This window comes from Bos indicus, chromosome 6 (genome assembly GCF_029378745.1).
Source record: "Bos indicus isolate NIAB-ARS_2022 breed Sahiwal x Tharparkar chromosome 6, NIAB-ARS_B.indTharparkar_mat_pri_1.0, whole genome shotgun sequence".
Classification (NCBI taxonomy): Eukaryota; Metazoa; Chordata; class Mammalia; order Artiodactyla; family Bovidae; genus Bos; species Bos indicus.
Window position 1 is genome coordinate 6,387,399 of NC_091765.1, and position 72,089 is coordinate 6,459,487.

Sequence of the window (72,089 nt, forward strand, 5' to 3'; positions counted from 1 at the left end):
TTTGGCCACAGCAATCAGAGCAGAAAAAGAAATAAAAGGAATCCAAATTGGAAAAGAAGAAGTAAAACTCTCACTATTTGCAGATGACATGATCCTCTACATAGAAAACCCTAAAGACTCCACCAGAAAATTACTAGAAATAATCAATGACTATAGTAAAGCTGCAGGATATAAAATCAACACACAGAAATCCCTTGCATTTCTATACACTAATAATGAGAAAACTGAAAGAGAAATTAAGGAAACAATTCCATTCACCATTGCAACGGAAAGAATAAAATACTTAGGAATATATCTACCTAAAGACACTAAAGACCTATACATAGAAAACTATAAAACACTGGTGAAAGACATCAAAGAGGACACTAATAGATGGAGAAATATACCATGTTCATGGATTGGAAGAATCAATATAGTGAAAATGAGTATACTACCCAAAGCAATTTATAGATTCAGTGCAATCCCTATCAAGCTACCAACAGTATTCTTCACAGAGCTAGAACACATAATTTCACAATTTGTATGGAAATACAAAAAACCTTGAATAGCAAAAACGATCTTGAGAAAGAAGAATGGAACTGGAGGAATCAACCTGCCTGACTTCAGGATCTACTACAAAGCCACAGTCATCAAGACAGTATGGTACTAGCACAAAGACAGAAATACAGATCAATGGAACAAAATAGAAAGCCCAGAGATAAATCCACGCACATATGGACTTATCTTTGACAAAGAAGGCAAGAGTATACAATGGATTAAAGACAACCTCTTTAACAAGTGGTGCTGGGAAAACTGGTCAACCACTTGTAAAAGAATGAAACCAGACCACTTTCTAACACCATACACAAAAATAAACTCAAAATGGATTAAAGATCTAAACGTAAGACCAGAAACTATAAAACTCCTAGAGGAGAACATAGGCAAAACACTCTCCGACATACATCACAGCAGGATCCTCTATGACCCACCTCCCAGAATATTGGAAATAAAAGCAAAAATAAACAAATGGGACCTAATTAAACTTAAAAGCTTCTGCACATCAAAGGAAACTATTAGCAAGGTGAAAAGGCAGCCTTCAAAATGGGAGAAAATAATAGCAAATGAAGCAACTGACAAACCATTAATCTCAAAAATATACAAGCAACTCCTACAGCTCAACTCCAGAAAAATAAATGACCCAATCAAAAAATGGGCCAAAGAACTAAATAGACATTTCTCCAAAGAAGACATACAGATGGCTAACAAACACATGAAAAGATGCTCAACATCACTCATTATCAGAGAAATGCAAATCAAAACCACTATGAGGTACCATTTCACGCCAGTCAGGATGGCTGCAATCTAAAACTCTACAAGCAATAATTGCTGGAGAGGGTGTGGAGAAAAGGGAACCCTCTTACACTGTGGGTGGGAATGCACACTAGTACAGCCACTATGGAGAACAGTGTGGAGATTCCTTAAAAAACTGGAAACAGAACTGCCTTATGATTCAGCAATCCCACTGCTGGGCATACACACTGAGGAAACCAGAAGGGAAAGAGACACGTGTACCCCAATGTTCATCGCAGCACTGTTTATAATAGCCAGGACATGGAAGCAACCTAGATGTCCATCAGCAGATGAATGGATAAGAAAGCAGTAATACATATACACAATGGAGTATTACTCAGCCATTAAAAAGAATACATTTGAATCCGTTCTAATGAGGTGGATGAAACTGGAGCCTATTCTACAGAGTGAAGTAAGCCAGAAAGAAAAACACCAATACAGTATACTAATGCATATATATGGAATTTAGAAAGATGCTAACAATAACCCTGTATACGAGACAGCAAAAGAGACACTGATGTATAGAACAGTCTTATGGACTCTGTTGCAGAGGGAGAGGGTGGGAAGATTTGGGAGAATGGCATTGAAACATGTATAATATCATGTATGAAACGAGTTGCCAGTCCAGGTTCGATGCACGATACTGGATGCTTGGGGCTAGTGCACTGGGACGACCCAGAGGGATGGTATGGGGAGGGAGGAGGGAGGAGGGTTCAGGATTGGGAACACATGTATACCTGTGGCGGATTCATTTTGATATTTGGCAAAACTAATACAATTTGTAAAGTTTAAAAATAAAATAAAATTTAAAAAATTCAGCTTTGTTTCTGTTTTGCTTTCCATAACTCAAGATTGTTTAGCTAAAAAGCTATTAGTTTACCTATTTAATCTTTATTTTCTTGCTGCTGCTACTGCTTTTCAGTCACGTCCGACTCTGTGTGACCCCATAGACAGCATCCCACCAGCCTCCCTCATCCCTGGGATTTTCCAGGCTAGAAGACTAGAGTGGGTTGCCACTTCCTTCTCCAATGCATGAAGGTGAAAAGTCAAAGTGAAGTCGCTCAGTCATGTCCGACTCTTCACGACCCCAAGGACTGCAGCCTACCAGGCTCCTCTACCCATGGGATTTTCCAGGCAAGAGGACTTGAGTGGGGTGCCATTGCCTTCTCTGTTATTTTCTTGCTAGTTTACTTTTAAGACATTTTATACTTAGAATTTTGTATCAATTTATTTTTACCCCCCAACTTTTTTTTTCCAGTCTCCATTCTTCACCTCTGATTTTATCAACCTCTACAGCCTTATGTGGCTGGTAAGAAGGTTGGTATCAATCAGACTCTCATTTCCTTGTAAATCATCTGTTTTCCTTACAGAAAGTTTTAGGGCTTTCATTCCTCATGTACTAAACTCTCTCTACCATGTAGCCGTGTGTGTGTGTGTGTGTGTGTGTGTGTGTTGAATACATCCTGCTCAGGATTTGGGGTTTTTCTTTATTTCAGTAACCATATCTTTCTGTCTGGAAATTCTCTTTTCCTTCCCCTAAGTATCATGTCTATTCTATTTTCTCCACCTGGCACTCATTTGATAGATAATATCATCTATGTCTCAACTTTACTCTTACATTTGTGCTTCTTTAACCCTTTTAGCTGTGTGCCATTTTATGTCATTTCTCACATTTCCAGCTCATTAACTTCTTCTTCACTTGATTTTGTGCTCTCCTGGAAGTAAAGAGATTCTAATGTTAATAATTATACCATACTCCTAAAGTCATATTTTCTAATTTTTCCATTACTATTTAATCTTTTTTATTGATATGTAATTGACATATAACATTATTGTTACCATCTACTCTTATTCTAGCAAATCCCTAATCATATTCTTCAGCTGTGATAGCTTTGGTTATCACTCTTAGGACATACGTGATATTATTTTAGTTCCCTGAGGTAGTATTTCTATTAAATCTCCTTCCTTTTGAGTTTGCAACCTCCCTTTCATGTAACCAGTGGTCTTTGGGACCTGACTGGCTCTTTTTCACCAGGGCATCTGCAGGAACTGAGGACAAGAGGTTTTCTTTTCTACTTGAGTTTTCACTTACACTTCTCTGACCTGGAAGAAGGTATGTGATGTTCATAGTGGGAACTGGCTAGCGGGAATGGGTGGTGGGAGGCAGAGATGCAAAGCTTGCCTGCATGACCGCTCCACAGCACATCCCTGGGTAACGGTCCTGGCAGATATCCTTCAGAACACATCTGCTCCTGGCACCATGAAGAGCACTCCTCCCAAATGAAATTATTCCATTAGTCCATACAGACCAACAGTTGGACCCTACACCAAAGCATATGACTTAAAAGTAACAAACCTGGATATATGAGTGGTGGACATCAGAATGTAAATCTGCTCATGTGTCTGTGTGTGTATGCATGTATGCATACAATGTATGCATTGATACATTTGGTTATATATTTTAAAAATCCAAATTTTTAACAATGAGTCCTCCTGGAAAGAGGGAGTAGGTTTTGTTTTAATTTTACTACTTGAATGTTTTATATACGTATAGCATATATAAATTTTAAAAAATTATTAAAATGGAAAGAAATATAATTTTGCAACAAATACTATTTATCTGAATACTCAAATTTTACAAACCAGTAAGAGCCTGCACCTGAACTGCTTCATTCTAGCCCCTGCTGCAATAAATTTCATATAATTACTTTTTGGTGTTATGCCACAAAATTTTATTAAAAGAAGCTACACAAAATTTTCTCTGTGAAATTTATTTCACTGACCTTACAAATGCTGTTAAGAAAACGAGTCATTACATTTTAATCAGGTTTTTTTAGTACCAGGAATATCATACAGGTCTCCTGAGCAGTGGCTTTGTTATATCTTAATAAGTTTGTGAATCTTGCAACTAATTACATTTGCTTCTTTCCATTGGCTGCTAGGAAAGCTCTAAGCCAAACAGCCCACCCTCTTTAAGCAAGTAGAATTCTGCAGCAAGCATTTGTTACATTCTTTCCCCCCGTGCTCCATCTTGTTTTTCCAAAATATTTTCTCTTTACCTCAATTTCCCCACTTACTTGGTTTTATTTTGTGTATTTTTGTAAGTTGCCTGAAATCCTTTTCAAAACAAAGTAGGGTATAAATAACTAAAATCATAAATATGCAAAGCAAACCATGCCAGAACTCTGTGACATTTCCATTTCTGACCTAGATATTACTAGTTTTACTCTGGCTTAATACCTATAATACTTTTGTTTCCCTTCCACAGCCTGGGGGAACCCAATTATTCTTAATATACTGTTGAATCTCTAAGTATCCAAAGGTGTTTTGAAGGGAAGATTGGTCAACAAAGAAGAAAAATTTCACCATTTTCGATGGATCCTCAGATAAGAGCTTTCTTCGGGAGAATAATACAAAGGGAAAGCTGTGTTTATCACATGTTTAAAAAACAGTGTAGAGGTTTAAGTTGTCATTTGCAACTTAATGCCATATTCCATTAGTTAGATCCCAAACTAGATCATCATCCATTTAGTTACCAAATTTATTCTCTTTATGTTGTTGTTATTATGCAAATGTTATTTGCACTTACGTGCAAAAGGAGTTAAAAGCACATTAGTAAAAACGAACTTGAGGGGAGTTCCCTGGTGGCCTAACGGTTAGGATCAGCCCTTTCACTGCCATGGCCTGGGTTCAGTCCCTGGTCAGGGCACTAAGAGCCTGCTGCTGCACAGCACAGCCAATCCAATTTTTAAAAAAGAACTTGACTTTTATCATCACTACTCTAAAAGACAGAAAAATCTACAATATTCCTTCCATTCTCTTTCCTATTTCCAAATTTCTGGCAAAACATGTCATGATAAAGCTGTTTTTATTACACTATGCTAGCTAAGCCTATAAAACAATAAAGAATAAAAGGCAGAACAGAAAACTCTGATGAAGCTAGAAATGGTCATAATCCCAAACCATAAATTGTGAAGGCTATTTGCCAAATCCAGAGAGGATGTCACAGCTAAATTACACCTCTCCAGAGGTCCTGCAGGAAAAGGAGTTCTTAAAAAGTAAGTGACAGAGCCCAGGAAGCCTCATCAACAATTGTTTACTTGCTTTAATAAGTTCTATAGGCACCCAGTTCTACGCACATAGAACCATAGAACAGAAGGGACCAAAGGAGAAACCATTAATACTTGCCACATTTATTTCCTGAGATATAGCCTCCTAACTCAGAAGTTAGAGTGGGGATGAGGCAAAAAGTATAATCATACTTACAGTAGATAACAGAGTCAGCCAATAAGAGAACCAAAGACAAATTCACAATTTGGAAAACCACATTGTGAATTTTAATATATATATATATATAGCATTTCTCTGTTTTGTTTGTCCATGTGAAGGAGAATGTGCCCCAAGAGAAGACACAGTGACTATGTGAGAAATGTTTCGAGACAACGTTCACAAATTGATACTGGCAGCTGCCCTAGACCATGCTCCTTGATTGTCTCCACAAATTTTTTTAGTAAACAGCTTATACATTTAAAACAGAGTAATAGCCAAATAGAAACCATAACAATATCTAATTATAGACACAAACAACAACACAAAAGAGAAAAAGTAGGAGAAAGAAAAGGGTGTGGCAATTAAAAATCCATTGAAGGGGGGTGGAGCTAAGATGGCGGAGGAGTAGGACGGGGAGAACGCTTTGTCCCCCACAAATTCATCAAAAGAGCATTTAAAAGCCGAGTAAATTCCACAAAACAACTTCTGAATGCCGGCAGAGGACATCAGGCACCCAGAAAAGCAACCCAAGTCTTCGAAAGGAGGTAGGAAAAAATATAAAAGACAAAAAAAGAGACAAAAGAGGGAGGGACGGAGTTCCGTCCCGGGAAGGGAGTCTTAAAAAGAGAGAAGTTTCCAAACACCAGGAAACCTTCTCACTGCCGAATCTGTGCCGAGCCTTGGAAGCACAGAGGGCAACATAACAGGGAGGAAAAATAAATAATTAAAATCTACACATTGCGAGCCCTACGGTAACTCCCCCAGCGGAGAAGCAGCGCAGACGCCTGCACACGCCATTAGCAAGCGGGGGCTGGGCAGGGAGGTGCGGCGCGGGCTGCATCGCAAGGATCTGGCCTGAATACCCCGAGCACTATCTGAGCGAAATAATTTGGGCTAGCAAACCAGACTGTGGGATATCTACCACGCGAAAAGCCAGCCCTAACCTATGACACCACCAGGCCCGAGCACGGAACAAAGAACTGAACAGAGATAGCCGGCGGCAGACCATCCCCCTCCGGTGATAGGCAGCCAGAGCCGGAAGGGGACAATCGCAGCCCCAGAGAGATATTACCTATGAAACTGTAAGCAGGCTTCTTTGCTAACTAAAACTTCTTGGGGGTCTGGAGGGTCAACATCTGCCTGAGAAGGTGTGCCAGCGCGCAACTAGATAACCGAGAGGCGGGGAGGCAATAAATCGCAGCAATTGCGCGTGCAAAACACCTCATCACCTGAGCTGCTCGGATCTGGGAAGGGCACAAAACGCAGGCCCGACCGAGAGTCTGTGCCTCTGAGGACTACCCGAGTGCCTGAACCTGAGCGGCTTGGACCTGGGAAGTACAGGCAGCCCAGGGCCAGCCGCGGATGGTTCACGGCGGAGCAACCTAGAGCCTGAGCAGCGTGGGCAGAGAGGCTACACGCGCCATGAACGGGGGGCAGACCCAGTGTGGCTGAGGCACTGCGAGCACACGCCAGTGTTATTTGTTTGCAGCATCCCTCCCTACCTCCCCTCAGTGCGACTGAACAAGTGAGACTTTTTAAAAAAAAAAAAAAATTAAGTCCTCTATTATTCTTTTAATTTCCACTTTTATAACCGATTACTTTGCAAAAAAAAAAAAAAAGAAGAAGAAGACCCTATTTTTTTTAAAGCAAACTTCATATATATATAATTTTTTAAAATAATTTTTTGACCTTTTTTTTTTTCTTTTTCCTTCTTTTCTTTAACATTGTATTTTTGAAATTCCAAACTCTACTCTAGATTTTTAATTTTAGCTTTTTAGTATTTGTTATCAATTTTGTACCTATAGTTTGTTTTTGTTTTTGTTTTTATATAATTTCTGGGACCCTTTTTTATTTTTTCTTTTTCATTTTCTCTGTTTCTTTCTCCTCTTCTTTTAAATAACATTGTATATCTGAAATTCCAAACTCTATTCTAGATTTTTAATTTATGGTTTTTGGTATTTGTTATCAATATTGTACCTGTATTCTTTTTTTTTTTTAATAATTTATGCGACCTTGTTTGTTCTTGTTTGTTTTTTTGTTTTTTTTTTTTTCTCTCTCTTTCTTTTTCTTCTTCTTTTTTTTTTAACGTTGTATTTTTGAAATTCCAAACTCTACTCTAGATTTTTAACTTTTGCTTTTTGGTATTAGTTATCAATTTTGTACCTATATTTTCTTTATAATTTTTGCGACCTTGTTTGTTTTTGTTTGTTCATTTTTTCTCTCTTTCTTTTCCCTGTTCTTTTCTTTAACATCGTATTTTTGAAATTCCAAATTCTACTCTAGATTTTAAATTTCTGTTTTTATGTATTTGTTACCAATTTTGTACCTTAAGAACCGAAGCTTCAGTACCCATTTTTCACTAGGGAGCGAGATTACTGGCTTAACTGCTCTCTCTCCCTTTAGACTCTCCTTTTTCTCCACTAGGTCGCCTGGGTCTCCTTCTTAACCCCTCTCTACTCTACCCAACTCTGTGAATTTCTGTGTGTTCCAGACAGTGGAGAACACTTAGGGAACTGATTACTGGCTGGATCTGTCTCCCTCCTTTTCATTCCCCCCATTTATCCTCCTGGCCACCTCTGCCACCTTCTTCCTTCTTCTCTTCTCTGTATAAATCTGTGAACAACTATGAGCGGTCAAGTTGTGGAGTGCACATAAGGAAGAGATTACTGAATAGCCCACTCTCTCCTCTATTGATTCCACCTCATCTCATTTGGGTCATCTCTAACTCTCTCCTCACTCTTCTCTTCTCCATATAATGCTGTAAACCTCTCTGGGCAAAACAAGTTTCAGGGCAAGACATACCAAGCAAATTCTCCAGCAGCAAGGAACACAGCCCTGAGTTCCAAGATACAGGCAGCCCAAAGTCACCCCAAAACCATAGACATCCCATAACTCATTACTGGATATTTTATTGCACTCCAGAGAGAAGAAATACAGCTCCACTCACCAGAACACCGACACAAGCTTCCCTAACCAAGAAATCTTGACAAGCCACCTGTACAAACCCACACAGAGTGAGGAAACGCCACAATAAATAGAACTCCACAAACTGCCAGAATACAGAAAGGACACCCCAAACTCAGCAATTTAAACAAGATGAAGAGACAGAGGAATACCCAGCAGATAAAGGAACAGAATAAATGCCCACCAAACCAAACAAAAGAGGAAGAGATAGGGAATCTACCTGATAAAGAATTCCGAATAAGGATAGTGAAATTGATCCAAAATCTTGAAATCAAAATGGAATCACAGATAAATAGCTTGGAGACAAAGATTGAGAAGATGCAAGAAAGGTTTAACAAGGACCTAGAAGAAATAAAAGAGAGTCAATATAAAATGAATAATGCAATAAATGAAATTAAAAACACTCTGGAGGCAACAAATAGTAGAATAACAGAGGCAGAAGATAGGATTAGTGAATTAGAAGATAGAATGGCAGAAATAAATGAATCAGAGAGGATAAAATAAAAACAAAAGAAATGAGGACAATCTCAGAGACATCCAGGACAATATTAAACGCTACAACATTCGAATCATAGGGGTCCCAGAAGAAGAAGACAAAAAGAAAGACCATGAGAAAATACTTGAGGAGATAATAGTTGAAAACTTCCCTAAAATGGGGAAGGAAATAATCACCCAAGTCCAAGAAACCCAGAGAGTCCCAAACAGGATAAATCCAAGGCGAAACACCCCAAGACACATATTAATCAAATTAACAAAGATCAAACACAAAGAACAAATATTAAAAGCAGCAAGGGAAAAACAACAAATAACACACAAGGGAATTCCCATAAGGATAACAGCTGATCTTTCAATAGAAACTCTTCAAGCCAGGAGGGAATGGCAAGACATACTTAAAGTGATGAAAGAAAATAACCTACAGCCCAGATTATTGTACCCAGCAAGGATCTCATTCAAGTATGAAGGAGAAATCAAAAGCTTCTCAGACAAGCAAAAGCTGAGAGAATTCAGCACCACCAAACCAGCTCTCCAACAAATACTAAAGGATTTTCTCTAGACAGAAAACACAAAAACAGTGTATAAACTCAAACCCAAAACAATAAAGTAAATGGCAACGGGATCATACTTATCAGTAATTACCTTAAGTGTAAATGGGTTGAATGCCCCAACCAAAAGACAAAGACTGGCTGAATGGATACAAAAACAAGACCCCTACATATGTTGTCTACAAGAGACCCACCTCAAAACAGGGGACACAAACAGACTGAAAGTGAAGGGCTGGAAAAAGATTTTTCATGCAAATAGGGACCAAAAGAAAGCAGGAGTAGCAATACTTATATCAGATAAAATAGACTTTAAAACAAAGGCTGTGAAAAGAGACAAAGATGGTCACTACATAATGATCAAAGGATCAATCCAAGAAGAAGATATAACAATTATCAATATATATGCACCCAACACGGGAGCACCGCAATATGTAAGACCAATGCTAACAAGTATGAAAGGAGAAATTAACAATAACACAATAATAGTGGGAGACTTTAATACCCCACTCATATCTATGGATAGATCAACTAAACAGAAAATTAACAAGGAAACACAAATGTTAAACGATACAATAGACCAGTTAGACCTAATTGATATCTGTAGGACATTTCATCCCAACACAGTGAATTTCACCTTTTTCTGAAGCGCACATGGAACCTTCTCCAGGATAGATCACATCCTGGGCCATAAATCTAGCCTTGGTAAATTCAAAAAAATAGAAATCATTCCAAGCATCTTTTCTGACCACAATGCAGTAAGATTAGATCTCAATTACAGGAGAAAAACTATTAAAAATTCCAACATATGGAGGATGAACAACACGCTGCTGAATAACCAACAAATCACAGAAGAAATCAAAAAAGAAATCAAAATTTACATAGAAACTAATGAAAATGAAAACACAACAACTCAAAACCTGTGGGACACTTTAAAAGCATTTCTAAGGGGAAAGTTCATAGCAATACAGGCATACCTCAAGAAACAAGAAAAAACTCAAATAAATAACCTAACCCTACACCTAAAGCAACTAGAAAAGGAAGAAGTGAAGAACCCCAGGGTTAGTACAAGGAAAGAAATCTTAAATATTAGGCAGAAATAAATGCAAAAGAAACAAAAGAGACCATAGCAAAAATCAACAAAGCCAAAAGCTGGTTCTTTGAAAGGATAAATAAAATTGACAAACCATTAGCCAGACTCATCAAGAAACGAAGGGAGAAAAATCAAATCAATAAAATTAGAAATGAAACTGGAGAGATCACAACAGATAACACAGAAATACAAAGGATCATAAGAGACTACTATCAACAATTATATGCCAATAAAATGGACAACGTGGAAGAAATGGACAAATTCTTAGAAAAGTACAACTTTCCAAAACTGGACCAGGAAGAAATAGAAAATCTTAACGGACCCATCACAAGCACGGAAATTGAAACTAATCAAAAATCTTCCAGCAAACAAAAGCCCAGGTCCAGACGGCTTCACAGCTGAATTCTACCAAAAATTTAGAGAAGAGCTAACCCCTATCCTGCTCAAACTCTTCCAGAAAATTGCAGAGGAAGGTAAACTTCCAAACTCATTCTATGAGGCTACCATCACCCTAATATCAAAACCTGACAAAGATCCCACAGAAAAAGAAAACTACAGGCCAATATCACTGATGAACATAGATGTAAAAATCCTTAACAAAATTCTAGCAATCAGAATTCAACAACACATTAAAAAGATCATACACCATGACCAAGTGGGCTTTATCCCAGGGATGCAAGGATTCTTCAATATCCACAAATCAATGTTATACACCACATTAACAAATTGAAAAACAAAAACCATATAATTATCTCAATAGATGCAGAGAAAGCCTTTGACAAAATTCAACATCCATTTATGATAAGAACTCTCCAGAAAGCAGGAATAGAAGGAACATACCTCAACATAATAAAAGCTATATATGACAAACCCACAGCAAACATTATCCTCAATGGTGAAAAATTGAAAGCGTTCCCTCTAAAGTCAGGAACAAGACAAGGGTGCCCACTTTCACCATTACTATTTAACATAGTTTTGGAAGTTTTGGCCACAGCAATCAGAGCAGAAAAAGAAATAAAAGGAATCCAAATTGGTAAAGAAGAAGTACAACTCTCACTGTTTGCAGATGACATGATCATTTATATAGAAAACCCTAAAGACTCCACCAGAAAATTACTAGAACTAATTAATGATTATAGTAAAGTTGCAGGATATAAAATCAACACACAGAAATCCTTTGCATTCCTATACACTAATAATGAGAAAACTGAAACAAATTAAGGAAACAATTCCATTCACCATTGCAACGGAAAGAATAAAATACTTAGGAATATATCTACCTAAAGAAACCAAAGACCTATATATAGAAAACTATAAAACACTGGTGAAAGAAATCAAAGAGGACACTAATAGATGGAGAAATATACCATGTTCATGGATTGGAAGAATCAATATAGTGAAAATGAGTATACTACCCAAAGCAATTTATAGATTCAGTGCAATCCCTATCAAGCTACCAACAGTATTCTTCACAGAGCTAGAACACATAATTTCACAATTTGTATGGAAATACAAAAAACCTCGAATAGCCAAAGCGATCTTGAGAAAGAAGAATGGAACTGGAAGAATCAACCTGCCTGACTTCAGGCTCTATTACAAAGCCACATTTATCAGGACAGTATGGTACTGGCACAAAGACAAAAATATTGATCAATGGAACAAAATAGAAAGCCCAGAGATAAATCCACGCACATATTGACACCTTATCTTTGACAAAGGAGGCAAGAATATACAATGGATTAAAGACAACCTCTTTAACAAGTGGTGCTGGGAAAACTGGTCAACCACTTGTAAAAGAATGAAACTAGACCACTTTCTAACACCATACACAAAAATAAACTCAAAATGGATTAAACATCTCAACGTAAGACCAGAAACTATAAAACTCCTAGAGGAGAACATAGGCAAAACACTCTCCGACATACATCACAGCAGGATCCTCTATGACCCACCTCCCAGAATATTGGAAATAAAAGCAAAAATAAACAAATGGGACCTAATTAAACTTAAAAGCTTCTGCACAACAAAGGAAACTATTAGCAAGGTGAAAAGGCAGCCTTCAGAATGGGAGAAAATAATAGCAAATGAAGCAACTAACAAACAACTAATTTCAAAAATATACAAGCAACTCCTACAGCTCAACTCCAGAAAAATAAATGACCCAATCAAAAAATGGGCCAAAGAACTAAATAGACATTTCTCCAAAGAAGACATACAGATGGCTAACAAACACATGAAAAGATGCTCAACATCACTCATTATCAGAGAAATGCAAATCAAAACCACTATGAGGTACCATTTCACACCAGTCAGAATGGCTGCTATCCAAAAGTCTACAAGCAATAATTGCTGGAGAGGGTGTGGAGAAAAGGGAACCCTCTTACACTGTTGGTGGGAATGCAAACTAGTACAGCCACTATGGAGAACAGTGTGGAGATTCCTTAAAAAACTGGAAATAGAACTGCCTTATGATCCAGCAATCCCACTGCTGGGCATACACACTGAGGAAACCAGAAGGGAAAGAGACACGTGTACCCCAATGTTCATCGCAGCACTGTTTGTAATAGCCAGGACATGGAAGCAACCTAGATGCCCATCAGCAGATGAATGGATAAGAAAGCAGTGGTACATATACACAATGGAGTATTACTCAGCCATTAAAAAGAATGCATTTGAATCAGTTCTAATGAGGTGGATAAAACTGGAGCCTATTCTACAGAGTGAAGTAAGCCAGAAAGAAAAACACCAATACACTATACTAACACATATATATGCAATTTAGAAACAATTTAGAAAAAATATGTAAACAATAACCCTGTGTACGAGACAGCGAAAGAGATACCGATGTATAGATCAGTCTTATGGACTCTGTGGGAGAGGGAGAGGGTGGGGAGATTTGGGAAAATAGCATTGCAACATGTATAATATCATGTATGAAACGAGTCGCCAGTCCAGGTTCGATGCACGGTACTGGATGCTTGGGGCTGGTGCACTGGGACGACCCAGAGGGAGGGGAGGGGAGGGAGGAGGGTGGAGGGTTCAGGGTGGGGAACGCGGGTATACCTGTGGTGGATTCATTTCGATATTTGGCAAAACTAATACAATATTGTAAAGTTTAAAAATAAAATTTAAAAAATAAATAAAGAAAAGAAAAAAATAAAAATCCATTGAAGAATATATTAATAGCAGATTGATCCACTCAACCTCTATTTGGACCTTTCTCTAGTGTGCAAAAGAGTCTAGAAAAATAAAAACTATACTTCCCAGATCAACTTGCAGAGGAAGTTCCAGTGAGATTTAGGTTCCACCAGTTGAGGCAGTTGTGTGTGTGTCTGTGCGTGTGAAATGAATTCAGAACTGAGGAAGTGAGAAGAGAATCACAGAATGCAGCACACCTTCTGCTGGTGTGGGTCATACCAGCTGCAGCACGCCTCTGGAGCTAGCAACCATAGCAAGTTTCCCAGCATCCTCATTTCCACAAGAATACGCCAACACAGGAGACAAGGCTTCAATCCCTGTGTCAGGAAGATCTTCTGGAGAAGGAAATGACAACCCACTCCAGTATTCTTGCCTGAGAAATCCCATGGACTGAGGAGCCGGGCAGGCTAAGTCCATGGAGTCACAAAAGAGATGGACACAACTTAGTGACTAAACAACAACAGCCAACTATACTGGCAACCATTTGCATTCTGTGGCTTTGGGAATTGTTTCTGAAGTTAATCCTGAAACTTGCTTCTTCAACCCTTCCAATATTTCCGTAACCCGTGTGTGTGTGCGCATGCTAAGTCACTTGAGTCCTGTCATATATACACGTTATATATACATCCCTTTATTAATCAGGCTACATTCTGCCCTCTATAACTATGTATCGCCACAATAGAGTATCAAAGAAATGAAAATCCAGGGCTATCTGATCTAAATAGATCTAAACAGAGAAAATGTCCTGCTGCTGCTGCTGCTAAGTCGCTTCAGTTCTGTCTGACTCTGTGCGACCCCATACACAGCAGCCCACAAGGCTCCCCCTTCCCTGGGATTCTCCAGGCAAGAACACTGGAGTGGGTTGCCATTTCCTTCTCCAATGCATGAAGGTGAAAAGTGAAAGTGAAGTCACTCAGTCGTGTCCGACTCTTACGATCCCATGGACTATACAGCCCACCAGGCTCCTCTGTCCATGGGATTTTCCAGGCAAGAGTACTGGAGTGGGGTGCCATTGCCTTCTCCAAGAAAATGTCCTACAAGAAATAAATGGTGGAACCTAGGGAACCCTGGCTTCCCTTGTGACTCAGCTGGTAAAGAATCCACCCACGATGTGGGAGACTTAGGTTCAATCCCTGGGTTGGGAAGATCCCCTGGAGAAGGGAATGGCTACCCACTCCAGTATTCTGGCCTGGAGAATTCCATGGACTGTATAGTCCATGAGGTCACAAAGAGTTGGACACAACTAACCAATTTTCACAGGAAAATCCATGATATGTAGTGGTAAAATAGTTATTTAGATTATCACCTGTGATCACTAAGGATGATGCACATTTTGGAGTCAATGCTTGGACAAACCAAGTGGCTGCTACAATAAATTATTATGGCAAAAATTAAGAATGTGAAGTTCATAGGGACCATCAATGATGTCTTCTAACTACATTGCTGAGGCTAATAGAAAAGAAAATAACCTGTGCAGGATTTTAACTTGAACAGGATTCCCAGTTCAAGTCATGGTGAATATATGTCAAATTTTAACCTCGTTGAGTGTTCCTGGAAAATTCAGCACATTGTCTGGGACAGAGTGGTAGCTTGGTAATTTGAATGGAGACACTTGGGCAGACTCAGATAACTCTGCATATGCCATATCCCTAACTCCCTGGGAGCTACCCTGGTCAGCGGAAGCAATTCCTTCTTCCCTGTCTGATGAGTAGAGAACTGCCAGACCTACGATCCTCTATGGCTTCATCTGAGCAGAAAACCTTTCAAAAGAATGACAGGTTTCCTCATGTTCCACTCCTTGCATTTTTCATTGCCTCAAGATTGTTAGCTAGAATCAAAGTCAAACATGTCATGATGAGGATGGTACAAAATCTAATTCAGAAAGTGAACAAGTTATACACCAAAATAATTACAATATATTGTTATTAATTCTACATTGTGGTTAACCTGGAGAAACAGATTCTACAAGTGTTACACCATGGAGAAAGGAACAAAATTATAGACCAGGATGAATTTATAGATAAGGTCACACTTTCATTAAATGAACTTGGTGTGCAAAAAATATCCTTGAGACACTGTTCAGCAAGAAATCCCAAGATTAAGAAGACAGAAATGTTGGAAGAGATAGATTAATTAGGTACAACCATCTCCTAACTAAATTCCCTAAGAGGGCTCAGAGTATACTGCCCATAAGAAACTATTGAGAAATACAGTGGTTTAGACAATATTCAGTCAACAAGACCGAAGCACCATCTTCCCTGATAATCTCCGTAGTTCTGTAGTAGTTGCCCTTCTAGATAGAAAGATGTTGCTATTTAATCTTTCTGATTTCAGTGAGCTGATAAAAGCATGTCAGTTAATCAGGAAAAGCAAAATAGGCAAGATGACATGATGGACAGTGGAGCCAGGGTGATTTTCAAAATGGTTTGACCACCAAGGATCTTGGGTATAGGCTAATCAGTGAAGAACTGAGATAAATGGGTAGTTTTACTAAGGTTCTGCTTGCTTTATGTAACATTAATACAAAACCTACACCTGGCCAACAGAGACCTGACTTGAGTCAACATAAAAGACTTAAGGTCTTTCATCCAGTTTTAGGCCTGAGTCAGTAAACACAACCACAGCCCCTGAAAGAAGGTGAGACCAGGTATATTTCAAAAGGGACCTGGAATAATGGGGCTTCCTTCCAAGAAGAGTTTAGCGTTTGAATCATACAGACTGAGTAAAAAAGATTTGCTGTAACCAATGAGGGCTGCATTCATCCAGTCTGTTGAAAGACCAAATAGAAACAAAAACGTCAAGAGAGGGTGAATTCTCTTCCTTCTTGAGCTGTGACGTCTATCTTCTCCTGCCCTTGGACACTGGAGTTCTTGTTTCTCAGGCTTTCAAACTCCAGGACTTAATGCCAGTGTATTATTGGTTCTCAAGGCTTTAGCCAGGATCTCTGGACACAGAGATATACTACTGAATTCCCTTGCGCTCCAGCTTGCAGATGGCAGAGTGTGGCATATCTCAGTCCCCATAATCATGTGAGCCAATTCCCATAATAAATCTCATTGTATATAGCAATTTCTGTATCTCCTATCGGTTCTGTTTCTCTTGCTGTTGCTGTTGTTGTTCAGCCACTTAGTCACGTCTGACTCTTTGTGACCCCATGGACTACAGCATGCCAGGCTCCCCTGTCCTTCACCATCTCCCAGTTTTCTCAAATTCATGTTCATTGAGACGGTGATGCTACCTAACCATCTTATCATCTGCCACCACCTTCTCCTTTAACTTCAATCTTTCCCAGCATCACTAAAAACTACAAACAAAGCTAGCAGAAGTGATGGAATTCCATTTGAGCTATTTCAAATCCTAAAAGATGATGCCATGAAAGTGCTACACTCAATATGCCAGCAAATTTGAGAAACTCAGAAGTGGCCACAGGACTGGAAAAGGTCAGTTTTCATTTCAATCCCAAAGAAAGGCAATGTCAAAGACTGTTCAAACTACGGCAAAATTGCATTCATCTCACATGCTAGCAAAGGAATGCTCAAAATTCTCCAAGTCAGACTTCAACAATACGTGAACCATGAACTTCCAGAGATTCAAGCTGGACTTAGAAATGACAGAGGAACCAGAGATCAAGTTGGCAACATCTGCTGGATCATGGAAAAAGCAAGAGAGTTCAGAAAAACATCTACTTCTGCTTTATTGACTATGCCAAAGCCTTTGACTGTATGGATCACAATAAACTGTGGAAAATTCTTCAAGAGATGGGAGTACCAGACCATCTGGCCTGCCTCCTGAGAAATCTGTATGCAAATCAAGAAGCAACAGTTAGAATGGGACATGGAACGACAGACCAGTTCCAAATCAGGAAAGGAGTACATCAGGTTGTATATTGTCACTCTGCTTATTTAACTTATATGCAGAGTATATCATGATAAATGCCAGGCTGGATGAAGCACAGCTGGAATTAAGATAGTCAGGATATCAATAATCTCAGATACCCAGATGACACCACCCTTATGGCAGAAAGCAAAGAAGAACTAAAGAGCCTCTTGATGAAAGTGAAAGAGAAGAGTGAAAAAGTTGGCTTAAAGCTCAACATTCAGAAAACTAAGATCATGATATCTAGTCCCATCACTTCAAGGCAAATAGATGGGGAAACAATGGAAACAGTGACAGACTTTATTTTGGGGGACTCCAAAATCACTGCAGATGGTGACTGCAGCCATGAGATTAAAAGACACTTGTTCCTTTGAAGAAAAGCTATGACCAACCTAGACAGCATATTAAAAAGTAGAGACATTACTTTGCTAACAATGGTCCATCTAGTCAAAGTTATGGTTTTTCCAGTAGTCATGTATGGATGTGAGGGTTGGACTATAAAGAAAGCTGAGTGCTGAAGAATTGATGATTTTGAACTGTGGTGTTGGAGAAGACTCTTGAGAGTCCCTTGGACTGCAAAGAGGTCCAACCAGTCCATCCTAAAGGAAATTAGTCCTCAATATTCACTGGAAGGACTGATGTTGAAGCTGAAACTCCAATAGTTTGGCCACCTTGTACAAAGAACCGACTCATTTGAAAAGACTCTGATTCTGGGAAAGATTGAAGGTGGGAGGAGAAGGGGATGACAGAGGGTGAGATGGTTGCATGGCATCACCGATGGGATGGACATGAGTTTGAGTAAACTCCGGGAGCTGGTGATAGACAAGGAAGCCTGGCATGCTGCAGTCCATGGGGTCGCAAAGAGTCAGACATAACTGAGCGACTGAACTGAACTGAACTTCGCAGCATCTTTTCAAATGAGTCAGCTCTCTGCATAAGGTGGCCAAAGTATTGGAGCTTCAGCTTCATCATCATGAATATTGAGGATTGATTTCCTTTGCATCTCTGGAGAACCCTAATACACAGGGTTACAATCTGCTAAGAAAGAAGCTACACATACCTCCCAATAACATCTGGATACTGCTTCTGAGATGACACAAACCCCCATGGATCCAGGCTGCCACTGTTTTCTAGGAGTTAGAAAGGATTTACTCAGGGCATGATTTATAGCTGGATCTTTGGCTCAACTCCGTCTCAGCATAGGCCTAGTACATCTGAGAACATGCCTGTGGTTATTCCCTCAGTTGTGAATGCTCAGTTGGAACAGGCATACTCAGCAACTGACAGGATCATACCACTGGAATCCTGATCTATGAAGTAAAAGCTATAACGACAGAAACAGCACAGTGAGAGCCTCAGGAACAAAGCCTTTCTCCCAAAGTAGTAAGTTAATATCAGTTCTGTACTCCTGAGGAAATTTCAGATAGCACTACCTCCATTGAATACTTGAAAAATACTGAGATTGTAAATCTTATTCCATTCCTATTTAACTGGCCCATTTGTCCCATGTATAAAACAGACTGATTCCTTAGAAAAAATAAAAAATATTGTTGTTAATCTAACCATGGGTTGACTCAATCATGGTTGCTGATCTTCAGGAAGATTCTTCACTAGAACAAAGCAACATGACCCCTGGTACCTCATATACTCCAAGTCTCTCTCTCTCTCTCTTTTACACACACACAGAGAAGGAGAGATACAGAAGTATTCTCCTTCAGCCAGCAAGAGCAGCAGGTCAGGGTCATAGTTGTTTCTCCTCAACACTTGGCTCTGTGCCATAGTTTAGTCCGCAAACACTCATATCATCACACCACTCCAAAGGCCATCTTGCTGATCCCACATATTGATGACATGATTTGGACAGAATCTGGTTAGCAGGAGTGTGAACAGGTAGTAGTAGGGACTTTAGACATATAGAGAGATGATTCCTAGGAAAGTCAGCATCCTTCCAACTCTTTGAAGTTTTAGGGAGTCCAGAGTCCAAGACATATCAGGATATGAATCTCTCCTCCAAATGAAAGACAAGGTGCTGGATTTTGCTTGCTTATCACTAAGGCAGAGATGTAACATTTCAGAGAGATTTTCTATATGCTTCCTCCACCAACTTACTAAATAAAGAATTTGCCAGGTTGACAATCTTAAGCAGAAGCCAGAACACAATAAGATATTGCAGCTAACCCAGTCTGCAGCATGAGCAATTTCACAATCTACCAACTGAGGTGGGAATCTGGAAGAATGACTGTTGATCAAAACATATGTAGCAAAAAAACTGTTGCAAGGACCCAACAGCAAGCCCTGATTGAAGATTTACAGACAGACCTCTAGGATTTAGGAGACATGCCAGCGCACTTTAAGAGGACAGATACTCTCCTTTTACAAAACCGATGTTCTCTTGCTACTTGGCTCCTTGGCAGAGACTGAGACTTAACTCTGGGATACCAAGTAACAAGAGATGTGACTGTTCATCAAGAACTGGCTGTTATCTAATCCAGAAGTCATAAAGCTGGCATGTGAAAATGACATGTACAAGATTGGACTAGCAAGAAACTAAAGGCACCAGTAAACTGTAGGAACATATGGGCCCTGCCTGTTCCTGCTGGACTGTTACTTCTCCTTTCAGTGATACCACGTACAGACTCCTAGGGATTTCTCCAGGGTCGGCTGACTCAAGAAGGAAAAAGTTGAGCGTGGTCTATAGGAGGTTCTACATGATACACTACACTAATTAGAGTGATCTCCTGAAGCATTAAATATTTTATGCTCACACTCAAAACACTGAATATCACTGAAGACAAAAAAAAAAAAAAGAATAGAAAAACTGGGACATACTGCTACTCTCTGAGACTATGTACTCTGCACAGAGTCCTATGCATTAAAATAATAATTACTGAAATTAGGAAGTCAAAAATGTAAACCAAAAATTTAATTGCTGTAAGTTTTAAAAACATTTATTTCTTTTTGGCTGTGCTGGGTCTTCGCTGATGCGCAGGCTTTTCTCTAGCTGTGGGGGCCAGGGCTACTCTCTGTTGCCGTGCACAGGCTGCTAATTGCAGGGGTTCTCTTGTCTCAGAACGTGGGCTCCAGGGCGCACAGGCTTCAGTAGCTGCAGCCTCAGCTCTAGAGCACAGACTCAGTAGTTGTGGCACACACGCTTTGTTGCGCTGAGGTATGTGGGATCTTCCCGGATCAGGGATCAAACACCTGTCTCCTGCATTGGCAGGCAGATTCTTTACCACTGAGCCACCAGGGAAGCTCCTATATATATTTTTTTAAAGGATAGCAAAAAAAAAAAAAAAAAATGCTTTAAGGTTTTTGTCATGATAAGAAGTATAAGAAGTATAAAATTATCAATATGTTGCTACATCTTTACAATCCACATGACACCCTGGTTCAGAAGCTTTGGCCTACAAGACACACCAAGAGGGACTCAGTTGCAATGGGAGCCTATCAAGGTCATACAATCACAGTGACATAAGGTATTGGAAATGGGAGGTACTGCAGAAGGCAAAAGTGAGACATGGCACTGAAAAACTAGCATACTATTTGAAAATTTATATATACAAAAAAATCAACGCCCAACTCTACCCCTCCTCCCCTCGTAGACACATAAATACAAGAGTTATATTTCTGTTTCCAAGCAAAGAAGTAGAGGGTTCCTCTCAAAGAACTGATCCTAAGCAAATACCTTCACATAATGACAGAGTAGGATTGTAAGAAAAATACTTACACTAAAAAAATTGTGTTAAAAAAATAAAACTCAACCCAGTAAATCTGAAGATCTAATTGGCTTTATTCAACAATTCATGGATCAAGCAGCATCCCATCTAGCAACTAGAAGGACACTCCAAGGGGTTGTACAAAATGGAAAGTTTTCATAGGAAGAACGGTAGGGTAAGGGAGCTATTAGGGAAATAAAAGAAAGAGTTATTTTTAGGCCGGGACATATTATTAGGGGGAAAGAACCAGCAGGGGTTTATCATGCAGATGGGCTCTTCTTCCTCGGAGATGGAAAAGGGCCCATGTGACAGATCATCACATTCGTGTCGACCAGAAAATTCCAAACTGCTTAAGGTTATGTTTCTAGAGATTTCCCTTGTGGTCCACTGACTAAGACTCCATGCTCCCAAGGCACTGGGCCCAGATTCAACCCCTGATCAGGGAACTAGACCCTACATGCCACAACTAAGAGTCTGCATGCTGCAACTAAAGATCACACATACCACAACTAAAGACCCTGAGTGCTACAACGAAGACTCAGCACAGCCAAAGAAATAAATAATTTTTTTTTTAAAAAAAGGATTACACTTATGGTGAAGGTAGAGCTAGTGATTTTTTCTTTAATTAGCTATATAAACTAGAATTCAAACGACTGCATGTCCCATATTTTTATTTGCTAAATCTGTCAATTGTAATTTAGAGGTTTCTCATTTAACACCGCCCTTCCTGCCTGACCATCTATACCCTATGCCAAGCCCATCTGTGGACAAACTTCTTACAATATGAACAGAAGTTCCATCAGCACATTTTATTGCTTAATTATAATAAATGAGTAGATAACCAGGGATCACCATATATCAGAGGAAAGCTTCAGGATGAAAGTAACAGACCTAGATTTAAAAAATAGATTGGAACTTCCCTGGTGACACAGTGGTTAAGAATCCTCACTTTCACGGCAGGAGGCATGGGCTCATCCCTGGTTGGGGAAATTCCACATGTCACTTGATATGACCAAAATAAATAAATAAACAAAAACAGATTGGTGGTTGCCAGAGACAGGGTTTGGGAGGTGGGCAAAATTGGGTGAAGGGAGTCAAAAGGCACAAATTCCAGTTACAAAATAAATAAGTCATGGGGATGCAATATACAGCATGTTGACTATAGTTAACAATGTTGTATTTGAATTTGAAAGTTGCTAAGAGACTAGGCAATAAGGAGTTCATGATCTGAGCCACAGTCAGCTCCCGGTCTTAAATTCATACTTAAATTGAAGAAAGTAGGGAAAATCACTAGACCATTTAGGTATGACTTACATCAAATCCCTTACAATTATACAGTGGAAGTGAATATAGATTTAAGGGATTATATCTAATAGACAGAGTGCCTGAAGAACTATGGACTGAGGTTCGGGACTCTGTATAGCAGGCAGTGATTAAGACTATCCCCAAGAAAAAGAAATGCAGAAAGGCAAAGGATGTCCGAAGAGGCCTTACAAATAGCTGAGAAAAGAAGAGAAGCAAAAGGCAAAGGAGAAAAGGAAAGATATACCCATCTGAATGCAGAGTTCGAAAGAATAACAAGGAGAGAGAAGAAAGACTTCATCAGTGATCAATGCAGACAAGTAGGAATCAATAGAATGCGAAAGTCTAAAGATCTCTTCAAGAAAAGTACAGATACCAAGGGAACATTTCATGCAAAGATGGGCACAATAAAGGGCAGAAATGGTATGGACCTAACAGAAGCAGAAGGTATTAAGAAGAGGTGACAAGAATACACAGAAGAACTATACAAAAAACATCTTCATGACCCAGATAACCACGATGGTGTGATCATTCACCTAGAGTCAGACATCCTGGAATGCAAAGCCAAGTGGGCCTTAGGAAGCATCACTATGCACAAAGCTAGTGGAGGCGATAGAATTCCAGTTGAGCTATTTCAAAACCTAAAAATGATACTGTGAAAGTGCTGCACTCAATATGCCAGCACATTTGAAAACTGAGCAGTGGCCACAGTACTGGAAAAGGTCAGTTTTCATCCCAATCCCTAAGAAAGGCAAAGTCAAAGAATATTCAAACTACCGCAAAATTACACTCATCTCACAAATGAACAAGATCAGATCATATCAGATCAGTTGCTGAGTCATGTCCGACTCTTTGCGACCCCGTGAATCACAGCACGCCAGGCCTCCCTGTCCCTCACCAACTCCCGGAGTTCACCCAGATTCATGTCCATCGAGTCAGTGATGCCATCCAGCCATCTCATCCTCTGTCGTCCCCTTCGCCTCTTGCCCCCAATCCTTCCCAGCATCAGGGTCTTTTCCAATGAGTCAACTCTTAGCATGAGATGGCCAAAGTACTGGAGTTTCAGCTTTAGCTTCATTCCTTCCAAAGAAATCCCAGGGCTGATCTCCTTCAGAATGGACTGGTTGGATCTCCTTGCAGTCCAAGGGACTCTCAAGAGTCTTCTCCAACACCACAGTGCAAAAGAATCAATTCTTCGGCGCTCAGCCTTCTTCACAGTCCAACTCTCACATCCATACATGACCACAGGAAAAACCATCGCCTTGACTAGACGGACCTTTGTTGGCAAAGTAATGTCTCTGCTTTTGAATATGCTATCTAGGTTGGTCATAACTTTCCTTCCAAGGAGTAAGTGCCTTTTAATTTCATGGCTGCAGTCACCATCTGTAGTGATTTTGGAGCCCAGAAAAATAAAGTCTGACACTGTTTCCACTGTTTCCCCATCTATTTCCCATGAAGTGATGGGACCAGATGCCATAATCTTCGTTTTCTGAATCTTGAGCTTTAAGCCAACTTTTTCACTCTCCACTTTCACTTTCATCAAGAGGCTTTTGAGTTCCTCTTTAATTTCTGCCATAAGGGTGGTGTCATCTGCATATCTGAGGTTATTGATACTTCTTCTGGCAATCTTGATTCCGGCTTGTGTTTCTTCCAGTCCAGCGTTTCTCATGATGTACTCTGCATAGAAGTTAAATAAGCAGGGTGACAATATACAGCCTTGACGAACTCCTTTTCCTATTTGGAACCAGTCTGTTGTTCCATGTCCAGTTCTAACTGTTGCTTCCTGACCTGCATACAAATTTCTCAAGAGGCAGATCAGGTGTTCTGGTATTCCCATCTCTTTCAGAATTTTCCACAGTTTGTTGTGATCCACATACTCATAGTCAATAAAGCAGAAATAGATGTTTTTCTGGAACTCTCTTGCTTTTTCCATGATCCAGCAGATGTTGGCAATTCGATCTCTGGTTCCTCTGCCTTTTCTAAAACCAGTTTGAACATCAGGAAGTTCACGGTTCACATACCGATGAAGCCTGGCTTGGAGAATTTTGAGCATTACTTTACTAGCATGTGAGCAAAGGAATACTCAAAATACTCCAAGCCAGGCTTCAACACTACATGAACAGTGAACTTCCAGAGGTTCAAGCTGGATTTAGAAATGACAGGGAACCAGAGATCAAATTGCCAACATCCTTTGGATCATCAAAAAAGCAAGAGAGCTCCAGAAAAACATCTACTTCTGCTTTATTGGTTATGTCAAAGCCTTTGACTGTGTGGATCACAACAAACTGTGGAACATTCTGAAAGAGATGGGAATACGAAACCACCTGACCTGCCTCCTGAGAAATCTGTATGCAGATCAAGAAGCAACAGTTAGAACTGGACTTGGAACAACAGACCGGTTCCAAATCAGGAAAGGACTACATCAAGGTTGCATATTGTCACCCTGCTTATTTAATTTATATGCAGAGTACATACATCATGAGATATGCCAGGCTGAATGAAGCACAAGCTGGAACCAAGATTGTGGGGAGAAATACCAATAACTGAGATGACACCACCCTTATGGCAGAAAGCGAAGAAATAAAGAGCCTGTTGATGAGAGTGAAAAAGCTGGCTTAAAACTCAACAGTCAGAAAACAAAGATCATGGCATCCATTCCCATCACTTCATGGCAAATAGGTGGGGAAATAATGGAAACAGTGACAGAATTTATTTTCTTGGGCTCCAAAGTCACTGCAGATGGTGACTGCAGCCATGAAATTAAAAGACACTTCCTCCTTGGGAGAAAAGCTATGACCAACCTAGACAGCATATTAAAAAGCAGAGACATTACTTTGCCAACAAAGGTCCATGTAGTCAAAGATATGCTTTTTTCAATAGTCATGTATGGATATGAGAGCTGGACTATAAAGAAAGCTGAGCGCTGAAGAAATGATGCTGTTGAACTATCATGTTGGATAAGACTGTTGAGAGACCCCTGGACTACAAGAAGATCCAACAAGTCCATCCTAAAGGAGATCAGTCCTGGGTGTTCATTGGAAGGACTGATGCTGAAGCTGAAACTCCAATACCTTGGCCACCTGATGGGAAGAAGTGACTCATTGGAAAAGACCCTGATGCTGGGCAAGATTGAAGGTGGGAGGAGAAGGGGATGACAGAGGATGAGATGGTTGGATGGCATCACCAACTCGATGGACATGAGGTTTGAGAAAGCTTGGAGAGTTGGTGATGGAAAGGGAAGCCTGGTGGGCTGCAGTCCATGGTGTCACAAAGAGCTGGACACGACTGAGCAACTAAACTGAAGAGACTAGATCTTAAAAGTTCTCATCACAAGAAAAAAAATTCTGTTGCTATGTGTGGTGATGGATATTATTAATAATAGACTTATTGTGGTGACCATTCTGCAATATATACAAATACTGAATCATTGTGCTTATACCTGAAACTAACATAATGTTGTATGTCAATTATATCTCAATTTTAAAAAAATAATGAGTAAAGAAGAAACCCTCCCAGAAATATGCAGAAAATATTTCCCCAAAGGAAACACAATATTTAAAAAACAGAATAGAATTTAAACAAACAAAGTTGAATAAAAGCATAATGGAGGTTAGAGAAGATATTACATTAACAAACCAATCATGCTATTATATAAAATGACTGATCAGGGAACCAAAAGAAAACAAGTTCTTAGAAATTTTCAGTTACGATTACTAAAATTAAAAAACTTAGTAGGATATTTGGACAATACATTTGAGGAGATTTGCCTATAAAAATATAGTAAAATGGAAAAGATGGGGCTGAGGTGGATGAAGATGAGCAAGATATAGAAATTGAGAACTTAGAAAGAAATAAAATTCAAAAAGTTCAAACCTAGAATAATACAAATCACAGAAGGAGGAATCCAAGAAAAAAAAATAAATTATCGAAGCAAGAATTCAAGTGGAAAGTGAATGTGTTCATTGCTCAGCCATGTCTGACTCTTTGTACCCCATGGACTGTAGCTCTCCAGGCTCCTCTGTCCATGGAATTCTCCAGGCAACAATACTGGAGTGGGTAACTATTCTCTTCACCAAAGGATCTTACCAACCCAGGGATCGAACCCAGGTCTCCTGCATGGCAGGCAGATTCTTTTACTGCCTGAGCCATGAGAAAGCCCATAATAATTAAAGGGACTGACTGTCTCAATGGTAAAGTACATAAATCTATAGATCAAAGAAAATACTTAGTGTCCATTCCAGTGGATTAAATAAATAAAAAAAGACTGCACACAGCAATGTAAACTTTTAGAACAAAGTCAGATTGGTATTAAATTTCTTATCAGTAACACTGAGTGCTAGAAGATATTTTCAGATACAGGCTCAGAAATTTTATGTACCATATTCCTTCTTTAGGGAGCTGTGACAATAAACTATAGCAAAATGAAAATAAACCAAAAATATGTTGGCATGAATCCAGAAAAAATGGACGGAAGCCCATGAATCCAGAAAAACACGGAAGTGCTGAGATGACAGCTGTGTGGCAAGATTAGAGAGCAATACTTCTAGAGAGGAGCAGGGATATGGAGTCCCCTGGGGGAAGATTTGGGAGACAGGGGGACTTCATGACATCTTGAAGAGTTTTAGAAGAAAGTGAAGAGAGATCAGTTTCAGTTTCTGATATGTGAAGAACTTAGAAGTTTTCTCTTTCGCCCTCACAAGCTAAAAGCTGTATCAACTGCAAATCAATGACTTTCCTTAGATCCATCAGAGAATTGAGATAACTGTAGAACTACCACCTGGAATTCCACAGAAACAGGTAACTATAGAGAATCACAGCTGAAGATCAGCTTACCTGCTGCAGAAGCCTCTGGAGCCTCTAAATTGTTCAGTTCAGTTCCTCAGTCACGTCCGACTCTTTGCGATCCCATAGACTGCAGCACACCAGACCTCCCCTGTCCATCACCAACACCCGAAGCTTGCTCAACTCATGTCCATCAAATCGGTGATGTCATCCAACCTTCTCATCCTCTTTTGACCCTTCTCCTCCTGACTTCAATCTTGCCCAGCATCAGGGTCTTTTCCAATGAGTCACTTCTTCTCATCAGGTGGCTGAAGTATTGGAGTTTCTGCTTCAGCATCAGTTCAGTTCAGTTCACTTGCTCAGTCGTGTCCAACTCTTTGTGACCCCATGAACCACAGCACGCCAGGGCTTCCTGTCCATCACCAACTCCCAGAGATCACTCAAATTCATGTTCATTGAGTCAGCAATGCAATCCAACCATCTCATCCTCTGTCATCCCCTTCTCCTCCTGCCCCAAATCCCTCCCAGCATCAGGGTCTTCTCAAAAGAGTCAGCTCTTCACATCAGGTGGCCACAGTATTGGAGTTTCAGCTTCAATATCAGTCCTTTCAATGAACACCCAGGACTGATCTCCTTTAGGATGGACTGGGTGGAACTCCTTGCAGTCCAAGGAACTCTCAACAGTCTTCTTCAACCCACAGTTCAAAAGCATCAATTCTTTGGTGCTCAGCTCTCTTAATAGTCCAACTCTCACATTCATACGTGACTACTGTAAAAACCATAGCTTTGACTACATGGACTTTGTAGGAAAAGTAATGTCTCTACTTTTTAATAGGCTGTCTAGTTTGATCATAGCTTTTCTCCCAAAGAGGAAGCAACTTTTAATTTCATGGCTGCAGTCATCACCTGCAGTGATTTTGGAGCACCAAAAAATAAATTCTGTCACTGTATCCATTGTTTCCCCACTTATTTGCCATAAAGTGATGGGAACAGATGCCATGATTTTTGTTTTCTCACTGTTGAGTTTTAAGCCAGCTTTTCACTCTCCTCTTTCACTTTCATCAAGAGGCTCTTTCGTTCTTCTTCGCTTTCTGCCATAAGGGTGGTGTCGTCTGCATATCTGAGGTTATTGGTATTTCTCCTGGCAATCTGGACTCCAGCTTGTGCTTCAATCAGCCAGGCATTTTGCATGATGTACTCTGCATATAAGTTAAAATAAGCAGGGTGACAATATACAGACTTGACGTACTCCTTTTCAAATTTGGACCCAGTCCATTGTTCCATGTCTGGCCCAAACTGTTCCTTCTTGACCTGCATACAAATTTCTCAGGAGGCAGGCAAGGTGGTCTGGTATTCCCTTCTGTTTTAAGCATTTTCTGAAGTTTGTTGTGATCCACGCAGCCAAAAGCTTTAACACAGTCAATGAATCAGAAGTAGATGTTTTTCTAGAATTCTCTTGCTTTTTCTATGACCCAACAGATGTTGGCAATTTGATCTCTGGTTCCTCTGTCATTTCTATATCCAGCTTGAACCTCTGGAAGTTCACAGTTCATGTACTGTTGAAGCCTGGCTTGGAGAATTTTGAGCATTACTTTGCTCATGTGTGAGATGAGTACAATGCTGCAGTAGTTTGAACAGTCTTTGCCATTGCCTTTCTTAGGGATTGCAATGAAAACTGACCTTTTCCAGTCCTGTGGCCAGTGCTCAGTTTTCAAATTTGATGGCATACTGAGTGCAGCACTTTCACAGCATCATCTTTTAGGGTTTGAAATAGCTCAACTGGAATTCCATCATCTCCACTAGCTTTATGCATAGTGATGCTTCCTAAGGCCCACTTGACTTCACATTCCAGGATGTCTGGCTCTAGGTTAGTGATCACACCATTGTGGTTATCTGGGTCATGAAGATCTTTTTTGTATACTTCTTCTGTGTATTCTTCCCACCTTTTCTTAATATCTTCTGCTTCTATTAGGTCCATACCGTTTGTGTCCTTTATTGTGCCCATCTTTGCACGAAATGTTCCCTTGGTATCTGTAATTTTCTGGAAGAAATCTCTAGCCTTTCCCATTCAATTGTTTTCCTCTATTTATTTGCATTGATCACTGATGAAGTATTTCTTATCTTTCCTTGCTATTCTTTGGAACTCTGCATTCAGATGGGTATATTTTTCCTCTTCTCCTTTGCCTTTCGCTTCTCTTCTTTTCTCATATTTGTAAGGCCTCCTCAACAATCATTTTGACTTTCTGCATTTCCTTTTCTTGGGTATGGTCTTGATCACTGCCTCCTGTACAATGTCATGAACTTCCATCCATAGTTCTTCAGGCACTCTCTCTCTCTCAGATATAATCCCTTGAATCTATTTGTCACTTCCACTGTATAATCAAAAGGGATTTGATTTAGGTCATACCTGAATGATCTAGTGGTTTTCCCTACTTTCTTCAATTTAAGTCTGAATTTGGCAATAGGAGTTCATGATCTGAGCCACAGTCAGCTCCCAGTCTTGTTTTTGTTAACTGTATAGAGCTTCTCCATCTGTGGCTACAAAGAATATAATCAATCTGATTTCAGTGTTGACCATCTAGTGATGTCCATGTGTAGAATCTTCTCTTGTGTTGTTGGAAGAGGGTGTTTGCTATGACCAGTGCGTTCTCTTGGCAGAACTCTATTAACCTTTCCCCTGCTTCGTTTTGTACTCCAAGACCACACTTGCCCATTGCTCCAGGTATTTCTTGACTTCCAACTTTTGCATCCCAGTCCCCTACCATGAAAAGGGCATCATTTTTTGGTGTTATTTGTAGAAGGTCTTGTAGGTCATCATAGAACCATTCAACTTCAGTCTCTTTGGCATTAGTGGTTGGGGCATAGACTTGGATTGCTGTGATATTCTGTAACTTGTTAAGAACACTTAAATGTCAATATTGATGAATTTCTGGAGGTCAAGTGTGGACTTAGACACTCCCAAGGCCCAATCTTAGAAGAGCCACCACATTTTCATACGTTTTACCTCCAATTACTTGAAAAGGTTCTTATATTGAAAATCAAAGAAAAATCCCCTAATGTTTTGGGCAAAGAGAGGAAAATGTAGCCATCATGAAATACACCCAGAGTGTTCTTTATCCATGACAAAGTTCTGCCATGCAGGGAAAACTTCAGAGCCCTAGGTGATGTGAGGAAAAAGCAAATACTCAACTCCACTCCTCTTGGCCTCCCTGTCTCACAGAAAAGGAGCGAAGAAAAAAAAGCTAAGAAATGCTTCTAAGGAAAGAGTCAAGGGACTCAAGTCCACATAGATGTAATCAAATTAATATAGAGCACTGCCCCTCTCCAAAAACTTGTCATTGCATCAACCCGTGAAAGTGAAAGTTGCACAGTCATCTCTGACTCTTTGGAAAAGGTCAGTTTTCATTCCAATCCCTAAGAAAGGCTGTGCCAAAGAATGCTCAAACTACCACACAACTGCACCCATCTCACACACTAGTAAAGGAATGCTCAAAATTCTCCAAGCTAGGCTTCAACAGTACGTGAACTGTGAACTTCCAGAGGTTCAAGCTGGATTTAGAAAGGCAGAAGAACCAGAGATCAAATTGCCAACATCTGCTAGATCATCACAAAAGCAAGGGAGTTCCAGAAAAACATCTATTTCTGCTTTATTGACTACATCAAAGCCTTTGATGTGTGGATCACAATAAACTGTGGGAAATTCTGAAAGAGATGGGAATACCAGACCACCTGATCTGCCTCCTGAGAAATCTGTATGCAGGTCAGGAAGCAACAGTTAGAACTGGACGTGGAACAACAGACTGGTTTCAAATAGGAAAAGGAGTACGTCAAGGCCGTATATTGTCACCCTGCTTATTTAACTTATATGAAGAGTACATCGTGAGAAATGCTGGGCTAGATGAAGCACAAGCTGGAATCCAGACTGTGGGGAGAAATATCAATAACCTCAGATACCATAGGGTCGCACAGAGTCGGATACAACTGAAGCGACTTAGCATGCATGAATGCATTGGAGAAGGAAATGGCAACCCACTCCAATATTCTTGCCTGGAGAATCCCAGGGACAGAGGAGCCTGGTGGGCTGCCATCTGTGGGGTCGCATAGAGTCGGACTGAAGCGACGCAGCAGCAGCACTAGCAACAGATACGCATATGACACCACCCTTATGGCAGAAAGTGAAGAAGAACTAAAGAGCCTCTTGATGAAAGTGAAAGAGGAGAGTGAAAAGGCTGACTTAAAACTCAACATGCAGAAAACTTAGATCATGGCATCTGGTCCCATCACTTTATGGGAAATAGATGGAGAAACAGTGGAAACAGTGGCAGACTTTAATTTGGGGGGCTCCAAAATCACTGCAGATGGTGATTGCAGCCATGAAATTAAAAGACACTTGCTCCTTGAAATAAAAGCTATGACAAACCTAGATAGCATATTAAAAAGCAGAGACATTACTTTGCTGACAAAGGTACGTCTAGTCAAAGTTATGGTTGTTCCAGTAGTCATGTATGGATGTGAAAGCTGGACAATGAAGAAGGCTGAGCACCCAAGAATTGATGCTTTTGACCTGTGGTGTTGAAGAAGACTCTTGACAGTCCCTTGGACAACAAGGAGATCAAACCAGTCAATCCTAAAGGAAATCAACCCTGAATATTTACTGGAAGTACTCAGGCTGAAGCTAATGCTCCAATATTTTGGCCACCCGATATGAAGAGCCAACTCATTGGAAAAGACGCTGATGGTGGACAAGATTGAAGGACGGAGAAGGGGATATCAGAGGATGAGATGATTGGATGGCATCACTGACTCTGCACAGGAGTTTAAGCAAACTACGGGGGATGGTGAAAGACATGGAAGCTTGGAGTGCTGCAGTCAATGGGGTCACAAAGAGTTGGACACAACTGAGCGACTGAAAAAGAACAACAAAAGAACGTCTTTGCTCATTAGTAGAACTGTGATAGAACCAGTCACCTAAAAGACATGCTAACAGAAGCTTCCCAAGCAGAAATACAAACATAAAAATGAATGGGAAAAGAAATAGAGTAGTATATCCAGGAACTATGTGATAATTAACAAAAGATGTAAATTGTACATGATATGCAGGCTAGAAAAAGAAACAAGAAATATTTGAAGTAATAATGACTGAGAATGTTCCCAAACTAATGGCATGCACTAAAGACCACACACATGAAGCTCAGAGAACACCAAGTAGAATAAATGCTCAAAAAAAAAAAACAAAAAAAACAAAAAAAACAACTCCTGTCAGGCATAACATAGTCAAAGTATAGAAAGTCAAAGACAAAAAAAGAAATTTTGAAAGAAGCCAGAGAACAAATATATTTTCCCTACAGAAGCCAAAGTACTAGTTATTCTGATAGATTTCCTTTCTTCAATAAATTCACCTATGAATTTCTACATTTAGCTTATGTGGACTGGATGCTGAGAGGGAGGTCCACAGACTAGTGGAATATGCTATTACATCATAGTTTATTATCCTAATCTTTCTCGATATACTGAGAAAGCATCAGGAAAATTCTTGTTGAAGGGTCACTGAACATATTTACAGTTACTAGGTAATATTTTTTTTCTTATACTTGTTTTTTACTATCTGACATTTATCCCCATTTAGGCAGCAGCTGCAGTGTTCTATGTCTCCAGAAGAGGATAATGCAGAAAAATCCACAAGATTAAAAAAATGTCAATTTTTTGGCTTTTGCTATTCAATGTAAAAGGAGAAGGCAATGGCACCCCACTCCAGTGGAAAATCCAGTGGAAAATCCACTTGCCTGGAAAATCCCATGGATGGAGGAGCCTGGTAGGCTGCAGTCCATGGGATCGCTAAGAGTCGGACGCGACTGAGCGATTTCACTTTCACTTTTCACTTTCATGCAGTGGAGAAGGAAATGGCAACCCACTCCAGTGTTCTTGCCTGGAGAATCCCAGGGACGGGCGAGCCTGGTGGGCTGCTGTCTATGGGGTCACACAGAGTCGGACACAACTGAAGCGACTTAGCAGCAGCAGTAGCAGCATTCAATGTAAAAGCCCAAGTATAAGGCAAAAAACTTATGAGAAGAAATGACCAGATAGAGCCATGCTGACAACCAAAGAAATACAAAGAATGAAAAGATAGGGACCAGTACAGAAAGATGACTGTGATCCAGATGAAATGCCCCCAGTCCTTTAACACTATTCCGCCTCCCAGAACTCAGGGATAAGCAGGACAATGGGAGCTCCATGAAGAAATCAAACTCAGGTACAAAAGTTAAAGTGTGATATTTTCACAACCAGAGATTTTTATTTGAGATTTGGATTCGGTATGTATTACTTGATTGATATAAGAAAGGTCTGGAAGGACACACAAGAAACAGTCAACAGAGTTGATCTTAGGGAATTATCATAGGAAGTCAACAGGAGACATTAAGATCTTTTACCTTTGTCTTAGAAACTTTTATAATGTTCATATATTTTTAACCTATTTATTCAATAGAGTTGCATTACTTTTATGAAAGTATAATTAACAATGAACAGAAAGAACAAAAAAGTACATATAAAGAAAATTATTTAAGGCAAATTTTGCTTGGCTCTCTGAGAATGACTAAAAATAAATAAAATAAAAAGAAGATTCAGTAGGAAAAGAAAGAAGTGGAGAAGGCAAGAAAGAGATAAGGACCCACAGAGAGTCAGCAAACAGGAAAGAGAAACATCGACTTCTTGTACAAATAATTCAAGGGCAAGGGCTTCAAAAATAAATGTGTCTCTAGCCATCATATTATTAGAAACACATTGAAAACCCCTCCAAAAGGAAACAAACAGGCTACCTAAGGAACTGCTAGCCAGTTATTCTTTATTGGCTAAGGAAAAACGACAAGTTGATATTTATACATGAGCTAAGAAGCCTTATGAGAGACTCTAGCCACCTCCTCCTGCAAATAAATGAACGTTCGTCAATTGGCAGAGAGATTAGGCTTAATTTTTCGCCTCTGTAGTAACGAATTAAAACTAAAGTATCAACTAAAAGGAAGAAGCTTCATATTCTCCAGAGTTTCCTTAACATTAGATACGTTAATTAAAAAACAATACTGAACATTCTGGGGAGTAAAGGGCCAGAATGGTTCTGAACTGTTAATACTTCTGCTTTTTTTGGACTTGATAGCAAAAGTAGCAGCATGTATGCAGAAAGAAAACTGTTACAATCCATACCGTGCCTGAAAAGTGAAGGTGAGCCCAGCACCGAGGGGGAGCAGTCTTCCATTTGCCAGGTAGAAAAGAAGTAGCTGCTTTTATCAAGAGCTGTAACAAGCACAACTGTAACAAGCTTTGGGTAACCAGGGCAGTGTGGCTACAGGAATCTAAGAGGAAAAACTCTTCAGAGAAGGGTGTTCAATGGATAGGAGGGTAAAGAGAGCTGACAAACATGTGAAGATTAACCTGACCTGCTTTACAGCTTTGCTCAGGGCAGACTCTCCACTCCAGTTATGACTTCCTTTTTTTCCCTCCCCTTATTATCACATCTACCACGGAGCAAATATGAGCCTTAACTTGGAATGTCAGTCCTAAATATTTATGTATTAGCACAGCTCCCACGCATTAGAGGTCTGATGGCTAAGTGGTGTTCAGAATAGTTTAGCATCATAATCAAATGTCAGCATTATTTTAGTATGGCAAAATAATAATCCAAAAATAATCTATGTCCCAGTTACTTGTAAACAGTAAACACAGAAAATGAGTACTTATAATTATCCTTAATTTAGGAATGAATTCATAAATGACAGCTTGTTATTTGCAGGTCAAAATTGAAACAGCATATACTACTTAAAAATCTGGAGGTTGAAAATTAAATTGTTGGAAAGGAGAGAGAGACTCCATACAAGTTAAACTGGTAGTTGTTTCCTTATTAGGTGTTCGTACGGAGCACTTCATAACTTAATAGCAAAGGGCTTTATTAAAACAAGAAAGGCTCTTCACACCTATGTATTGTGAAATAAACTAATTCAAAGACTTGAAGTGTTTCCCTCAGAGTCAGAGGCAGCATCAATGATTGCATAAGAATCACAAGACTAAGCAGTCATGGCTATTACTATACGGGTCTACACAATTTGCACAACACATTCTCATATGTTAACTCATATAATCCTCACAAGAAGTTTTCTGTCCTCACTCTCTTTCCTAAACACCCTCTTGAATCAAAGGTGAAGAAACCAAGGTGTGTAGAAGTCAGTATCTTAGCCAATGCCAACAGTGCCAAGGAGCTAAAACAGTTCAACACAGGTGTGACCTCAAAGCCATAAGCATTCACTTTTGAACACTGCCTCCCTCTCTAAAATACTGGTTCTGCCATCAACAAGCTCTATGATGTCAGATAAATTGATTGATTTCTCTAGACCTTGGTCTCTTTCTGTGTTAAATTCCTTTACTGAATTGCATGAATTCCAAGCCCTCTTTCTTATCTAACATTCATAATTCCTCTATTAAAAGCATATCATAAAGCTAGAAGCAAAGTATGTGATTTGCACTGGTAAGTTTTTTAAATAACGGGTTCCCCTTGGAAATGTAAATGCTACCTGAAGAACCAATAAGTAATTTTATTAAACCAATACTTACTTATCAAGAGCCGACTCTGTACCAGAAGACCAGAATGATGCTTGTGATTGACATGGAAGATGCAATGATAAAAATAAAATAATAATAATAATCTCTGTGCTCACAAGTTCAGAGATAACTGGGGGAAATGTGCAAGGAACAATTGCAGCACCTATGTTAGGGAATGAAACTGGGCATGATAAAACAGGCATATAGTAGAGATCAGAAAGTCAGGAAAAGCTCCAGCATGTTAAAATACAGCTCGAAGGATGAGAGATTATATAGGCAAATAAACAAGAAAGATGTTTTATGTAGACAGAGCTGCAGATAAACAAACAGTAGTAAACTAATATCCTAAAAGCTAAACTGCCTACTGTAACTATTCAACTTCCAAAATGTATCCATAATTGCCATTTAAGCCATAGGGGCTGATGTATAAGTCATACTAAATATAAGTTTCTATTGTTGTGCAAAGTAATCTTCATCGCTATTAAGCAACATAATAAGGTAACTGTGTCTGATTCCAAAGCATGAAGCCTGTGTTCTTTACCTCTAACATTGCTACCTTCCTGTACATTTTTTTTTTCTTTGAAGGTCAGCTGAGCACAAATGACCCTGGTTTATAAACACATTTAAGGACACGGGGCAACCAAAGCAATATTGAGTAATTCAAGAGAAGGAACAAGAAGATATAAGCTAAGCTGAAGAACCAGATATGAACCTGCTCTAAATCCATTTGGCAAGGTCTCCCTGAATCTATACCCCAGCCATGTACCAAAGGCATCTCAAAGGACAAGACTTTCTGCAAAACTGTAGAGTGGAATTGTCTTCCCTCTGAGGTTTAAGAGAGCAAGTCATCAAGCCCACAAAACTGTAAGAGTACAATCAGATTCATTTTGTATAAGCAAGAGCATAATTTCACTTGTGGTTTGGCAATAACTGGTAATTTGTGGATTTATATATTTTAATAATGTATTAACAGCCTATAATTTTTAAAGAAAAAGGTTAAAAAGTTTGAGTTGTCACTGCTCATTTTTACATCTCAAGAAAGGAAGATTAATGACTCACACAACATTCACTCCTTAACTGCACGTGTGGCATACTGAGAGAAGAGGAATGCCTTCAGGTGTGTGGATGCTACACTTAGCAGGTGTCTTCCTGAACTTGACTGGCTTTGAAAAAGGTACAGATCTGAGTCACACTCTCAATGATAACAAAAATAAAGAAACAATACTCCAGAGATTAAAGTCCCAAAAGAGAGCTCCCGGAATCACCTAGGAGCCCTCTTCCTGTAGGAGGAATCCTGAGTAGGAGACGGGCTACAGGAGGGACGCAGCTCAGCTTCTCACGGCTTCACCTTCTCCTCCCACCAGGGCCGAAGCCAGCTTCTCTCACAGGATGCACAGATTCCCGACCCTGCCCCTGGGAAACTGACTGTGGTAACTAGAAACAGATAGTTGAAATAGAAAACACAAGAATTCCCACCATTAAAAACAGAAATCATAAATACTCACACATTTGCTTTTTTTTGAACATGTCACTAAAAATACCAAACACTTTATTTTTAACCAGGGATTATATTCTATGTATGTATTATGCTTCTGAAACTTTCTGCAGCATTCAACACAAGTTAGATATTTCTGGAAGCCCCAAAGTAACCAGGCAAGAATGTTTTCAAGATGTGAACTTAAGGTACAACTTAAAGTGACAGAATGAGGCCACTGACACTTCAGTTATACCCACCTGTCACTTCTGCAGCTGTTGCAGCTCCCAGCTCCACAGTAATCACATATGGATACAGTCCCCTTGCACTGGGCTTCCAAACTTCTCCCCAAAATGCGTGAGTGTAGCTGACTTTTCCAAAGGTTGAAGCTATAAAAGTCATTTATGTCAGAACAAGTGTCTTAAAACCAGATATTAGACAACTGTGTTCTCTAAAGACTTTAGCAATCCTGCCACAAGAAACTATTTACACCTCCTTAACTTGTCAAAGACTTTTTTTTAAGAGACCTGATTTGTACTATGTTGCATGACTCCTTTCTCCAACTTCAGATTACTATTAACATCTTATGCAAAGTATTTTATCCAGCAGTTTGTTTCACTTTAATAGTGTAAACCATGCCCTGGTGTTTCCACCCAACCAAAGTGGACTACACAGCCATTTTTCTAGAGGAAAATTTTTCTTTCCTAAAGGAAGTCTATGCTAGTTGTTTTAAAAACAAAGAAGCTGAGAAAAGATTTTTTTCCCACTAAAATAACACAGTAATATTGTTAAATTTCATCAGTTTTGAGACGTTATCATGAACAACATTAATAAGGCAAATATTAGTTCTAACCTAAGGGATGTTAGTTCTATAAAACCCTTCTATCCAGTGCCTTCTCTTTTCAATATTCCATTGTGGAAGAACAGTGATTACACAAATATGTAAACTCTGGAGGTTACAGCCCAAAATAGGTGACAGATCTTTTTTTTTTTTTTTTAGAACACATACACAAAACTTGTGGTAGATGATATGGAGAAAATGACTGAGTGTGACAGTAAAGAGCAATTAAGGAGGGATTTCTCTGGTGCTCCAGTGGCTAAAATTTCACGCTCCCAGTGCAGATGGCCGAAGTTCGATCCATAGTCAGGAAACTAGAGTAGATTCCATATGCTGCAAGTAAGAGTTCACATGCCACAAATGAAAGACCCCACACGTGACAGCAAAGATCAAAGATCCCGTGTGATGCAACTAATACCCGTGCAGCCAAATGAGCAAATATTTAAGGGAAAAAAAAAAAAAAAAAACGAGCAGTTAGGGGAGCCTGCTTGGAGAGAATGGTCAGGAAAACTGTCTCTAAGGAAGTGACATGGGGACCAAACCCTATGAAATGGGAAGATGGTGGACCTCATCTGAAGACTCATTTTCCGAGTATCACTAGCAGGACAGGGCTCTGGAGAGGAAAAGGAGAAAAAGAAAGCAAGCCAGTCTGGCCACCCACAAACACTCCTAGACATACATGCACAGAGCTTTTTCTTCTTCTGCGTCCTCCCTTCACAACAATGAGCGATGACCTTGGCCCAGAGAAAAGTGTAACAGACCACCTATAATCCTACAACTCTGCGGACCGCCCACTAAGGAATTATTCACTTTTTGCCTATTCTCTCTTAAGCAAGGGCTCCTTTAAAGTGTAAGTTTTAAATACTGCACGGTGGTGACACTGCAGAAAACGTCCGCCAAGCCCTCAGGATACACTGGGGAACTGTAAATAGAGGTCCATCTGCAACTCATTTACTGCCCCTTCAAAGAGGAAACTAATGACAAACTTTTGACTGATGGCTAGTTTGTTGTTGTGTTTTGTTTTTAATTCTTGCTTATTGGTAACAGAGTAACCCAAAATGCTATACTTAGACAGGAGCCTGTGGCAGTTACTTGATAAAATATAGCAACTGACTGCGGTAACAACCAAAATCACCATACAGAAGCCTTTAGAAAAACACATATGGACATGATGGTTTCTGGATGAAACATTTTTATTCATGAGTTGGTGCAGTTCTGAACTGGATTTCAAGGAGTTCAAAGCTACTTCCCTTTCTATTCCAACTGATGAGTGACTTCTATAATGAACATCACTGAGGCATCTGAACTCTGTAAGCAACCTCTCTTGCACCACAAGTGAAGGTGCTAAGTTGCTTCTGTTGTGTCCGACTCTTTGTGACCCCATGGACTGTAGCCCACTAGGCTCCTCTGTCCATGGGATTCTCCAGGCAAGACTACTGGAGTGGGTTGCTATTTCTTCCTCCAGAGGATCTTCCCAACCCAGGGATCGAACCCATGTCTCTTATGTCTCCTGCACTGGCAGGTGGGTTCTTTACCACTAGCACCACCTGGAAGCCCCCCAAGTGAAGGTAGATATGGATACACGGGACAATTCTCTTACAGGGCCAGTTTAACTGTTTGTTTGTTTGTTTCAATTGGAAACACTTGTCTCACCAAAATATCTTCATAAAAACGAGCAGGGGAAAGGAGATAAAACTATAATGATAACCGTGCAAATCTTGATGTCAGCACACCTAAAGAGAAGAGTCCACCAAAACTAAGGAACTTTGGACTACAGGCCTGTTAAAAAAGTCATGGAACATAAGGGAGGAGCTCAAATGCACTGAAGAAGACAAGATCGGGAAACTGTTACTTCTAATGAAGCCTTCAACAACTCTCCTAAGTCATTATTTTTGAATATGAGGTGGTATGTATATATTACCTGAAAAGCAAGTCAAATTCCACGTTTTTCTCTACCTGTCTTTATCTGTAAAAGAGAAAACTTAACATCTTTAAAAGTAGAGTCTGCCCTTAAGTGAGCACATCCACTCATAGATGAGACTCTTCCAGGTTTTATTTCCCAGACTGCTTGCTTGTGTGTGGTGTGTGCTAAGTAGCTCTAGTCCTATCCGACTCTTTGCAACCCTATGGACTGTAGCCTGCCAGGCTCCTCTATCCATGAGATTCTCCAAGCAAGAATACTGGGGTGGGCTGCCATTTCCTTCTCCAGGGGATCTTCCTGACCCATGGACTGAATCTGTGTTTCCAATGTCTCCTGCATTGGCAGGCGAGTTCTTTACCATGAGTGCCACCTGGGCCCACCAGGCTGCTGCTTATTGTTATTACATATGTTTTGCTTGTTTGTTTTGGCCACATTGAGTAGCTTGTGGGATCTCAGTCCCCCAGTCAGGGATCAAAACCACGCCCTCAAAAGGGAACTCACAGGATCCTAACCACTGGACAACAGGGAATTCCCAACTATTATAGTTTATAACAAATATATCAATATCTTGGCTTGAAAATGTTTTCAAGTGACCACCAATAAGAAACCCATGCCATTACTCAAGTGGCAATTAAGTCTAGCCTATCAGTTCATACAAAACAGAGAGAATGAGGCTATTCGGGTGGAAGGAAGGAGAGACCTAGGGATCCTGAGGGTAGCATCACTCAAATTCTTTGACTCTGGGAATGTGCACTCAAACTTAGCAGGTCCTGGTGCAAGTGGGAAGCAGGGGACTGGCTAAGACTATCACTCGCTCATAGGAGGAGGAGCCAAACAGCAGCTGAGACCCTCTGTAGACTGGGCCCTCCAGAGTCAGTGCTGCTGCTGCTGCTGCTGCTGCTGCTGCTGCTGCTGCTAAGTCGCTTCAGTCGTGTCCGACTCTTTGCAACCTCATGGACTATAGCCTGTCAGGCTCCTCTGTCCACGGGATTCTCCAGGCAAGAATACTGGAGTGGGTTGCTGTGCTCTCCTCCAGGGGATCTTCCTGGCCCAGGGATCAAACTCACGTCTTCTGCATTGCAGGTGGATTCCCTACGCTGAGCCACAAGGAAAGTCCAATTTAAATGTCTATCAACAGATAAATGGATAAAGAAATATTATTCATCCTTAAAAAAGGAGGAAATTCTGCCATATGCAACAATATGGATAAGCCTGGAGAATATTATACTAATATTAGTTATATATTATTATTACTATTATACAAGCTAGACAGAGAAGGACAATTCATGGTTCCATTTACAAAAGAGATCCAAAATAATTAAAGTAATTGAAGCAGAGAGTAGAATGGCAGCTGTCGGGGACTGGGAGGAGGCAGAAACGGAGTTGTTCAAGGGATCTAAAGTTTCAGCTGTGCAGTGTGAGTAAACTCTGGGGAACTGCTGTACGACACAGTACCTGCAGTCAACAGTGCTGTACTGTGCCTTAGAATGTTGTGACTATCTCACGTTAACTGTCCTTACCTAAATAAGTTTTTAAAAAAAGAATCACATTATTTCCAAGTTTGTGATTTTAACCCATTTGTCACTTCTCTTCTCCATTCTCTTACAAATGCCTTTTAGTCAACAAGAGGTGGACATATAAGAAGTACCTTAGCTTCAGCTTCCCAGGCGGCTCAGTGGTTAAAAAAAAAAAAATCTACCTGCCAATTCAGGGGCCACAGGTGATGCTGGTTCAACCCCTAGGTCGGGAACTACAAAGCCTGTGGGCCACAACTACTGAATCCACGTGTTGCAACTGCTGAAGCCCATACGCCTACAGTCTGTGCTTTGCAGCAAAAGAAGCCACCACAGTGAGAAGCCTGTGTATGGAAACAAAAAGGAGCACCTGCTCACAGCAACTAGAGAAAGCCTATGCATAGCAAGGACGACTCAGCACAACTGAAAGTAAATAAATAAAATTATTTTTAAAAAACCAGCACAAGTAGATAAAAATGGAAGGAGTTCTGTTACAATACTAGCTCATATTTCTTTGAACTACTTCTAACTTCATGATCAAAAAAAAAAAAAAAAAAAAGCACATAATCTATCACTTAAGGGTTCTCTCTTTTTTAAGCAATAAGCTAAAAACTCAATTAGGTTCCCATTCAGTTTTATGGAAAGCAAAGTTAGGAACTGTTTGATATGCAAATATACTTTTACCCATTATACTAAAATATAAATCTTATGTACCTTCTCAAATTCTCTTGTCTACTTCCTCCTTTTCATGCCTTGGTCAACACTTTACTTACATGAAGTCAGTCCTCCACGTTTCATATTTGGAGGAAATACTACACTTCGAGGCATGGAACCTGATTTTCTGAGTAGCCACTGAGATGCAACCAAGAAGTGAGATCATTATCGAGGTAAACCTTGACCAAGGGGAAGAGGATATGGGAAGAGGTCAAGGAGAAAATGTCCCCCTCCTTTCACTTTTTCTTATGGTCTACTTTGAGTTGAAGTTCCTTGTTTCAATCTTTCCAGAAAAGTCTAAAACACTGAGTGAACAGTGACTAATAATGTCTCCTTTGTGGTTCTTTATAGTAAAGAGTAAAGCAACACATGTCTTTGCCTCACTCCTCCTTTTACCTTACCTTCACTGTCTTAGGCTTCTACTTCCCAAATACAGTGTTAGCCCTGCTGAGAACTGTGAAGGGTCTCACCTTGCTTGTGAGCTAAGAAGTGAACCTACCACGGTTACACAGATGCTGAGGGAAGACATGAGGTCCTCGGTGGGACACAAAAGACTTTATCACCACAGCAGGCAACGTGAGCTCTATGGTTATATGCTCCCATTGCCAACCAAGTCACATGCAGGCACTTCGCACACAGTGTATTTGTGGCACAGCTGAGAAAAAGCAAGCTTGGAAAACCCCAGTATTTTAAAGGGGTTGCCAGGAACTTTGCCCCACATTTTCCCCACATGGGAATATTATCTTTACTCAGTTCAGTTCAGTCGCTCAGTCGTGTCTGACTCTTTGGGACCCCAAGGACTGCAGCAAGCCAGGATTCCCTGTCCATCACAAACTCCCAGAGCTTACTCAAACTCAAGTCCATTGAGTCGGTGATGCCATCCAACCATCATACTCTGTCGTCCCCTTCTCCTCTGGCCTTCTATCTTTCCCAGCATCAGGGTCTTTTCAAATATGTCGGTTCTTTGCATCAGGTGGCCAAAGTATTGGGAGCTTCAGCTTTCAGCATCAGTCCTTCCAATGAATATTCAGGACTGGTTTCCTTTAGGAAGGACTGGTTGGATCTCCCTGCAGTCCAAGGGACTCTCAAGAGTCTTCTCCAACACAACAGCTCAAAAACATCAATTCTTCGGTGCTCAGCTTTCCTTATAGTCCAACTCTGACATCCGTACATGACTATTGGAAAAACCACAGCTTTGACTAGATGGACCTTTGTTGGCAAAGTAATGTCTCTGCTTTTTAATATGCTGTCTAGGTTGGTCATAGCTTTTCTCCCAAGGAGCAAGCGTCTTTTAATTTCATGGCTGCAGTCACCATCTGCAGTGATTTTGGAGCCCCCAAAAATAAAGTCTCTCACTGTTTCCACTGTTTCCCCATATATTTGTCATGAAGTGATGGGACCGGATGCCATGATCTTAGTTTTCTGACTGTTGAGTTTTAAGCCAACTTTTTCACTCTTTTCTTTCACCTTCATCAAGAGGCTCTTTAGCTCTTCTTTGCTTTCTGTCATAAGGGTGGTATCATTTGCATATCTGAGGTTATTGGTATTTCTCCTGGCAATCTTGATTCCAGTTTGTGCTTCATCCAGTCCAGCATTTCTCATGATGTACTCTGCATATAAGTTAAATACATGTAAGTTAAAAATTCTTTATTATCATGACATTATTCCTGTCTTTCAAGGTTGTCGCTACACAAACATCCTTCAGAACATAATCTTGGACAAAAGCTGTCACAGTTGTATAGAAACACCATGGATGATCTGCTGCCAAAAAGAAGTCTTTTACTCTTTGCCTTCAGATTCATTTTTTAAAGGACCCAGCTAAGATATACAATCATTTCTTGTTATTGTTTAGTTGTTCATTAGAGTCATTCGTTTTCTTCATTTCTAGGTATTTCCCAAATCTTCTGCATCCTCACTTCACCATTTTCCCCTTTATTCTATACTCTGGGAGCTTGATCCATAAGATCCTTTTACATCCAGGTGTGTTCAGCCAACGAGAGGCACATCTTCAGGTCTGAGGGAGGGGATTTAGGTCAGAGTAATTTCTTCCCTGTCCCCTCTCTGCTGTGTCAGTGTTGGCTTCTTTCAGGTGGTAATTGATCTAACAGCTAGTCTATAATGTTATCTTCTGTCATAGGACATAGAAAGTGTTTAATTTTTTATTCAAACAAGGTGAGGAGTAATGGTAATTAGAATAAATTTACATGATGTGGGCTTCTCTGGTAGCTCAGCTGGTAAAGAATCCACCTGCAATGTGGGAGACCTGGGTTTGACCCCTGAGTTGGGAAGATACCTGGAGAAGGAAACGGCTACCCACTCCAGTATTCTGGCCTGGAGAATTCCATGGACTGTGTATTCCATGGGATCACAAAGAGTCAGACAGGACTGAATGACTTTCACTTTCACTTTATATGACATGACTTAGAAAAAATAGATTTTAATTACTTTAGTTGATGTTATATATATTAAGTCTAAAAGAAACCACATTAAAGTTTTATTTGAAATTTTTCCAATATGTTTTGTAAATTTTGATATTTCCAGAAAACATCCAATTGCATTGCTTAAAAAGCTTCCTTCTCCATATTTTGGCTGTTCGTACTTTCTTTCAGATACGAAAGCAAGTAAGTTGTTTACTTGCTTTAAACATACATTATTTAAGTATGTAGAAAAGATCATTTTTAAGCATTTAGTATCTGTTAGTAAAGTTCTTTCCTCAATGGACTCTTTCATGGAAGCCATGAATTCTTTGGAAATGAAAAAAGCAAAGTTGAGTAAATAAAAATTGATGTTAGTTTCTTACCCGCTATACCACATATGTGAATTCACCTCATTTTTAAGTGGCAGAAATAGAAGTTACGATCATTAGGCTTTATCCTTAAGAGAAATATGTGCAAATTCAGGAAAGACTCAAAGCCCTGTAGGTTCATAGTGCTGTGATTAATCATTGCCAGAGGCTTCCCCTTTGTTAGATACACAGAGAGGTTTACTCTTCAGGTAATACATTCAGCTAAGAAATAAGGTGAATGAGGAAATTTCATATTCTCTATAAAGTAAGACTTAAGCTCTTATGAAGAAGGAGTGTTCTCTGACAGATCAATTTTGAGGGAAAACTTCATATGAAAATAAAGTATCAGAAAATGTATTGCTATAAGACCATTCATGCCTAGGTATCTTGGAAAGTTTTCCCATTCTCCCAGGTAGATGACCACTACACCATGATATACTGTACTTCTAAACATCGGGAGGGAGGCTAAAAGCTTATGAAATATCTTGAGTTATTAGGTTATTGATTCACAAAAGCTCAAAACTACCTCAGTAAAAGAATAAAATCTATTCTTATCTTCCTGCTGAAAAATGATGTTCTAAACTAAAAGGGGGGGCATAACTGAATGCGGCAGGGGTTGTACACCTCTCTTACTGTCTCTTTCTTTCCCCTAGGTAATAAGAAAATGCATTAGAGAAAAACAAAGAAAGCTCATTTTTCTATCCAACTAAAATATTGAGCATTCAATATACAGTTACTGGTTTTTAAAAATATAGATGGATTTTAACTTAGTTGCTTTTATTTCATTGTGGAAATGTTTAGTGTATAAGTTAACATGTTTCAGAGGTTCCAAGTATAGCATCTTAGTGTTTGAAAGGTAGAGTCCACATTCAAAACCTCAAAATCCCAATTAAGATATATTGTAATTGTACACCGTTCAAAAACCTCTCAAATCCCTAACTAGGATACATTGCCACCAGGTGGCAGAGGAGTGCCTTCATTTCTTCAACCAAGCTTACTGGAAAAAGCATTGCTATTTTTTAATTTGCTTTTTTATTAAAATCTACTCTCAATATTAAATAATGAAGACTAAGGTTAATCTGTTAGTTAATGGTTTTCAGCAGTAGTTGACATAAATTGCTCTTCCTCTCTTTATCTGTTTGGCATTTGGGGGGTCCTCAAGACCCTGATTTTAGAGGCTTCATAAAGTCAGAACATTTTCTCAATATTTCTAAGACATTATTTGCCCTTTTCATTCTCATTTTCTTTCAAATGTACAGACAGTAGAGTTTTCCACAGGCCACACAACATGAGATAAGATTATCATTCTGATAGCTAAAGAAAGCTATTATTATTGTATGTATTTTAAGTTTACTCAGTTTTAATTTTTAATTTTCAATGTGGTAAATACTAGTATTAGCTATATAAACAAAAGTTCTTTGGGATCCTCAACAATTCTTTAAGAGTCAAATGGAGTCCTGATAATTATTAAAAATTGAGAAATTTACTACTCTAATTAATTAGTTCAATTAAATGTTCCTATATTTTCTGGTCTTTTTTAAAACAATTTTTTATGTCTTTATTGTATTTGTTACAATATTGCTTCTGTTTTATGTTTTGGTTGTTTGGCTCTGAGACATGTGGGATCTTAGCTTCCCAGACAAGTACTGAATCCTCACTTCCTGCACTGAGAGAAGGAGTCTTAACCACTGGACAGTCAGGAAGTCCCTTTCTGTCTCTTCTGAGGACAGGAATCATGCTTATTTTTGTACCCCTGAAAAACTAGCATTCAGTTCAGTTCAGTTCAGTTGCTCAGTCGTGTCCGACTCTTTGCGACCCCATGAATTGCAGCACACCAGGCCTCCCTGTCCATCACCAACTCCCAGAAGTTCACTCAGACTCACGTCTATCGAGTCAGTGATGCCATCCGGCCATCTCATCCTCTGTCATCCCCTTCTCCTCCTGCCCCCAATCCCTCCCAGCATCAAAGTCTTTTCCAATGAGTCAACTCTTCGCATGAGGTGGCCAAAGAAATCCCAGCATTAACCATGTATAATAGATACTCAATAAAGGTATGCTAAAAAACAAAATATTAATAACTAGGAGATGTGAATAAAATGAAACAGGTATTAATAGAGGATACAGTTTCAAAGCTTACTTATTAAAATTAAATAATAAAACATTTAATTCAAATGTAAATGTTCAGGTAAAATCTTATACCACGTATCATTTGCTTCCTTTCTATTATTAGTAGAGACTGTATTAAAGAATATATGTCTTTGCTTCAAAAGCAAAGATTTTAAAAGACATTTTTCATATTTGTTAGAATTTACTTTCCTAAATGTAACCTGAAAATGTGAAGTTTTGGTCCCACACTATCTCTAAGTTTCTTCCTAACATCCAGTTACAACAAAGTCCACTGATACCATATATCTTCTTCTTCAGATATCAGTTTCTGAGCAATTCTTATTCTAAAATGCTAGTCTGTCACTTTTTTGAAAGTAAAATACAACAGCACCTTTACATGGTGAATATGATCTTGAAAATTGCTATAAAAATTTGCATCTTTGATGCCAACTCATTTTTTTTAAGTTGGCATATTGCACCATGGAGCATCATATTCTGAATAGTTTTTTAATCTATAAAAGTTATAGATTTTCACACAAAAATGTTAAGTAAAACTATTACAATCACTTAGTTCTAATGAAAATATATCAGCAACCATCAAAACTGAACAGGAAATCATGTTTATTCACGGAAGACACAAGAAGTATTTAATGTATGTGAAAGATATTCTTATAACTCAGCATCACGTGCAATTGGAAACTGATTGCTTAAAACAGTAATTATATGAGATATGAAGAATTTGCATACTGAGAACAGCCTTTTAAACACAGGCAAATACAACTTGCTTTGAGAAAAGGTAGGCAAAGAAGCAGCACAGTCTTACAGGAATGGACAGTCAAGCTCCTCCCAACTTTCAGGAGAGGACTGAGGGGAACACTACTTCTGACAACTCTGGGTACAAAACTTGATTGAACTTGTTTTACTCAATTTCTATATCTGAAATACTTAAAGGAATTCTACCTATCCTTTGTAAAATCCCAAGCTGAAACACCCACACTGACTGAATCCAAGCTATAGAATGATTATGAGTAGGCCAAAATCTTACAATGAATACTGTGTGTGTGACTCTTCCATTTTCCCCTGAATTCAAGCTAAGGAACAGATATCACATCTGATCTCAGGTAGGGGGCTAAGAAATTGCTTTAAAAGTCAATTTTTATTTAACTGCCCAGGGATTTTACTGTAAACAACTTCCTCTGCATTACACACCATTTAAATCTAATAAAAGACTTCCTAGAACTGCTTTTTTTTTTTTTTTTTAATCACGAGTTGAAATAAGAACCAAGAATTCTTAGGTTAAGGTTCATCATAAACAATTCTGTAGCTTTTGAAGTTTGCTCTTAGTTGTATAGAAGTTAAAGAGCTTCCCTCCTATAAGTTCAGTTCAGTTACTCAGTCATATCTGACTCTTTGCGACCCCATGGACTGCAGCACCCCAGGCCTCCATGTCTATCACCAACTCCCGGAGTTTGCTCAAACTCATGTCCACTGAGTCAGTGATGCCATCCAATCATCTCATCCTCTGTCATCCCCTTTTCCTCCCGCCTTCAATCTTTCCCAGAATCAGGTTCTTTTCAAATGAATCAGTTCTTCACATCAGGTGGCCAAAGTATTAGAGTTTCAGCTTCAGCATCAGTCCTTCCAATGAATATTCAGGACTGATTTCCTTTAGGATTGACTGGTTGGATCTCCTTGCAGTCCAAGGGACTCTCAAGAGTCTTCTCCAACACCACAGTTCAAAAGCATCAATACTTCAGTGTTCAGCTTTCCTTATAGCCCCTCAAATCCATACATGACGACTGGAAAAACCATAGCTTTGACTAGATGGACCTTTGTTGGCAAAGTAATGTCTCTGCTTCTTAATATGCTGTCTAGGTTGGTCATAGCTTTTCTCCCAAGGAGCAAGCATCTTTTAATTTCATGGCTGCAGCCACCATCTGCAGTGATTTTGGAGTCCCCAAAAATAAGGTCTGTCACAGTTTCCATTGTTTGCCCATCTACTTACCATGAAGTGATGGGACCAGATGCCATGACCTAAGTTTTCTGAACGTTGAGTTTTAAGCCAACTTTTTCACTCTCCTCTTGCACTTTCATCAAGAGGTTCTTTAGTTCTTCTTTGCTTTTTGCCATAAGGGTAGTGTCATTTGCTCATGTGAGGTTATTGGTATTTTTCCCAGCAATCTTGACTCCAGCTTGTGCTTCATCCAGTCCAGCACTTCTCATGATGTACTCTGTACATAAGTTAAATAAGCATGGTGATAATATATAGCCTTGACATACTCATTTCCTGATTTGGAACCAGTCCATTGTTCCATGTCCAGTTCTAACTGTTGCTTCCTGACCTGCATAAAGATTTCTCAGGAGGCAGGTCTGGAATTCCCATCTCTTGAAGAATTTTCCAGAGTTTTTTGTGATCCACACAGTCAAAGGCTTTGGCATAGTCAATAAAGTATAAATAGATGTTTTTCTAGAACTCTCTTGCTTTATCGATGATCCAAAGATGTTGGCAACCTGATCTCTGGTTCCTCTGCCTTTTCTAAATCCAGCTTGAACATCTGGAAGTTCACTGTTCACGTACTGTTGAAGCCTGGCTTAGAGAATCTTGAGCATTACTTCACTAGTGTGTGAGATGAGTGCAATTGTGTGGTAGTTTGAGCATTCTTTGACATTGCCTTTCTTTCGAATTGGAATGTAAACTGACCTTTTCCAGTCCTGTGGCCACTGCTGAATTTCCCATATTTCCTGGCATAATGAGCACAGCACTTTCACAGCATCATCTTTAGGATCTGAAATAGATCAACTGGAATTCCATCACCTCCACTAGCTTTGTTTGTAGTGATGCTTCCTAAGGCCCACTTGGCTTTGCATTCCAGGATGTCTGGCTCTAGGTGTGTGATCACACCATTGTGATTATCTGGGTCATGAGGATCTTTTTTTTTTTGTATAGTTCTTCTGTGTATTCTTGCCACTTCTTCTTAATAGCTTCTGCTTCTGTTAGGTCCATACCATTTCTGCCCTTCATTGTGCCCATCTTTGCATGATCTTCTTGAAGATATCTCTAGTCTTTCCCTTTGTATTGTTTTCCTCTATTTCTTTGCATTGATCACTGAGGAAGGCTTTCTTATCTCTCCCTGCTGTTCTTTGGAACTCTTCATTCAGACGAGTGTATCTTTCCTTTTCTCTTTTGCCTTTTGCTTTTCTTCTTTTCACAGTTATTTGTAAGACCTCCTCAGACAACTCTTTTGCCTTTTTGCATCTTTTTCTTGGAGATGGTTTTGATCCCTTCTCTTGTACAATGGTAAAGCATCTGCCTACAATGCGGGAGACCCAGGTTCGAGCCCTGGGTCGGGAAGTTCACCTGGAGAAGGAAATGGCAACCTACTTCAGTATTCTTGCCTGGAAAATCCCATGGATGGAAGAGCCCAGTAGGCTACAGTCCATGGGGTCGCAAAGAGTCAGACATGACTGAGCGACTTCACTTCCTGTACAATGTCACGAACCTCTGTCCGTAGTTCTCCAGGCACTCTATCAGATCTAATCCCTTGAATCTATTTGTCACTTAAACTGTATAATCATAAGGGATTTGATTTAGGTCATACCTGAATGGTCCAGTGGTTTTACCTACTTTCTTCATTCACGTCTGCTTTGGAAATAAGGAGTTCATGATCTGAGCCACAGTCAGGTCTTGGTCTTGTTTTTCCTGACTGTATAGAGCTTCTCCATCTTTGGCTGCAAAGAATATAATCAATCTGATTTCAGTGTTGGCCATCTGGTAATGTTCACCTGTAGAGTCTTCTTTTACGTTGTTGGAAAAGGTGTTTGCTATGACCAGTGAGTTCTCTTGGCAAAACTCTATTAGCCTTTGCCCTGCTTCATTCTGTACTCCAAGGCTAAATTTGCCTGTTACTCCAGGTTATTTCTTGACTTCCTACTTTTGCATTCCCATCCCCTATAATGAAAAGGACATCTTTGTTGGGTGTTAGTTCTAGAAGGTCTTGTAGGTCTTCATAAAACCATTCAACTTCAGCTTCTTCAGCATTACTGGTCGGGGTATAGACTTGGATTACTGTGATACTGAATGGTTTGCCTTGGAAACGAGCAGAGATCATTCTGTCGTTTTTGAGACTGCATCCAAGTACTTCATTTTGGACTCTCTTGTTGACTATGATGGATACTCCATTTCTTCTAGTGGATTCTTGCCCACAGTAGTTGATATAATGATCATCTGAATTAAATTCACCCATTCCAGTCCATTTTAGTTCACTGATTCCTAAAATGTTGATGTTTACTCTTGCCATCTCCTGTTTGACCACTTCCAATTTGCCTTTATTCATGGACTTAACATTCCAGGTTCCTATGCAATATTGCTCTTTACAGCATCAAACTTTACTTCCATCACCAATCACATCTACAGCTGGGTGGTGGTGTTGCTTTGGCTCCGTCTCTTCATTCTTTCTGGAGTTATTTCTCCACTGATCCCACCCTATATGTGTGGTAAATTCTTGCTGCAGCTTCTCACATGTAAGAAAGGGTCCCTCTATCTTTGTGGTACACAACCTTCAGTTCCTCTTTTTGTTCTACCTACAGGTGCTCTGTGTTTCTCTATAAGGGCTAATGCAGTCTATCTGCTTGTTTTTGGAAGCCACTCACCTTGTTACCTGCTCCTGTACTGCATAATGAAGAAAGATTATGGAAACTCTTGTATTTCTAGTGAGATTGTTTTCCTAAGTGTTTACCATAAAACAGAGTCTCATCAAACCCTATATATAATAGATTACGAGTCCATGATATGCTTATAAATTAAAAATCCCTTCTAACCGCTGAAATTATTTTATGTTCATTGTAATGTGGACAATGCTTAGCCTTTTTTCATCATGCCCCTTCACCTTCACAGTATGGAATTCTTGTCCCCAAAATGCACTATTTGTACATTTTTCTAACATACTCAGGCTTCCCAGGTAGAAGTGGTAAAGAACCCACCTGCCAATGCCAGAGATGCAAGAGACACAGGGTTTGATCTCTGGGTCTGGAAGATTCCCTGGAGTAGGAAAAAGCAACTCACCCCAGTATTCTTGCCTGGAAAATTCCATGGACAGAGGAGCCTGGAGGGCTACAGTCCATGGGGTCACAAAGAGTAGGATATGACTAAGTGACACAACACACAGCAGAGAGTTACAGGACAGATTAACTATCCAAGTTAAAAGGGATGAGAAGACACTTCACAAGGATGAGACAACAAGCCATACATGAATTAGACTAGAAAGTCAATTAAATGACTTGTTAATTGACTTGATAATATACTAATACATTTGTCGTTTTAGTACCGAGGTTCTTTAAGGAGAAGAAAATAAACCATTCCATAAACCAAAACAATGTGTGAGTTCACTTAATACAAATGATGATGATGATAATCACAAGGAGGATGATAATCAGGCTGGTTAACATAATTCAGGTACTTTTTTATCAAAGAGGTAAGGTACATTACCTACATCTACAAACACAGAATTTTTTCTTCTCTTCATCTATTTCTAAGTTCATGAGTATGTCCACTCATTTGTTTAAAGAAATAAATAATATGCCTATTACATGCAAGGTACTAGTCTAGTTATTAAATAAAAAATAAAAATAAATTATGCAAAGTGATTTTATAAAAATAAATTATGTAAAATGATTTTTATAAAATCACATTGACAGTGATGACATGTTATACAAATGTTATTATTACTATTACAAAGACGTACATGCTTTAACATAATAAAATCTGGTCCTTTTCTGGAGCCTAGATAGGCTTAGCTGTATCCCAGGCAGATGTTGATCTGCAGTAAGGTTGCCAAAAGTGGGGCACCACCCTGAGTGGGCTAAAGCTGAATAATAACAAGAGGAAGAAACCCAAATAGAGGCCAGAATGAAATCTGTGACTCTTTGGGACAGAAATACTCGATTATGGTCTAAAGAATAAGATCTAATTGAAAAGAGGCTAAAGTAATAGAAATAGGTTGGTACAGCATACTTCAGGTCTGGGATTGGATTTTTACCCTATTTACAACTTAGTAAGTTCATCTGAAAGGATTTCATAAATACTGGTAGAGATACAGGATTTCTGAGTCAGGAATAAAAGGCTTGACTACACATAGCACAGGAAGCAGCATGAGCATCCATTTGCCTTGCTTTGCCAGCCTCACTAGAGCAATGTGGAGGAGGGCTCAGATGGACCCTTAAACACGCCACTGACCTTGGAGAAACCACCCTTTCATAGCAAGAGTTAAGGAATGCTACTCTGTTTCAAAGGAACATTACTTCATTCCTCAAGGTTATTCCGCAAAAATAAAACCCTAAGAAATGGCCCAGGTAAAGAGTCCCTGTGGTCTTGTATTTCTGATGTGTAGGAGCATGAGAAAGTCATGAAGTGTATCTCTCAACAGGTATTCCACATCAGACAAAAGTTCCAAATCTAAGACAGTACAAAGTGAAAGGATGCTGGCAACCTGCCTATTTCTAGCACTGACTACTGGATTTGGTGATGAATTAAATTAGTCATCTTTCAACCCACGCTCTTCCTAAAATGAGAACATTTAAAAAATCCACATCACAGATACTCTACTTTAATGTGGCTTGCCTTTTTGTTTTTAACTCTAATGTTTAAAGTTGGGACTCCTGGCTTAAACAACCCTGGGAGGATTAGATCATGTGTCCTCTTTTTCCCAATGATAAGAATCATGTACAGAAATGTACAAACTTTGGCATGCATTAGAATCACCTGGTGGGTTTCTCATTTAGTAGGTCTAGGTTAGGGCCTGAGAATTTGCAGTTTCAACAAGTTCCCTGATGCTGCTGCTGCTACTGGTCTGGAACTACTCTTTGAGAACCACTGATTCAGAGGGACATCTCTCAGGATCGTATGAATACTTGAAGTCTTACTAAATGAAAATTCTGATTTAATAAACCTAGGATGGGTTCCCAAAGTCTGTATCTCCAACAAACCCTATGCTGCCAATACTGTTGGTACTTGGCCCATATTGAGAAGCAAGGAAGTGGGTTTCCAGTTAAAAATACAAAATAAAAGGTCCCATTCCAGACCACTGAGTCAGATTCTGGAAGGAGAGATCTCGGTTACATGACCAAACACCCCAGGAGATTCTTCTCAGGACAAGGAATCTTTGTAATCTTGAATTTGAATGTAAATAAAAATAGTGTGATTGAATCTGAACTTTCCATTAACCTATATGCAGCTGTAGATACATTTTATTTTATAATTTATGTTCAACTAGCAAGGTCCGTCTAGTCAAGGCTATGGTTTTTCCAGTGGTCACGTATGGATGTGAAAGTTGGGACTGTGAAGAAAGCTCAGCGCCGAAGAATTGATGCTTTTGAACTGTGGTGTTGGAGAAGACTCTTGAGAGTCCCTTGGACTGCAAGGAGATCCAACCAATCCATTCTAAAGGAGATCAGTCCTGGGTATTCTTTGGAAGGACTGATGTTGAAGCTGAACCTCCAATACTTTGGCCACCTCATGCGAAGAGTTGACTCACTGGAAAAGACCCTGATGCTGGGAGGGATTGGGGGCAGGAGGAGAAGGGGACAACAGAGGATGAGATGGTTGGATGGCATCACTGACTCAATGGACATGAGTTTGGGTGAACTCCAGGAGTTGGTGATGGGCAGGGAGGCCTGGCATGCTGCGATTCATGGGGTCGCAAAGAGTCAGACACGACTGAGCGACTGAACTGAACTGAGCAGTAACCCATGCCAGTATTCTTGCCTGGGGAATCTCATGGACAGGGAAGCCTGGCAGGCTATAGTCCATGTGGTCTCAAAGAGTCAGACACAACTGAAGCAACTTAGCACTCCACAGAGCAATAACTTTTAAGTTCTAGCTGAAAGCTTGTGAAGGGCAGCAGAACATATGCCACGCCCAAAATAAGCCACTTTGGCATAGAATTATTTGAGCTAAAAGCAATAGAGAAGTTCTCTGCCCCAACTCCCTTTGTCTAAAATCAGGATGTAAATTTTCTCTACTAGAAAGGAGAGTGATTAATCACTGGAGACAATTCTTGACCCTTATCAGCCTAGAGATGGTACCAGAGGAACATGCCTAACAAATCTTGCTAAAACTAGCCTTAATCTACCATTAGCTCCCGCATATATTTCCCTTCCCACAATCAACTGCCCCACGAAGTTCAATGTCCTCTTCCTTTATCTTGCCACTTCTCTAAAAGTGTATCCTTCTTTTGTTAAAATGTTACTTCAGCCCAAGTTCTAACCATCTCTGTAAGTTGCTCATTGCTGGGTGTTCCCATGTCAATAAATGCACAATGCACAGGCTAATGTGGCACAGTTAGCACAGTTTCAGAAACATGAGGCTCTATACCAGCAGACCAGAATAGCTTCCACCCTGTCTCTCTCTATAGAGTAATTTAACATTTGTGAACAAATGCTTAAACACACCGACTTAGCAATGCTAAACACATTTATAAAACAAATACTCCTCTTTTAATATAAATCAGAACTTCTAAATTATGTTTAATTGATGTTTACATGTGCTTCTTAAAACACATGTCATTGAGTCCTAATATTTAGAAGAATACATGTTTAAAAGAAGGGGTGAAATGCAGAAACAGAAAAGCTATCTATATTTTTACTATTCTTATGATATTTTTACCATGACTCCCTAGTGTTCCCTTTTTAAATCTTTCTTTCCCATACTATGTTTTCAACTGTCAGTAGGTAAAAAAATATATATACATATTTTTTCAAGCCTTTAAGAAGAAGCTGAAACAAGTTTAAAGTTCTTTGAAGTCAGTAGATAGGAATCAAATCATATGTCTAGTTATCTCTGATGAACTTCAGTATTAAATATATATTAACCATGCTTTACTCTCAAAAGGATTCATTTTTATGCTTAGCATCACAAATTTTTATTAAAGCAGATGGCAAAAGGTTAGGCTCAGAATATAACTAAATAATGAAGCAGAGGTATCAAGTGAAATGTGTACTTTGAAATCTATAATTTTATCAAATGGCTGACATACATTAAGTGTGAAAGAAAAATTTTACATTTGCAGAATCTAGATGAAGAGTAATAAATCTGGGATTCCTGGCCATCCAGTGGTTAAGATTTCACACTTTCAATTCAGGGCACACGGGTTTGATCCCTAGGCAGGGAAACTATAATCCTACCTGTCACATGGTGTTGCCAAATTAAAAGAAAAAAATTCTGATGAAGGGTCTCTACTGTTTGAAGTGTTAACAATCATTTTCTTCCTAGTTGTCATTATCAGGTTCCTCTCTTTTTCCTAATATCTTACTTTCCAGTCTAGATCATCATTTCCTGCTGCTGCTGCTGCTGTCACTTCAGTCGTGTCCAACTCTGTGTGACTCCATAGACGGCAGCCCACCAGGTTCCCCGTCCCTGGGATTCTCCAGGCAAGAACACTGGAGTGGGTTGCCATTTCCTTCTCCAATCATCATTTCCAATAGAGACTAAACACACTTCCCTATCCCGGGCCTCTTTCTGGAGCTTCAGATTCACATTCTTAGCTGCTTATTAGCTATAATCCCTGAGCTCACCTATCTGAACCATAAATTCAACTCATCCTAAACCAATTTAACAACTCTCTCCCTTAGAGGAGATCCTTCTCTGGTTTCCAGGTAATAGGAATTCTGGTTTGTTTGTTTTCCTCATACCCTCAAGTTTATAATAACTGAGTCATTTTCAGCTCTTCTTTCTACTTTACTCCTTAAATTCTAGCAGTCATCAAGTCATGTAGATTCTATCTCCAAAACATCCTTTGCATTCTCTCTCTTCGATCCTCACTTCCTCTGCGTTGTTCATACCTTTCTTGTTTTTAACTGGAGCTCTGTAACAGGGGATGGAGAGGAAGAGCATCTTCTCCTGTCTACCCTGGCACAGCTGCCAGACCATTCCTTCTTACCCTCAGCTCTCAACTCATCTTCTGGCTCTAAAACCTTCAGTGGCTCCACCAAATTAGCACTCTTACCCTGGTATTTAAGATCCCTCTAAATATACAGGCCTGACATATATTTCCAGTCTTATTTCCTACTACTTTCTCTCAATTTCCACATGTTTCAGTCAAACCCGGTGGCCTCTCCAAAGAAGACCTGTGCCTTCTTTCTTTAAAGGTTTTCTTTCCTTCCTGACACTTTCAGACAGAATAAAATGGTAGAAAGAACATCTGTGAGCTTTGGAGTCACTGCATTCAAATCTCTACTCATTAGGTGTAGAATTATAGAAAAATTATTTAATTTTTCAAATCCTCTGTAATCTGTAAAATGTGCATAATTCCTACTTCACAGCTACAGTTTGAGTTTTAAATGACATAATTCAGCAAAGAAACTGGAACTCAGTGCATATTACTGTCCCTACCTCCTTTCTTCATGTAGACAAATCTCACACACAGTGTTCTCACTCCATTAAACTTTTTTTCATCTTCTAAACAGTCTATCTTTACTGTGCATTAAAATCACTTTCTGTGATTTAAACTTTTTTTCATCTTCTACACCTATCTTTGTGCATTAAAATCACTTTCCAAATTGCAAAACATCTTTGATGTCAGTGATTTTGTTTTACTCATCTCAGGATCTCTGAGGCACCCTATATAGTGTCTTGAATCTAGCTCAGTAAATATTTGTAAAATTGAATTGAATATCTCTAATAACAAGCAAGATGCAGGAAAGAAGTCCCTAACTGATTCTGGATCTATGGAGACAATCTACTAATCAGTCACATACAAGATGAGACCACAGAAGAGACCAAACATTCAACTACAGAGAACAAGACTGCCTGCCTTCTCACAGAATTCAACTTATGGGAGCAACAAAGTAAACCTCATGGCCACACCTCTAGAAGGGTGCAGATGAGTAATTGTTCTGTCCCCTGATTTGAAGCATCTGTTGCCATTAGAAGGAAGTAGAATCCAAGAATCAGAAACTGAGGGAGTTAATAGCAAAGACCAACAACAGGTGATTTCACCAGCTGATGCCAAAAGTGAACTGAGACACAAACATAGCAAACAAAATCAGCATTGACAGGACTGGATCCAATTACCAGGTTAGATATGTCTTCAGGCTATTTGTCAGCACTCTTTAAAGTATCTCTCTTCAATTTTTTACATTTTGCTTTTACTCCAGATTTCATGTGGATGAACATACTGCATGGCAGAAGGCCATTTACTGTACTTTTTTGGGGCCCCAGATTCTTGTAAAGATGGCTTTTGTGAAGCCATTTTTATCTCATCAGCTAGAACTTATTCATATACATTACATTCTTTCAGTTCAGTTCAGTTGCCCAGTCATGTCTAACTCTTTGCAACCCCATGAACTGCAGCATGCCAGGCCTCACTGCCCATCACCAACTCCTGGAGTTCAACCAAACTCATGTCCATTCAGTCCGTGATGCCATCCAACCATCTCATCCTCTGTCGTCCCTTCTCCTCCTGCCCTCAATCTTTCCCAGCATCAGGGTCTTTTCCAATGAGTCAGCTCTTTGCATCAGGTGGCCAAAGTGTTGGAGTTTCAGCTTCAACATCAGACCTTCCAATGAACACCCAGGACTGATTTCCTTTAGGATGGACTGGTTGGATCTCCTTGCAATCCAGGAGACTCTCAAGAGTCTTCTCCAACACCACAGTTCAAAAGCATCAATTCTTCAGCACTCAGCTTTCTTTATAGTCCAACTCTCACATCCATACATGACCACTGGAAAAACCATAGTCTTGACTAGATGGACTTTTGTTGGCAAAGTAATGTGTCAGGTTTTTAATATGCTGTCCATGTTGGTCATAACTTTCCTTCTAAGGAGTAAGCGTCTTTTAGCTGCAGTCACCATCTGCAGTGATTTTGGAGCCAAAAAAAATAAAGTCAGCCACTGTTTCCACTGTTTCCCTATCTATTTGCCATGAAGTGATGGGACCATGATCTTAGTTTTCTGAATGTTGAGCTTTAGATGCCTTAAAAAGTTTGCAAGTTCCCTCTTTCTTGGGATCAATTCAAAGGAAAATACTGTTACACATTTGCCTTTTGATGTAGAGATTACCCCATTTTTATCTACATACTGATTGATGTTATTTCAAGCAGTTTCAACTGATAACTATCAGGATAAAAGCAACTAAGAGAAAAACAATAAGTGTATAGAAAACTCCTTAAAATTTATCTTGTAATTATTTCACTGTGGGAACTAAGTATACGAAAGTATCGAGCATGCTCATAAACCCTTAGGAAAAAAAGTAACAACTCTGTGCTGAAGACAGCTGACCTGACTTCAAGTGTGTCTTGGTTCCAATAGTTTTTAAACTTTGTTTCCCAATTGAGCCACAGTATTAGAAACCTGACTAAGGGGAAGAGTAAGTTTTGAGAGAAATGGAATTCCTTCTTTTAATGAAGCACCCATGGAGAACAGAGACCAGCCAGGAGTAGTAGGCCTTCACTCTTGATTATGGAAGCAAAGAAGGAACCACAGATAAAGAATTGAGGTCAAAGCCCCAGCAGCATCCATCCTACCTACTCAAGGACACAGAAGACCTACCTCACCCTTTTGCTTTTGTTGCAACAGGGATCTTTGGCTAGGATGCAGCTATGAACACAAATACTGCATCTATCACCATTCCTACCTATTTCGGTAAATTAAGTTTAATTCATGAAAATATCCTCCCTATGACCAGGGGTGCAAAATTAGGAAAACTGGTTCTCTTTTATTTTTCCTTCTTTTCATTGATCCAAATAAATCAACTGCATTAAAGAAAAAAAAAAAAAAAACTAATGGTAAGGATTCATTTAAATGAACTCATGAGGGAAAGAATAGCATAAACTTCCTACTTTAACTGCTCTAGCATATTCAGTGGCCATCTTTAAAAGTCCTTCACAATATGCATGTGAGTTAATCTAGACTACAACATCATCAGTTTTAATGTTTATTCTAAATAGTTTCACTGAAAGCTATTTTAAATATTTCCAGGTGGTGCTAGTGGTAAAGAAACCTGCCTGCCAATGCAGGAGACACAGGTTCCATCCCTAGTTCAGGAAGATCCCCTGGAGTAGGAAATGGAAACCCACTCCAGTATTCTTGCCTGGAGAATCCCATGGACAGAGGAGCCTGGTAGGCTACAGTCCACATGGTCAAAAAGAATTGGACACAACTGAAGCAACTTAGCATGCAATATAAAAAGTCATCTAGTTGGTAGTGTAAAGTATAAGTACTCCTGTGATATCAGTATTAAAAGTTACTACAGTGCCTAGGATGTTGTGGATCCAGTATCTATAATTGAAAGAGCATTTAAATCCATATTAAAAGTGACAGGAAGTGTAGTAAAATATGTTGAATATTCAGCTTTCCCCAGATAAATGCTTCAAAATGGAATGGAAGATTTTTGACACCTAAAGGGAAAAGGAAATTTCTATTGTAGCCACATGATAGATACTTCTGCTTTATAGAGGCTTATTTTGTTTTATTTTGTTGCTATGCATTTAAAGTGCATTGCATTGTGAAATTATTATGGCTAAATGCTTTCTTTTAAAAAAAAAAAAACTCTCCTAAGGAGGACTAAGGAAAACTCCCAATAAGTGGGAAAAACTAAGAAATTCAAACAAGCAGATATTGAGTAGTAGCTGGTCTCAGGATCTGTCATGCTCTCTGTTCAGCAAGTAAGTGACAATACACAAATATAACAAATTGCATTACCTGCCCATGCCTCCAGTGGTTCCCACTTACTGCAGGTTAAATCTGAAGTTCTACATACGACTTACCAAACATATATATATATATATATATATATATATATATATAATTATGTTGCACTAACCAACTGTGTAATAATAATAATAGTTATAATGCAACATAACACAGAACATACATATTATTGTTTCAAGCCTTATGACCTAAGGGATTTTTAAAGTTCATATTCAACTTAACAGACACAACATTTTTAAAATACCATAGGCTGATCACCAATATAATACTCAACAATGAAAAGTTAAAAGCTTTCCCACTAAAATACGGAAAAATACTAAGATGCCCACTGCTACCACGTCTCTTCAACACAGTATTCAAAGTCCTAGTCACAGCAACCAGACAAGGAGAAAATATAAACATAACCAAATCGGAAGGGAAAGGTAAAATTGCCACTCACTAAATGCAGACAACATGATACTAATGATAGAAAAGTCTAAGTATTCCACACAAAAACTTCTACATCTAATAAATAAAGTCAGCAAAGTAGCAGAATATAAAATTAGCATTCAGAAATCAGTTGCATTCTATTACACTAACAATGAAATATTAGAAAGGGAATGTTAAACAAACAAAATTGCACACACGCGTGCACACACACACACACAAATACCATAGGAATAAACCTGACCAAGAAGGTGAAAGGCTTTTATGCTGAGAACTATAAAACATTAATAAAGAAAATAAAAAGAGATTTCAATAAGTGGAAAGATGCCGAGGTCCAGCCCAGGCTGATCCAGGGTATTCGAAGGGGAGACGGAGTCGGCGACTATTTACATATTTATCAAAGATATAAAGAGTAATAGAATGAGGATAGCTCAGTAGGAAAATTCAGTGGAGAAAAGAAGCTGAGTAGCTTGGTTTACACGGGAGACCAATAAAACTTTAAGACAAGAAGTTTGCACCACTTACGAAGGCCGCAGGCGCCCTCTCGAATAGCGGAATGTGCCTCATCCTAGACACCTTCTCGAGTGGGTCTTAGAAGCCCAGGCATAATTAGTAAGCATGGTGGGTTCCGTGCTCCAGATTGAGACTCAGCTGGAAGTTAAAGGGAAGAATGACATGGGGAGACCAAGCATTGGTGAGCAAGGCCCGTAGCTTTATTTTTAACAGGGGCTTATATACCCTAAGTTACACATAGAGGATAATAGGGGATGCAAAGTCAGCAGTCTTTGATTCTTATCAAAAACCAGGATTTCTTTCCTGCAAATTTATCGTATACAAATGGTTTAGGTGATTTACATCATCTTCTGGCCAGAAGGCCTACTAACATTTTAGGACTCTTGACAAGGACTTATCAACAAAGACATATTTTCTCTAAGTAATTATTTTAAGGTTTGGAGCCATCTTCCGAAGATAAAATTGCATTTCTATAGGGTGGATGTGTAATGGGTTTACAACAAAGAAAAGAATTTATTACCTTAAGGGTCTAAAGTTACTAACACCAAGGCCACTACTTATTTTTTCTACATACCAACTATATTAATTAATACACATTCAAGGATACAATTCAGGGGATGTGAAAACTTGGCAACAAGCATTGGCTCATCAATGAAATCCTTTACTAGTTTATTCTGACAGTTTCTAACTCTCTGAGAGGTTCTAAGCTATTTGAATATCTTAAGCTTCCCGTGCCTCTTGAGGCTGGGAGACTGTAAACAATCGTATGCATAGCTGTAGGAGTCCGGGTAAACTTGTCAGGCGAGTTAGAGACCCATCTGAGGGGTTTGGATTTAAACACTCCTAATTGCCCAGGAACTTTATTAATTGGAGCTGTAAGTTAACTCTTTGACAGAGAGAGCGAGATGGTGGTGGGGGACAGCCCCCAGTAAAGTCAGAGGTGAGAGCACAAAGCAATAAAGTAGGCAGACTCTGGTTTTTGGGGGGAAGATGCTCGAGAATATCCGGGGAGACTCCCGAGGCTCGATCCTGCCTTTGCGTATGCCGAGCCCCCTTCCTCATGACCTTTGTCACGAGTGGAATGTTTCTCGCTGGCTCCCAGCAGAAAGAGATCTCATGCTCTTAATTGGAAGAATTAACATTGTCAAAATGGCAATACTACCCAAAGCAATTTACAGATTTAATCTGTAATTTAATCTGTGATCCCTAACAAGTTACCCACAGTATTTTTCACAGAACAAGAATAAATAATCAAAAAATTTATATGAAACCATCAAAGACCGAATTTTGGTACAGCAATCCAAAGGGGGAAAAAAAGAGCAGAAGGCATACCTCTCACAGACTTCAGACAATACTACAAAACTACAGTAATCAAAACAAAATGGTTCTGGTACAAAAACAGACACACAGATCAATGAAACAGAATAGACAGCCCAGAAATAAACCCACACACTTACAGTCAATTAATCTTCAACAAAGGAGAGAAGAACATAAAATGAGAAAAAGACAGTCTCTTTCAGCAAGTAGTGCTGGGAAAGTTGAACAGACACACGTAAATGAATGAATTTAGAATGTGGTGTGTATTCACACCATGCACAAAAGTAAATTCAAAATACATTAAAGACTTCAACATAAGACATGACACCATGAAACTTCTAGAAGAGAGCATAGGCAAAATATTCTGACATGAATTGTAATGTTTTATTAGTTCAGTCTCCCAAGGCAATAGAAATAAAAATAAATAAGCAAATGGGACCTAAACAAACGAGCTTCCCAGTTCATGATAAAGAATCTGCCTGCCAATACAGGAGATGCAGGAGATGTGAGTTCCATCCCTGGGTCAGGAAGGTCCCCTGGAGGAGGAAATGGCAACCCATTCCAATATTCTTGTCTGGAGAAATGCCATGGACAGATGAGCCTGGCAGGCTACAATCCATGTGGTCGCAAAGAGTTGGACACAACTGAGCACAAAAACACAAACTTACAAGCTTTTACACAGTAAAAGAACAATTCGGTCACTCAGTCATGTTCAACTCCCTGTAACCCCATGGACTGCAGCACGCCAGGCTTCCCTGTCCATCACCAACTATCGGATCTTCCTAAAACTCATGTCCACCAAGGCAGTGATGCCATCCAACGATCTCAGCCTCTGCCGTCCCCTTTTCCTCCTGCCTTCAATCTTTCCCAGCATCAGAGTCTTTTCCAATGAGTCAGTTCTTCATATCAGGTGGCTAACGTATTGGAGTTTTAGCTTCAGCATCAGTCCTTCCAATGAATATTCAGGACTGATTTTCTTTAGGACTGTCAGGTTGGATCTCCTTGCAGTCCAAGGGATTCTCAAGAGTCTTATCCAACACCACAGTTCAAAAGTATAAGTTCTTTGGTGCTCAGCTTTCTTTATAGTCCAACTCTCACATCGATACATGACCACGGGAAAAACCATAGCTTTTGAGCAGATGGACATTTGTTGGCAAAGTAATGTCTCTGCTTTTTAATATGCTATCTAGGTTTGCCATAGCTTTTTTCCCCAAGGAGCAAGAGTCTTTTAATTTCATGGCTGCAGTCACCATATACAGTGATTTTGGAGCCCCCCAAAAATAAAGTTTGTCACTGTTTCCACTGTTTCCCCATCTATTAGCCATGAAGTGATGGGACCGGATGCCATGATCTTCGTTTTTTGAATGTTGAGTTTTAAGCCAACTTTTCCACTCTCCTTACTTTTCATCAAGAGGCTCTTTAGTTCTTCTTCACTTTCTGCCATAAGGGTAGTGTCATCTGCATGTCTGAGGTTACTGATATTTCTCCCAGCAATCTTGATTCCAGCTTGTGCTTCATTCAGTCCAACATTTTACATGATGTATTCTGCATATAAGTTAAATAAACAGGGTGACAATATACAGCCTTGACATACTCCTTTCCCAATTTGGAACCAGTCCATTGTTCCATGTCCAGTTCTAACTGCTGCTTCTTGATCTGCATACTGATTTCTCAGGAGGCAGGTCAGGTGGTCTGGTATTCCCATCTCTTGAAGAATTTTCCACAGTTTGTCATGATCCACACAGTCAAACGCTTTGGTGTAGTCAATAAAGCAGAAGTAGATGTTTTTCTGGAACTCTCTTGCTTTTTCGATGATCCAGTGGATTTGGCAATTTGATCTCTGGTTCCTCTGCCTTTTCTAAATCCAGCTTGAGCATCTAGAAATTCTTGGTTCACATACTGTTGGGGAATTCTGATTATTACTTTGCTAGCATAAAGGAAACCATAAACAAAATGAAAAGACAATCCACAGAATGGGAGAGAATATTTGCAAATGATGCAACAGACAAGGGCTTAACCTCCAAAATATAAAAGTAACCCATATAACTCAATAACAAAACAAATAAACCTATAGAAAAATGGGCAGAAGACCTTAACAGACATTTCTTCAAAGAAGACACACAGATGGCCAGTAGGCACATGAAAAGATGCTCCACATAACCAATTATCAGGGAAATGCAAATCAAAACTATAATAAGGTTTCACCTCACACCGGTTAGAGTCTCTCTCTTTTTTAGTGGCTAAGTCATGTCTGACTCTTGTGATCCCATGGACTGTAGCCAACCAGGCTCCTCTGCCCATGGGATTCTCCATGCAAGAATACTGGAGTGGGTTGCCATTTCCTTCTCCAGGGGATCTTCTCAACCCAGGAATTGAACCTGGGTCTCCTGCATTGCAGGCAGATTCTTTACTGACTGATAAGAATGGCCGTCATTAAAAAGTCCACAAATAACAATGTTGTAGAGAATGTGGAGAAAAAGGAACCCTCCTACACTGTTGGTGATAATGTAAGTTGGTACAGCCACAATGGAAAACAGTATAGCGGTTCCTCAGAAAACTCACCATTCAGATAAGATCATGGTATCCAATTCCATCACTTCATGGCAAATAGATGAGGGAAAAATGGAAACAATGGCAGATTTTATTTCTTGGGCTTCAAAATCACTGTGGTCAGTGACTGGAGCCACAAAACTAAAAGATGCTTGCTCCCTGGAAGGAAAGCTATTACATACTTAGATAGCAGATCCAAATGCAGAGATACCACTTTGCCTACAAAGGTCCATACAGTCAAAACTATGGTTTTTCCAGTAGTCCTGTACTGATGTGAGAATTGGACCATAAAGAAAGCTGAGCACCAAAGAATTTATACTTTCCAATTGTGGTGCTGGAGAAAACTCTTGAAAGTCCTGTGGACTACAAGGAGATCAAATCAGTCAATCCTAAAGGAAATCAACCCTGAATATTCATTGGAAAGAGTGATGCTGAAGCTGAAGCTCCAATACTTTGGCCGCCTGATGCAAAGAGCCAACTCATTGGAAAAGACCCTGATGCTGGAAAAGATTGAAGGCAAAAGGAGTAGAGGGCAGTAGAGGATGAGATGGTTGGATGGCATCACTGACTCAATGGACATGAATTTGAGCAAACTCCGGGAGATAGTGAAGGACAGGGAAGCCTGGCATGCTGCAGTTCATGGGGTTGCAAAGAGTCAGAGATGACTTCACAGGTGAGCAACAACAGAAAGCTAAAAACAGAATCACAATATGATCCAGCAATCTCATTCCTGGGAATATATCCAGACTAAATTATAATTCAAAAACATACATGCACCCCTATGTAATAGCAGCACTGCTGACAATAGCCAGAATGTGGAAATAATCTAAATGTCCATTGACAGATGAATGGACAAAGAAGATGTGATACATATATACAACAGAATATTACTGAATGATAAAAAAAAGAAATAATGCCATTTGCAGCAAATGGATGCAACTACAGATTAGCATACTAAGTGAAGTAAACCAGAAAGAGAAAGACAAAAATATTATATGATATCACTTTCATGTGGAATCTAAAATATGGCACAAATGAACCTACCTACAAAACAGAAACAGTTCATAGACATAAACAACACACTTGTCATTGCCAAGGGTGGGCAGGGTGGTGGCAAGCAAGACAGATGGGTTGGGAGTTTGAGGCTGGTAAATTCAAGCTATTATATTTGGAATGGATAAACAACAAGATCCTAATGCATAGCACAGGGAACTATACTGAATATCCTGTGGTAAGCCATAATGGAAAAGAATATTAAAAAAGAATTCATATATGTGTATAACTGAGTCACTTTGCTGTACAGCAGATGCTGGCACAATTACAGCATTGTAAATCCACTATTCTTCAATTTAAAAAATTTCAAATAAAGTATAATGGGCTCATCAATAAAAGGTTTTCAAGCAAAAGCATCTACTACATTAGGATGACATGATGTGGGATAAATGGAATAAAACTTTTAAGTTTTCAGAGAAAAGAATGTAAATATTCTGACAGTTAAAGGAGAACTTGTCAAGTTTGAAGATAATTGCAGTACATCATTCTTTTCTTGAACCTAAACCAATGTGTGTTTATTATTCAATGAACCAGAGATATCTTCTAAACCTGAACTCTAAAAGAGAAATAAAATAGTGTAAGAAGCAGAAGAACACTGTGATAATTTAACTTTGAACCATAGGGAACTTTGGACCATAGAAAGATTGGAGAACTAGGTCTAAAATGAACTCAAGTCGAAATGGAGTCTTGGAGATAAATCACAAAAAATAGAACTATACCTGGCGTATGGCAAATCCTCATAAATATTCACCATCCTTATTTATTATTTTATCATATCATTATCAGTGGCCTCAGCCTACCTGGTTAGCACCTAAGCATCCTCAGCAACTGTCTTAACTCCCATGACACTCCTTCTTGACCCTCATGACACTCACACCTGTTTCTATTTTGAAAATTCTAGTTACTATATAGTTACTATATAATTCCTATATAGTTATATTTTCTTTTTCATAAGCTAACTACTGCCCTATATGTCCATTCTCAGCTCATCACTCTTTGTTAGCCTACATAGTTTCTCTGAGTGATGGTTTCATCAGCCCCTTTGGATCATTTCTCAGTCTGTTTATCCAACTTTAACTTTTCCTCAAATCTCTGAACCATAAGTCCATTAGGAGTAGATCTGGATGCTCCTAGTGGGAAAAATGCATTCACCATTTTGTCCTCCCAAATTTGCTTACCTTTTCTTGGCTCTGTAAGCTGGTGGCACAGGCATTTCCCCCTTTACCAAAAGAAAAAGATCTAGCATGCATCCATTGTTTTCCTTCTTCTTTTAGCACTATTTCCTCTTATCATTAAATCCTTCTCATCTTATTTCTAGAAATCTGTTAACTCAGTCCCTTCCTCCTCCCTTGTTCCCTAGTCCATTCCTCCTCCACTCTTGTTCAGGCTTCACAATCTATCAACTGGACTATCGTAATGACTTGTTAATTGGTCTCCCCAACTGTAAACCTGCCCTCAAATCCACACTTTCTGACCATATCTGTCTGCTTTAAATATTATTCAGTGGCATCTTGTCCAGCATCTGATCAAGTATAAGCCCTCTAACACCACATGTGAGGACTCCCATTTCCTCACCTCTGTCTCTTGCAAGGGCTCCCCTGGTGGCTCAGCTGGTAAAGAATCCACCGGAAATGTGGGAGAACTGGGTTCAGTCCCTAGGTTGGGAAGATTATCTCTAAGACTCTTCCTATCAGGCTCCAAAATGATGAAACTGCAAGCAATTTTTACTTTGCTTCATCCTTTGCCTGAAATATTTGGCTCACACTTCTTATCTTAGATAATTCATATTCATTAATGTCAAGAAGCCTTCCCTGACCTCATCAGTCTGAGGGCTAAAGGTCTTGATCTATAATTCTTAAATGTTATTGTTGCTTAGTCACTAATTTGTGTTCAACTCTTTTGTGACTGCATGGACTGTAGCCTGCCAGGCTCCTCTGTCCATGAGATTTCCCAAGCAAGAATACTGGAGTGGGTTGCCATTTCCTTCTCCAGGGGACCTTTCCCATTCAGGGATCAAATCTACCTCTCTTGAGTTGGCAAGCCGATTTTTTACCACTGAGCCACCAGGGAAGCCTATATTTCTTACTTACCTGTACAATATCTATATCTATATATCCATATCTTTAGGTCTTCCATTAGTCTGTGGATTGCCAGCAGGACATGGATTTTGTCTTATAAAAAGAAAATCTTGTCTGTTTATCCCCAGCATCTTACCACGGTGCTTCCACTATAGTCACAGCACAATGAATGCTGAACAAGACTAAAGTTTTGAGTAACAGCACACAATTCAATGCTATACTTGGCTAAAAAAACAAGAGGAAATAGTTGCTTCCTGGTGGAACTTGATTGGTGCAAATGTAATTGCAAATTTGAACTGTGAATTTTAAATCATTATAACTAGGCTCAAACACATCTTTATTAATCACTATTGCTTGCTTGTGAAGTCGCTCAGTCGTGTCGGACTCTTTGCGACCCCATGGACTGTAGCCTATCAGGCTCCTCTGTCCATGGGATTTTCCATGCAAGAGTGCTGGAGTGGATTGCCATTTCCTTCTCCAGGTGATCTTCCCAACCCAGGAATCGAACCCAGGTCTCCCTCATTGCAGGCAGATGCTTTACACCGCCTGAGCCACCAGGGATCCTGACATTAATCACCACAGGAACCATTAAAATCAACATATTTTTGCCATAAGAAATGTTTGTTTATTCCTGTAGTATAAAAATCCATGCTTTGGGATTCAATGAACTCTTGGAAAGCATGTTCTGTCTCCTGCTGGTTATGGAAGCATTTTCCCTGCAAAATTTGTTGAGATGCTTGAAGAAGTGGTTAATCAGTTGGCGAGAGGTCATATGACTATAGCAAATGAGGCAAAATTTCATAGCCCAACTCATTCAACTTTTGAAGCTTTGGTTGTACAACATACAGCCAAGCACTGTCTTGAAGAAGAATTTGGCCATTTCTCTTGACCAACATCGGCTACAGGCACTGCAGTTTTCAGTGCATCTCATCAATTTTCTGAGTATACTTCTCAGATGTAATGGTTTTGCCTGGATTCAGAAAGACGTAGTGGATCAGAAGGGCAGCAGATCACCAAACAGTGACCATGATCCTTTTTGGTGCAAGTTTGGCTTTGGGTAGTGCCTGGAAAATCCCATGGACGGAGGAGCCTGGTAGGCTGCAGTCCATGGGGTCGTGAAGAGTCAGACACGACTGAGCGACTTCACTTTCACTTTTCACTTTCATGCATTGGAGAAGGAAATGGCAACCCACTCCAGTATTCTTGCCTGGAGAATCCCAGGGATGGCGGAGCCTGGTGGGCTGCCATCTATGGGGTCGCACAGAGTTGGACATGACTGAAGTGACTTAGCAGCAGCAGTGCTTTGGAGCTTCTTCTTGGTCCAACCACTGACCTGGTCAGCCCTGGTTGTCATATAAAATCCACTTTTCATCACACATCACAATCCAGCTGAGAAATGGTTCACTGTCATCACACAGAATAAAAGATGATGACACTTCAAAATGACAATTTTTTGATTTACAGGCAACTCATGGGGAGCCTGGTGGGCTGCTGTCTATGGGGTCGCACAGAGTCGGACACGACTGAAGCAATTTAGCAGCAGCAGCAGCATGATGCCCCCATTTATCGAGTTTTTTCACCTTTCCAATTTGCTTCAAATGCAGAATGATGATAGAATGGTCAACACTGAGTTCTTTAGCAACTTTTCATGTAGTTTTAAAAGGATCAGCTTCAATGATCAATTGTCAACTTCCAATGGCCAACCACTATGCTCTTCATCTTCAAGGTCTCATCTCCTTTGCAAAGCTTCTTGAACCACCACTGCACTGTATGTTCCTCAGCAGTTCCTGAGCCAAACGCATTGTTGATGTTGTGAGTTGTCACTGCTGCTTTACACCCCATTTTTAACTCGAATAAAAAATTGTTTGAATTTGCATTTTCTCTAACATAATTTCCTTAGTCTAAAATAAACAGTAAGTAACAAGTCATTAGCAACAAAATATAAAGCGAGAAATGCACATTAAAATGATGTATAACGGGGGGTGATCCTAAGATGGCAGAGGAATAGGACAGGGAGACCACTTTCTCCCCCACAAATTCATGGAAAGAACATTTGAACGCTGAGCAAATTCCACAAAACAACTTCTGAACGCTGGTAGAAGACATTAGGCGCCCAGAAAAACAGCCCATTATCTTCAAAAGGAGGTAGGACAAAATATAAAAGATAAAAAGAGAGACAAAAGAATTAGGGATGGAGATCCATCCTGGGAAGGGAATCTTAACAGAGAAGTTTCCAAATACCAGGAAACCCTCTCACCGGCGAGTCTAGGGGAAGTTTTCAAATCTCGGAGGGCAACATAACCGGGAGGAAAAATAAATAAAACCCACAGATAACACGCCTAACGGCAACTCCCAGCAGAGAAGTATCCCAGACACTCGCATCCACCACCAGCAAGCAGGGGCTGAACGGAGAGGAGCTGCAGCATTGCTTAGGGTAAGGACCAGGCCTGAATGCCCTGAGGGCAATCTGAGGGAGCTAATGTGAGACAGCAACCCAGACTGTGGGACAGTCAGAGAGAGAGAAAAAAAAACAGAGAGAGAGAACTATCTTGTGAAAAACTCTAACCTAAGGCACTGTCGGCCAGCTCACAGAACAAAGCACTGAGCCAATACCAGAGGAAAGCTAGCAGGCTGTGGACTGGTCCATCCCCCACTGGAGGTAGGGGCCAGGCAGGCGCCAGCCAGAGCCAGAAAGGGGCAATCTCGGCCCCAGAGAGGGTATCCCCTACCAAACTGCAAACAGCCTTCCAGTTTCTAACCAAAGACTTCCTGAGATTCTGGATGGCTGACATCCGCCGGGAGGGTTGCAGCCAGACATCAGCTCCCTGGAAGAGACACACAGCGCACCAGAGACGGGCGTGCCCAGAAACCGAGCTGCTGGGACCCGGAGGTGATAAGACGCACAGCACCTGAGGACAGTGTGCTCACCACATACCTGGTCGC